General features: G+C 40.3%; 1 protein-coding gene across 2 annotated transcripts; it reads left to right on the plus strand.

Annotated features, from left to right (window-relative positions):
* The first annotated feature begins 15,315 nt into the window (after positions 1–15,315).
* Gc (GC vitamin D binding protein) lies at positions 15,316–46,552 on the plus strand. Of its 2 annotated transcripts, XR_012907335.1 has the most exons (14): positions 15,316–15,469; positions 24,021–24,090; positions 24,671–24,803; positions 26,476–26,687; positions 29,585–29,717; positions 29,994–30,088; positions 32,481–32,610; positions 33,589–33,791; positions 35,293–35,422; positions 35,879–35,976; positions 37,295–37,427; positions 42,268–42,327; positions 42,458–42,508; positions 46,395–46,552. XR_012907335.1 is itself a non-coding variant. In XM_075944457.1 (13 exons), exons 1-12 carry the CDS (start codon positions 15,376–15,378, stop codon positions 42,301–42,303), a joined length of 1,467 nt encoding a protein of 488 aa, XP_075800572.1. In that variant the 5' UTR covers positions 15,316–15,375; the 3' UTR covers positions 42,304–42,327; positions 46,395–46,552. The 2 variants fall into 2 exon arrangements, 1 of the variants encoding a protein (XP_075800572.1); XM_075944457.1 differs by lacking the exon at positions 42,458–42,508.
* Positions 46,553–72,089: the final 25,537 nt, after the last annotated feature.

Genomic DNA, 72,089 nt, shown 5'->3' on the forward strand with positions numbered 1-72,089 from the left:
TTTCTTTTATTAAAACAAAACTTGTCTTAATTAACAACACAAATAGGAAACAGAACAGTTGTCTGCTGTACTGATTTGGTCAAACACTAGTCCAGGGAGGTAACTACTGGACACAGTCACTGCCATAACTCCACCAGGTCCCTCTCAGGCCATTTGTCCCCTTCACTCTTGGAGTCAAGCTCCTGCAGTTACTGTGAATTCCAGGAAGTACAGAACCAATCAATAAATGTCATCATGAACAAGGACTGAAACTTCACCTGAATCATGGGAGCCTGGCAAGACAGATGTAAGGATGAGGCTCCATCCAGAGCAAGAGTGATCACTTCCTGGAAGCCAGGTTGCTTTCATGTAGGAACAATAACTCCAGGCTCCTCAGCAGAAACAGAGCTGAGCTAGCAATCAGATTACTCACCTGGCCGAGACTGTCTGTCCTGTCCACTTTGAATATTCAACCCCTCCTTTCTCTGCTTTTTTGCTATAAAAAATGTTTCTATTAGACTTTTAAAGACATACTTGAAGTCACTGAATCCCCATATCTGTTCTCATTTCTGATTTCTTTCTCTTTCTTTCCCCGTCTCTTTCTTTTTGTGAGCATTGGTACCCAACTGAGATGAGTGTCACTTAGCAGACAAATGTTTCTAATCATGCTGACCACTTGCTCAGAAAGGCTTAAGATGAGTTTTCATGGGCTTCTCTCACAAGGAACTGGCTCTTTTTCCTATTGCCCTAGTCATGAATAACAGCTTCCCTGTCAGTTTCATGCCATCCAGTGCAATTTATCCTCATTGTAGTAGCTTGAATAAGATATTCCCTAGCTTTCTAATGTGTGTGTGTTTTGCCTTTTATACCTTAGAGGTCATCGTTATGAAAATGAACATTTTTTCTTGTATGTAATTATACATTACCAATTTGGGGAGGAATAAGAAATCTGAAGTTATCCCATATGAACTTCCAATTTGTCCTTTTTTCTCCCCAAATATGTATTATTTCCTATTTAAAACTTTTAATTTAATTATGTGTATGTGTGTATGATTGTATGTAGGTATGTGCACATGAGTGTAGGTGACCATGGAGACTAAGTGAAGGTACAACCTCCCCTGGATCTCAAACTACAAGTTTGGAGTGAAATTCTCTTCTGCATGCTGTGAATACTATTGTTTAATAAAGAATCTGTTTGGGGCCTATTGCAGTGCAGAATAGAACAAGGTGGGAATTCCAAGCAGATAGAGGAGGAGAGAGTAGGCAGAGTCAGATTGAAGCCAAGCAGCTACCACAGGAGACAGAAGTCAGACACTGGACAGAATCTTACCAGTGGGCAATAACCTTGGGGAAATACACAGATTAATAAAAATGAATTGGTTTAAGATGTAAGAGATAGCTAGAAATATGCATAAGCTCCTAGGAGAAGCAGTGTTTTAATTAATACAGTTTCTCTGTGGTTATTTCAGGTCTGGGCATTCAGGAATGAACAAGCAGACTCTGCCAAGAGATTGGTGAAGCAATGTAGGGCTGACTACATCCACATAAAACCTGAGAAAGCTCGAAGAGGAATTCTAGACTCAAAAGAACGAGGGAAGCATGACTTTTTGGTAGCCGACTTTTTTTTCCAGATGGGCTCTGTTTGCTGGCATTGAGCAGGGGTGCTGAAGATCCTTTGAGAGAGGTCTTCCTGATTCAGCATTAGCAGAAAAAAAAATCCATGCTGCTTCTTTAAAAAACAGTGGCTTCCTAGGTTGTTCTAGTTGCACAAACAGCTGTGGATCTTTCAGGAGGCCAAGCACTTAAATGGGGTTTGTGAGCAGCATGCTACAAAGTGCTTAATGGCATGACATAGATCTACTGCATACCTGGAACTGGGACAATGTGCATGACTCTCAGAGGCAGTGAGCATGCCTCCGCCATGTTGGACTGGGCAGAGTAGATCTACTGCATACCCGGAACTGGGACAATGTGCATGACTCTCAGAGGCAGTGAGCATGCCTCCGCCATGTTGGACTTGGCAGAGCCAAACGGCAAAGCAGCCATAGTTCTAGTCACACCACTGCTTAGCATTTTAAGAGCCAGTCCTGGTCAGAAAAGGATTACAGATATGTAATAAAGACAGATTCAGATAAAAAAAAAAGGCCTCTGAATGTGTCACAGTGTTAGATAAATGTACATAAGCTTGGGAGTGAGAAGAAAGAGAATATATATTGTTATAAAAAGAAGTAAATCATTTTAAAAAATAAAACAAAAGTCTTTAAAGAGACACAGTAAAACAGTCATAGATAAAGGCGATTAAACAAAAGCCATGTAAAGATGGAAGATACACAGAGAGTCTGGATTATGATTATTATTGTGTTTTCTTTGAATTTTTTGATATGAAGGAGCTAAGTACAGAAAGACATTTCATTGTACAGGCTGCTAAGCTAAACCAACATATATATATATTTTAATGGTATCTTGACTTCAGAATTTGGGTCTAAGCATATGTTTCTTTGGAAAAGAAATTCTACTTTTGTTTTCACAGAGAATGAGAACCTGTGGAATTTTTGAAGGACCAAGACCCCCTGAAATGTTCCCACAAATACCCCCCAAAATTACTTAGCCTGACAAAAAGCAGGAAGCAGTTTGGGGAGAACTACATCCAAATTTGCTAAATGATTATTTATAAATGTTGGTTTACATTAAAAGGGGATATGCCTTAGAGATTTGCATTGGTATGGATCTTGGCTTATTGATACAAATTTAAGGTCAGTTTCGTTATATGTATATTTCTGCTCTTGACTAAGGTATTGTGTTTGTGCAGCTCATTTAAAAATGCAATGTATAATTAAGAAATATAGGTTAATAGATAGTCATCTATAAAAGTCAGGCTTATAGTCCCGTTAGGTTTTCTAGATATATTCTAGAAATTCTAGAGTTTTGGAAGTTGCTTATAATGTACCTCCTGTTAACTTAGGTATCCATCTGAAGAATAGATAGTTATAGTTATAGTTTTACTTAGTCATGATAAAATAGATTAGATATAAAACTTTAGACTCCCAAAGATATGATAGATGATAGAGTATTTTTCTTAATTTGCCAAATGTAAATGGACTAAATATTGTAACTGTAATCCTTGGTTGATAACTGTTTTGTGGGGTATATAATCTAGCTATGTGAAAGTTAAAACCTTCCTTTTTGTTTAAACAGAAAAGGAAGGGTGATGTGGGATTCCCCTCTGTATGCTGTGAATACCATTGGTTAATAAAGAATCTGTTTTGGGCCTATTGCAGTGCAAAATAGGGCAAGGCGGGAATTCCAAGCAGATAGAGGAGGAGAGAGTAGGTAAAGTTGCAGAGAAGCCATGTAACCACTATAGGAGACAGAAGCCAGACACTGGACAAAAACTTACTGGTGGGCCATAACCTCATGACAATACACAGATTAATAGAAATGGGTTGATTTAAGATATAAGAGATAGCTAGAAATATGTGTAAGCTAATAGGCAAAGCAGTGCTTTAATTAATACAGTTTCTGTGTGATTATTCTGAGCAGTCAGGAATGAGCAAGAAGTCTCCAATTACGTAAGTGGTTACAAGATAACAAATATGGGTACTAAAAACTAAACTCTGGCCCTTCTGCAAGGCTCTTAAACACTGAGTCATCTCTCCATCTCTCTATTTTTTTCATTTTACATACACCTACTTCTTCCACTGAAAGCTGAATACCTTAACGTAGGAGATTCTAGCCATTTTACTGTTGTTGCTGTTGTTGTTGTTGTGTGATATTAGTATAGGTGTGCCTGTCACAGCATGCATAGGGAGATCAAAAGACAAGTATGGAGTTGGTTTTATCTATACTTTCATGAATTCCAAGGATAATTCTCAGGACCTCGGGTTTGTAGAGCAAGCACTTTATGCGCAAAGCCGTCTCAGCAGTCCCTGGATTTATTTCTATAGTGAAGCTTGTCTGATTTTAGTCCATCAGTCGTACTCTAAGAAAAGCAGTCAAAATAGAAAACTTTTCTTCCAGAAGTTTAGATGACAAGTTTGAACACGTCACTATAAATCCTAATAGCCCCCTTTTGTCTAAAGAGAATTCTAAGCCTAATACAAAACTATATATAATAAGAACAAATATCAAGTATTGTCCAGGATAATACCCCACTCAGATGCAAGAGACTCCTTTTCATTCTTAACAGCTCCTCTTTATAAACTACATATTGTGGGGCCCCATATAAAAGAAAAAGGCAAACCAAAATGTATTATCTTGTTGAGACCTGAATCATTAAAATTGGCTTCCCCTTGACTAAATTTAATTAACAGGAAATTGTCCTCTGTACATTTTGCATAAAGGGTAACAGACACCGCTTGTTAACACTTTATTAATGAATGCTCAATGGAGTGACCACTATCTTCCATCGTCTTTATAATCAGGTAGAAGACACTGAAGAGGAAATCGCTGTCCTTTATTTTTAGCCATTTGTGGCATATCCTCTCAGACTGGAAATTACTAACTGCATATTGTTGCAGCTTAACAGCATAGGAAGTAAGTCAGCTTACACTAATTTAGTCAGAGAGTGGTTCTCAATATCGATGAATCTGCATCAGGTCTCCATTTAGCCAAACTGTCACATTTTATACTTCGTTTTGGAAAATTCCCTTCTGCTCTTCTGAGAGCATATCTGCAGAAATTCAGTTCTCAGAAGTTAGGTTATCCTGTAATACAGCTCTCTGAATTCTGACTGTTCTAAATAGCCCTATCATCATTTCTCCAGATGCCTAAAGATACAATCCTTATTTTCCTGGATCATCCCCTTTTATGTGCTGAAAATTATTCAAAAATCAAAAACTTTGAATTGCGTGGACATGATAAAATGCTTGGCACTTCCTACTCTCCTTACAAATCATATTCCTCTGAGGGGCTCATTTCTGAGGCAGTACTATTTTCTCTCACAGGTTTTTTTGGCATGGCAATTCTGCTAAATTTCCATGCTTATTTATTAATCAGTTGACTTGAAAATCAACTATTAAACTTTGCTCTGGGTGATAAATACCTTTTATCCTGAAGTCAGAAAATCACAGAATGCCTGCTTCTTTTCTCCTCTCTACAATGTAGTAGCATCAAGGAGTTCCAGAGCAGCCTGGGATGGAGTATAGCAAAGGTTTATTTTATTTGGGGATAAACTCACAGCAAAGGTAGCAATCGGAAGTCCTCTACATTTGCTGGGAACTGGAACTGAATCCAGCAGTTAAAAGGGGGGAAGGGGTAGGGTATGCTCATTTCTCATTTACACTGATAGTACATGAGACCTATACCTAAAAACATTTTTAAAGTAGAATTTAAGTTGGAAGAACACACTATTTTTATATGGCCTATTGCCATGACCTATTGGAACCACACAGCTTCATACTAAAGTGAATACAATTAGAATAACTAATGTATTTCTTATAGTAACAAAGATTTTGTCCCAGCTACACAGTACCAGGTGCAGGTAAATATTCAATTTTCACTCTGTCAGATTGCTCAATGAAAAGTCCATGGTTCAACTAGGGTGTTCTGTTTGCCTCTTTGAACTGTGAGGGCAAATAATACAAACTAAAACTTAGAAACTAATACTACCTGTTGAAAATAAGAAAAGAAGCTTAACCCACAAAGCACTTTCTTAGAACACTTACCTTCGAAAACATGTAAACTCCTTCCATGATTCTTTGAGATGTATACAAAGTCTTATTTTAAAAGTAAGGTCAACTTCATGCTATCTTTACAATTTAGGAATGATTTTTTTAAAAAATATCTGAAAGCTATTTTCTTGAAATTTTTCAACAAAAATAAGACAGCCCTCCTAGTGTCTCTGGAGAAGTGGCCTAATGTCATCATATACTTGCTCTGAAACACCCTTGATGTGGGAATCCCCTCTGTATGCTGTGATTACCATTCATGAATAAAGAAACTGCTTTGAACCTATAGCAGAGCAGAACTTCCCTAGCAGGGAAAACTAAACTGAATGCTGGGAGAAAAGAGGCAGATGAAGGGAGAAGCCATGAACCTGCCATCACAGACAGATACAGAACCTTGATTGTAAGCCACAACCACGTGGCAATACACAGATTAATGTAAATGGGTTAAACCAAGATGTAAAATCTAGCCAATAAGAAGTTAGAGCTAATACACCAAGCTTAGTGATTTAAATAATATGGTTTCTGTGTGATTATTTTGGGACTAAGCAGCCAGGGACTAACTAGTGGCCTCCTTACAGCACATCCTCCTGTCTCAAAATAAAAGACCTTGGTTTCTTTCTTGGAACACTGAGTTTCAGCAAAGGGGTTCCAGATCACAAACACAACAGAACTCCATGTGCCCTACATTGTCTTCCTTGAGGACTAGTCACTACTTATCTCAAGAACATGCCTACAATTGGATGTATCTGTCTGTCTGTGCACTGGGCTAGGATTTCTTTCTGTCTTTTTACTCCATGCAGCAGACTGCCTGATTTCTTTCAGTGAAGAGCTCTAATATTATGAATATGGAGAGTATCTGGGTCTTTTATTATATTTTCCCAACAATACTCACTTCAGCCTTCTCATTGCATCATTTGTTGTCAACGACAGTGAAGCAATCATCCTTCAACCAGCAGCTACTTCAGGAATGATTTGGTAATGAGTCCCTGGATCTATACACTTCAGGAATGATTTGGCACTGACTCCCTGGGTATTACAGCATCTATGCTTCAGGAATGATTTGGTACTGACTCCCTGGGTATTACAGCATCTATACTTCAGGAATGATTTGATATTGACTCCCTAGGTCTTATCACAAGTCCTGCTAGACACCAAGCCTAGCACTTCAGTTGATGCTGCCTTTAGCTGCTCCATGATTGAAGTAAGGCTTTGTGCCTTGGGCCTTCATCTGGAAGAGACTAGATTATGATTGGGAAAATGGTCTTTTTCATTCTTTCTACATTTCCTTATTATATTATTTCAGTGTTTCCAGTCTCTAGATGTAAAAGAGTAAACCAATTAATCCTTGTTTTAAATTCTGCTCTATTCTAGGGAAGGAACATAGGAAGTAAGTAATCATTTTTTCACATCTTTTTGTTGTTTGTTTTTCGAGATAGAGTTTCTCTCTGTAACAGTTCTGGCTGTACTAGAATTTGCTTCATAGAACAGACTGGCCTCAAACTCACAGAGATACATCTGCCTCTGAATCTTGATGTATGCCATCAGCCAGGCGGTGGTGGCACACGCCTTTAATTCCAGCACTTGGGAGGCAGAGATAGGCAAATCTCTGTGATTTCGAGGCCAGCCTGGTCTACAAGAGCTAGTTCCTGGACAGGCTCCAAAACTACAGAGATACACTGTCTCTAAATAAATAAATAAATAAATAAAATAAAATAAAATAAAATAAATAAAAATGTGTGACATCACTGCCAGGCCATATCATAACATTATAAACTTTTTGAAACTGGGGTGCAATGGCTGCCAAGATTCTGACTAGCAAACAGGGACTGCATGACAATCCTGCTTCAATTTTAAGTTTGCTTGCTTCAGTCCTCATTAGCCAAGGGTTTTATCACAATAATGACTTTTCACAGCTCAGCTGGTACCTATGTGAAGATGGACAATTAAAAAAAATCCCACACTAGCTCAGAACTGAGTATAATAGAGGGTTATTTATTTAGGGGTAGACTTACAGATTACAGTCCTCTGCATGAAAGGGGAACAGGAACTGAATCACGCTGCCGAAAGAAAGACCAGACCCATGCTTTACATTGGCAGACATAGTATAAGAGGCCACGCCCAAGTGGGCGGGTAACTTAAAGGCTACTGACACTAGGAATTCCTACAGCACCTGTGTCAGGATAGTTTCAGCCAGTTTGCCATACTGGGTCAAGAGAAAATGAAAACAGTGCAAAGACATGCAGCAGAGCTATGATGTTTCTGCATCAGTTGACAGCTGGCTGGTGGAACACCATTGCAATGATAGCATAAAAGTAAGCTGTCTGGAGCTCAGTGTGGAGAACTCTCAAAAATATAAAACATAATGTTGCCATATGGTATAGACATAGAACTCCTTGGCTTATACACAAAGGACTAGGCACCCTACTCTACAGATGCTTGATAAGCCATATTCCTTGCTGCCTTATTTACAATAACAAGGAAATGGAAACAACCTAAATGTCCTTCAACTGGTGATGGATACTGAAAATGCATCACGTAAACACTATAGAACACAGATGGGCGGTGGTGGCACACACACCTTTAATCCCAGCACTCAGAAGGCACAAGCAAGTGGATCTCTATGAGTTCAAGGCCAGCCTGGTCTACAGAGGGAGTTCCAGCAGGACAGGCACCAAAGCTACACAGAGAAACCCTGTCTCGAAAAACCCAAAAAAGAAAATAAAAGACAAAAGAAAAACACTAGAATACTCTTCAGATGTTAAAAAAAATGAAGTCATGAACTTTGCAGGTAACTGGGTAAAACTGGAAGAGATCATATTGAGTCAGGTAACCCAGATCCAAAGAGCAAACATTGTGTGTTCTCTCTCATCACCCTTAACTCCAAATCTTCAGGTGTAAGTACATATGCCGGAATAACTGCCGAAACCAGAACAGTAGAAAGGGACCACTGCTGGAGTCTAAGGGTAGGGGAGCAGTAGAGAGGGGAACAGCTGGGTACAAGTGATTTGATGTAGGAAATGGGGAAAAGATGGGGGAAGAATATAAATACAGAAGAAATGGGAAGGAGGTAAAATAACAGTAAGGATATCTGAAAAGATCAAAAGGACTCATTCTATTAACTCTGTACCTAAAAATCCCTGTAATACACATAAGTCTGTGCATACATATATAGTTTAAATGAGATCCTTCAATTAGGCTGACAATGCTCACCCACCAAGAGCTACAGGCCACCTGACAAAACCCCTAACACCAGTCATGAGAAACCCTGGTTTCAGTTGTTAGAGAAGGTGTTCAAGAGACTCCCCCAATACACAGGCTACGGCTTCTGCCCTTAGTTGCCTCCTAAAGGTAGAAAGTCAAAGACCTCCTGCTAAGGACACCGCACACTTCTAACCATAGCTTAGTAGTTGAGCTTAACACCCACTTGAGAAGTGGGCAAACATGCCTGGAGCTGAGAATGGTTCAGCCATCAAGGGGTTCGTAAAGTCATCCATCTCCGAGAGGAACCTCCAGCAACCACGTTACTTCCCCAGCACAATCCTAACTTATCTGTCCTTATATCCGCTGAGGAGCGTAGCCTGCATTTCTCGCCAAGGAAATCTCTCTTTGCAACAGATAGAGACCGTTCCATAAAACCACAACCCATCAAAATCCAGGGCTGTGGAGCCCAGCCCCAATGGATACATCTGAAAACAAGTCCTGTATCTAAAGTTCAGGGAACACTGTAGATGATGGAAAAACTGTAAGGACCAGAGGATTGGGAGTTTGGTGCAGGACTGTGCCTACTAGTAACGTCAGAAGCTACATACATAAAGCTTCACCAACATGGCTGCCCAAACATGAGCTGAGCAAGAACAGCAAAAACAAGCATTCCAAAGTGGGTGGCTGAAAGACCATGAGGTCTAAACCTCATACAAAGAACTAAAGACTCAGCAGTGCTCAGCAGTGGGAGGAATAATCTTACCCACTGAAGAGCGGACAAATTGTTTTCTAATACCAAGTGGTCAGCCCTGGAGACATGCATGCAAGTAACATTATACAGACTGAGCAGGTTATATTTAGGAATGTGTGTGTGTGTGTGTGTGTGTGTATGTGTGTGTGTGTGTGTAATTATGGGGGGAAATGGCTGTGAATTTGAAAGAGAACAAAGAGGGCCCATGTGGAAAGGTTTGGAGGGAGGAAAGGGAAAGGAGATATTATATGATTATATTATAATCTCAAAAATAAGAGAAAAAAGAATCAGAAAAGTGGGAGCTGAGAATCCATGAAACTGGCCAATACAGTTTTCATTTATATAGTTCACACAATCTTGTGCCTTATATTAAATCTAATATGTCACGAACAAGCCACATTGCCCATTGCTATAATTTGTCCGAGGCTATTGAAAGCTCGTTACTTTTCTCCTCCATCACACATTTTAAATTGCTTTAACTCTCGCAGAACAGTTCACTCCCTCCAGGTTCCTTTCTGAATGAGATCACGCAGACATCCTAGGGAGGTCGAAGCCTTTCACCGCACAGTGGTACAGTGGTTTACCATAGCTGCTGACATTGGCTGTGTTTATAATCAGGTAGAGAAGCACCAACGTGTTCTCTCAGCTTCCAGATGTTTTCTTCCTTGCCCCTGCTGTACAGTCTCCCTTCCATGGGTAGTCAGGACTACTCCACCCCTACAGAAATACCTTTATTTACTCTCTAAAGGTTCAGTACTACTAGGAAGGAATGCAATAGGAGGGGTATGGCAGAGTCAGCTGACAGCATTTCCTGATGGGAAACAGGATTCTGCTTCAGCAAAACCAGAGAATGGAAAGCGTGATGCTGAAGGTAGAGTGCTGGTGAGTGAGACCCATTCTCCCAGCATCCTTTGGTATCTCACTCACGTTAGAGGCGAGTATGCCAACTTTCAGTTCAACGCATACACCTAATTCTGAAAGACAATCTCAAAACTAGTGGTCAGCAAACTGACTTCTTGCCGAATTTATTTCTTGTTCTAGGCTGTGTTTGAACTTGGATGACTTTCAAGTCATGATAGATGAGTCAGAAAAGTCCTCCAAATGCATTACATGTCATCTCTAAAGACGTTTACTGGGGACCAGGGCTTTTTAAAGACAGAACTCCTAAAAGCTAACTTATACTAGAGTTCTCTGAAACTTCCTGAGTTTATTACTAGCCTGCCACTCATGATCCCTAGATAATAGTACGCATCCACTCCCACTCAGCACATCCTGCTAGTCTAATGGCGTGAGAAAGTGGGCCAGCATGACACTGCAAAAGGATAAAAACACGGGGATTGGCCGGGCGGTGGTGGCACACGCCTTTAATCCCAGCACTCGGGAGGTAGAGGCAGGGGGATCTCTGTGAGTTCGAGACCAGCCTGGTCTACAGAGCTAGTTCCAGGACAGGCTCCAAAGCCACAGAGAAACCCTGTCTCGAAAAACCAAAAAAAAAAAAAAAAAAAAAAAAAACCACGGGGATTATGAGAACTGTATTGTCACCAAAACACAGAGACCAAACATGTCCCTGGGACAAGATAATGGCTGCAGTGACTTTTGGAGAAAGACATTGAACACTTCCATGAGATGTTTAAACATAACTGGAGAAACTTAGTGAGCTTCACAGCACACTATGAAATGGTAGAATAAAACTGAACCTGTTGGTTGCTTTTACTGCATTTCTTAAGTATTTAACAAAACCAGCCAGCTCCACAGTTCCTGTCGCAGGATGATTCCTTGTTAGTTTTGCCATGTAAGTCAATAACTTCTTCCGTAGTTAAAGTCAGCCATTGTCACAATGATGCCTCCGAGGAATAGCATCATCCCACCCTGATCCACTAGGTTGATTATCACTTGCAGGGACTAATCTTGAGATCTAGTCAAAAGATACCACCAGGGCTTCTAATGTTGCCAGCAATCTACCCTCCTGCAGATACGTAACTCACAACTTGTACAAAATATCTTAAATTTGGAGACAAGCTCACACTCTAGAGTGTTTCCCTCAAGGGAAATGTTTGTAACTCCTAAATTCTATCCGGTAACAAATTCATCTCATCGATGCTATCCCCATTATCCATGTAGCTTTGGAGCATGTGTCAGAATGTGTAGTATGTCCCGAGAAAGCAGATAAGAGGTCCCAATGCAGCAGAAGGGAGATGTGATTAGGTTTTACCTGTTCCTTCTAATTTTGCAGCAAGGCTTGTAGCGGTTGAGGAGGATGGAAATAGGTGGAGAGAACGGAGTTAATGTGAACTCTTAGACAGTCTAAACATCTTAGATAATATATCATAAAGGCGATATAAGAGATGAGATAGAGAAAAAAAGTATAATAAAAATGGTCATTGTTTTCTTTGTTGGTAAAACAAAAAAGTTTGGTCTAGGTTAATACCGTTGCCAAGTAGTCACTCCCCAGTGTTCTACCTGCTGATGAATGTGGGCTTCCTGTCAGCGCCTGAGGGTGCTGTGTTTTTAACTTCTGTGATTAAGCTAAAAATAGTATGCATTGAGCCAGTGCTCCTAAAAAAGGTGGGTTTTGGGGGAGGTTGTTTAAATATTTTTTTAAAATTTCACGAATAAGCCAGGCGGTGGTGGCACACGCCTTTAATCCCAGCATTCGGGAGGCAGAGGCAGGCAGATCTCTGTAAGTTCTAGGCCAGCCTGGTCTACAAGAGCTAGTTCCAGGACAGGAACCAAAAAGCTATGGAGAAACCCTGTCTCGAAAAATCAAAAAAAAAAATTTCACGAATATATACTATATTACATCACTCCCCTCCCCCACCCCAGATTTTACTCTGTTCTCTCATCCCATTTTAAATTCATGACTTCTATTCTTGCTACACAGAGACACACACAGAGACACATATTCACACATATACACATACATACCTATGTGTACACATGGTTGTTACATTTTAACACACACACAAATACATGTATTCATACAAATATTACCTACTGAGTGTAATTCGTGTGGCCCCTATGTTCATGTGTTTAGGGTTGATCATTCAGAACTGGATAACGGTTTAGGTGGTGCGTTCCTTTAAAGAACTGATTTTCCTTCTCTCATCAACCACGGATGGGCTGTCGCTCTACATCTAGTGAACACGCCTTATAGAGTTTACCCATCCACAGTCCCATGTCAAATGGTGTTGTCATTGTGCTGTCTTGTGTGGGACTCTTTTTTCTAATGTTTATGGGTATAGCATCCCTGTCACATCTAGAAGTGGGCTCACCTGGCTCTTACAATCTCTCTACCCCACTCATCCTTGGTGTCCTCTGAGCCTTAGGTGTAGAGATTATGTTGTGACTATACCAATTGGGGCTGACCACCCAACAAAATGAATGTCTATTTCTGCAATAAATTCATTGGTATCTACTACTGCTGCTATCGCCAGACTGAAGTTTAATTAGTTTTAGATTTTTCTCAGATTTTCCTTCATAACAGATTTACTACCAACAATTGTCATGTAAGGTTTTGTTCCGGCCACTTAGGAGTATTTTGGCTTTAGGATAACAGTATAGGATCATCTCGTATAAGATTAAGAAGTGAAATGGATACATCCATGCTGATTTCCAGCTGGAAAAACACAGACACATTCAAGAGGGTAATTTTGGCAGCTTGCATGAAGATTTCTCAAGAGTGTGCCTAAATGAGATGTTGTAATTCTTGCAACATGTAGTTTATCATTAAATATCAGGAGTGTATTTCCAAAACACAGATAAAGTTACAATTTTTTTAAAAATAAAGATATGAGCTGGTCTTAAATGCTGTTAAAAGAACTCATGGAAAAGGGTCTAAATGTATTTTTGAAAGAACTAATTATGATAACATGACTGAAATAGTGAATGGATTCTAAAGTATATTTACAGTGTAATCTTGACATGAAAATTATAAAAGTATATAAATGTGTTAACATTCATACTGATGATGTCTGTGTTCTTGGCGGTCTTGGCATTTGGGGACTATTCTCAAATAGTTTGTAGTTAAGAATAAAACTCTCTTTAAATTAACTTTCATAAAGGAAAGAGAAATTGTGAAGATTTGTCTTAGACATAAAATTACTCTTTAAGCAGGACACAGGTACTATATGAGCAGGAAGCTGCCTTCCATGTGTCTTCACCAATGCTTCAGGCCTCTGCCAGCGTCTTCTGCTGTGTGAGTTCCCATGGGCTCTACAGAAATAGTTCCTATTTAATCCTGCACCATTAGCTTTTCCAACTAGCTAGACCCCATTTTCTGAACCTAACACTCATGCACTTTCCGTATGGTCAGCGATCCGACCGAGAATCAACTGTTTACTGTGGTTTGAGATGTTGGTGGACTCTGCCTGCTCAGTTAATCTTTATTTACTGAATTGATTGCTAAGGGTATTCACAGGCGTCTATCGCTAAGAGCCCAGACATAGGGTTGAATTTTAAATCTTCAAATGGAATCTAGGTTTCAGAGGTTCCTATGATGCCCTCAGACATTGTATGGTCATTGAAGGGTCATTGAAGGGTCAGGGAGAATGTGGCAATGGCTAGAATAAAAGAAGTAACATCAATGCATGAGAACATGAGTTGGGTGCCCTGCTAAGCTCTGCATATAACGTAATTCTACAACAAGGAATTGACAGAGGAACTGAGTGAACAGCGGGCCTAGAGAGGAAGAACAAACCCCTAAGTTTACACAGCAGTAAGAGCTTATCAAGAATGTGGTTCCTGAACCATGGGTGCAGCTGCCATCTCAGTGCAAGGTCACGACCTGACACTCAGGGACAAGGTACAGGAATATGAAAACCATAGATTTGATGTTCCAAAAGGTCACTGTGAGTTCTCAAGTTATGTCAGCATAAAACACACCTGCCACAATTTGGTTGAGGGAACTGTAGATCATCTGCAGTGAGTACAAGGTTTTCATATTGTGTGTGTGTGTGTGTGTGTGTGTGTGTGTGTATGTGTAATTGAAGGTAAGTCATTGACCCTCTCCATTTGTTATTCTCCTCACTTCAAGGACCACTCTAAACACGCATTCACAGGCTTTAGATCGTGTACTATAACACATAAATACAAGGCACTATGCCACCAAAACTGTCCTATGACATTAAACTCATGGAGTTAGGGAATGACCATAAATGAACTGGCTTCCTGTTCTTTACTCATCTTATTGCTTAAAGTATCTAGTCTGTGATGGTTTAAAGTAATACTTATTTGTCATAGACAACAGGAAAAGAGGGAGACAAAGAAAGGAAGAAACATAATCCCCAAATTTTCCATCCCTACATAAAAATGGTAGAGTAACCAATATATATATTTATACACACACATATATCTATAAATCTATATCTCTATATGTAGATATAGAGATATGTGTGTATAAATGTAGATCTATATGTATATCTATATGTAGATAGAGATTTAGATACAGATATAGATATCTTTTCCTCTACACAGAGGAGGAAGTGTGCCTCTTCCAGTACACTAAGTCCATCCAGTGGAAAGACTGCAGTGGGAAAATATCTTATGCCTTGACTCTTTTCACTGACAAAGTTAATGATTAAAATTTCCCAGACTCTCCTCCACATTTCCCCCCGGGGTATCTATTTGCCTTGATGATGGTATTATTTTCTCTCTTTGGGGACAAGGCTGACTGTCCCTTGCCTCTGTGTGGAGATTAATAATTGATGAGTTCCTAGTTAGGAGCATTTGTAAAGGCGACCGGCAACTGTCTGGCCCTGTCCTTTGCACGGTGGCCCGCAGATGAGAGGAGGTGCCGCAGAACTCCCGGGACACAGCATGAAGACCATCCTAGTACTCTTGCTGGCCTTAGCATTGGGGCACGCTCTAGAGCGAGGTAAGGCTCCCCTTGTGACTGAGAGCCATTGCTGGTTTAATTTTCTAGTACCACTGAAAAACTGCAGGGGTAGCAACAAACACACCAAATTGGTGGGGGCGGGGGGGGGGGTGACTCGGAAGACAGAATAAAAGAAGGTCAAGGTAGGATTGGTCTGAGGTCAGCTGTGCTGCGTAGCATCGGAAAGGTAAGCTCCTCACATAACAAATAAGTATCTCAGAAAAGACGGAGCAGGTGTGGCGGCGCACCCTGTCAGCCTCAGAAAGCAGGAGGTTGGGAGTTCAAGGCCTACTGGTGAATTGGCTACACGGGGAGTTCAAGGCCAGTCTGGGCTACTTGAGAGTGCCTTAAAACAAACAAACAAAAGACTCTTAAAAGAAAATAGTTATATGAACTTTCAGTTATCCCTCACACGCTGGATAAATCAGATCCATAATGTAACTGGAGACTTTGATACACAACTAAGCATTTTTCCCCAAATGTTTATCCTCCTTGGCAACCTCATACTGTCGGTGGTGCCGGGAGTCAACGGAGGTAGACCTCGTTGATTGTCGTTAAGGAATCTTACTCTTCAGCATTTGGAAGGAACTGAACTTTTTAAAATACCTCTCCCGCTCAATAAGAAATCTGGTCACCGTGTAAATAAAATGATTAACAAAATAAAGGAGCTCGGTTCTCATGGAAATCAGCCTTAGAATGGGATCTTCACCTTTACAGTGTTTTAAGACCCAGCAATGTCAGCAGACTACATCCTGTGTATCACTTTATAAATTCTGCAGCTTGAATGTTTTCCATGCTAGTTTAGATTTGTTTTTCTGCTGATCTGCTAACTTTAGTTTAATTCTTTATTGCACAGATTTGGTATTATTTTATAAATTTTAATATGAATAATATTCTTCTCTGACTTATTCTAGGGTGCTTGTAAGGGACTCTGTATACACTTTGCTTTGTCAAATTAAAAGTTCCAATTAGTGCTCTCCCTTAACAACCTTATCCAAGTCATGTTTATACTCATAGTAGTAATATACTTAACCAGCGATACATTCCTTCCCAGGAATTATCACTTACTAATTATGACACACATAAACTCAGTTTTGACTTTATCTTATTCTTTCACAGTCACATTTTTTAAAAGATTTATTTATTTTTATTTTTGTGCATTTGTGTTTTTCCTGCATGTGTGTCTGTGTGAGGGTGTTAGATCCCCTGCAACTGGAGTTACAGACAGCTGTGAGCTGCCATGTGGGTGCTGGGAATTGAACCCTGACCCTATTGGAAGAGCAGCCAGCACTCTTAACCACTGAGCCATCTCTCCAGCCCCTACATTCACATTTTCCATGTTATTTTTGTTATCCTAATTATGCTAAATTTGGTTTTCTTCACCCACAAGTCAGATATAAGTCCTTAGCTAAGACTACAAAGTCTTAGAAAAAGAGACAGAAATGGATAAATGAGTCTTGTAGGTGTCGCCCTAGGGAGCCCTGAAAGTGTGTTTGCAGCAGAGTTTCTGGGGAGACAGATAACCTTGAAAAGTCCCGCGGAAGCTAGTTCAGACCGAATATCCAAAAATCCTAAGTCCAGCGCTAGCTAGATCTTGGAGATACTGTGGAGTCCTGCTGACTCAGCAGGTGGCCCCGACTCTGCCTCCTATAGCAGAATAGCAGATATCCTCCCGCAACAGGGCATTCTCTCATCTTTATTGTAATATTCTCAGCAGCCATGGTCCCAGAGGAAATAAATGCCAAATCAGTTCCCTCAAGGATTCTTACAACCTCAGTCTTACAGCCCATGTCCTGTGACCATACGATACCCAGAGTCATGTAAAAGTCATTTACAAGGAAAAGTCACTCAGAATTTGCCAGACGCTTCACCCTGAGTTCCCTTCCGTAATATCCAGTGTGGCCTACAGAGGGAGCCCTTCTAGGAAATGCTTTATTCATCAGGTCCCTAGTCAATCCAGAGCCATGCTCATATCCTTTAGAGACTGAGCATGCCCCCTGCTGGTTGGAAGTGGCGGAGCACAGACGGAGGAAATGTATGTGCTCCCAGTTCACAACAGCCACAAGTCAAGGTTTGGGGTGTAGGTTGGGAGTGGTGGTAGTTCTTTATGTCTATCACATTCTGACACTCTTAACAGTTTCCTAGAACCCTGTTCCAAACACCATGTGCCAGAGACACATCTGGAAAACTGATCCTACGGGCTAGTATACTTAAGAAACTAGCCATGAGTCGCTTCTCAGTGGTTCACCACCGATGACTCCACTGTCTGCAAGGCTCTGATAGCCCACAAGAAACTCTATTAAATCGGAGTTTTCTAAACACTCTGGACTTTTCCTGAGTGCTGGTATCTTTGGAGCTGTCTTTTGGGAACCAGGTCTGGAATGATACTTACTGCAGATGCCCTGTTCTGTTCTGCCAGAGTATTTGGAAACTGCACACATCTTGGGAGAAACGGACTTAGCAAATCTGCCAAATTATGGCGATATCATAAGAAAACAGCCACCCACTTCTGCTGGTCCAGGATGCGGAGAGGCAGTTTGTTGGGAGCCTTGCTCCCGATGGCTCTAATGTCCCAGAACAGATGTGTGAAGTCGGTGAAACGAAGAAAATTCTGACCATCTGTCTCAAACAAGTGGACCCAGATAGCCTGAGCCGTTTTCAATTATACAGTTTCAATAGCTCACATGAACAGTTTTACAATCAAACTTGTTTCCTTAAGTTTCTAATAATAGCAACAATAATTGCCAGTTTATTCCCTTACCTCATTCCTTTTCCGTCCCCCAACTTCCCCACCGGTAATCATTAGCTACTTGATGTGTAGCTTTAATATGAGAAGCATACGCAGAATGGCAAGTAACAAAGGAAGCTTTCTAACTAGGGGCTCCTACAAGTAGAACGGTGTGCCTGGTGCTGGTAGCGTTTGCACTTGCAACATCATGCAAAGTAAGAGAATTTGACCTCTAATGGTTAACGTTTACCTCTAGTCAAATCTAAACTCTCAACAGTCAGCCAAGGCTAAGCCAATTCATTCTTCATTCTATACAACTCTATCTTCTATGCGGGATATACCAGGCTTTATCCCCCTATCATCCTGTAAACTTCATAACTTAAAAGCTTACTTTTAATAGTTGACATTGTTTATTTATTGTTCTCGTGTCCTTCTCTCAACTTCCTACAGTATTGGCACAGATATTAGATATCGAGGGCATTGTGGGCTTCTATGATTCTGCTTCATTCCCTGTCTCTAGACTATTCCCATTAACTCCTGATATTATCTATTTATTAGCATTTCTCCTGGACTCTTGTGGTTAAAATCATTCTCCCCAGAATAGTTATGCAAATCTGTAACATTGTCAGAAACTTCTGTGACTCTTCGAGGCTAATCACAAGGTATGCAGAAAATGTAACATCCTCTTCCTGAGAAGCCTGAATTCACGGTCACACCTAAAACATCAAAGGCTTTAGGAGCTGAATCAGGTACACTGCAGATTTTTAACACATCCCCTCTGGCTCACCCAGAGGAAAGCCATCAGGGGAAAGTTTTCCTAATGCAGCAGCCATTTCGTGTATGGCTCTCAGAAAGTGCAGCCAGCAATATGATTTGTGTAAGGAAATCAAGGAGAGCAGATAGAACTTATGATCCTGGGGTCACACCCAGAATTATTCAGCAAACTATCCATCGGCCTTGCCAAAAAAAATGGGTTAAATTCTCCCAGGCCTTGCCAAAGGAGAACTTGTTCATGCTATTCTCAGGCCCTGTCCCCCGAGGAAGCATATTATTCCCAGCAGTAGTTCTTATTGGCTGATCTGTGTTCTTTCTCAAGAACTGAAACAGAGCCAGCACCGATTTACAGCTGTCTTTCACTCGTACCCATCCCACACCAAAATATGTAAGCAAACTATTTATTACTTCATAGTTACTAAGGCAAGGATTGTCAATAGGAAACAAACAACTTTAGACTTCTATACATTCTACATACATATTTCTATTAGGTATTTACTACAGTGCTACTCAAATCATTGGTACTCACACATTAGCTATTATGATATTAACTATCTTTGAGCTGAACATTCATAATGTACAAATTTAAAGGTTAACACAATTGAGTATCATGAAAATAGAAAAAAAATGCACCATGAGATAGCCTAGAGCCTTCTGTAAAATATCAACTCGAGTCATTGTTATTCAAGATTCATTCCCTACATGAGGCAAATGGTGTTCCACAAAGGACAAAATCGGGAGCTAGTGAAGTCTTTACAATATCAAAAGAACCCAGAGTATCCTTCTTGGTAGACTTTGTAACAAAATCGGGAGCCTTTCATTGGCTGTAGCTATCAGAATGAACAATCCAGCGGGTGAGGCTGCACCTGTTTCGGCCCCATCGCATCTCACATTCAGTGTGAACGCCGTATCTGGCAGAGAGTAGCGCATGTCACAGAACACAACCGTGGCACATATGAAAGAATGAATATTGTCAGATTTGTTGGAAGAGTTTGTAATGTGCATGAAGCAATACGATTTCCCAAAAATAAGCACAACTCATTTTCAAAAGTCCAGGATTTATCAGAATGTTTCACAATGTAGATTAAGTTGGACATAATGTTAAAACCGTTAAAGAAATTTGTAAACATTTGGCACAAAGAGGTCACTTGGTGTGAACATGATTTCACAAGAGTGGCTAGCTTCATGCCAATAATGTCGGTTACCACACTGAAGTCTACATCATTCTTTTTATCAGTGATACATTAAAGGACAAAGATGTGATGTTTATCAGTCACTTGCTTTATAAATTTAACTAACTTTAAATGAGTTTAATTAGTGTAAAAATACTTTTTATGCTAGAGAAATGGCTCAGGGGTTAAGAGCTCACACTGCTCTTGACGAAGACCCAAGTTTCAATCCCAGAACTCCCTTTTGGCTGTGAGGGAGAATATAACACTAACTGCCTTGAAGCTTCTGGCAACCTACACACAAGTAGCATGCACAAGCGCGCACACCACACACACATGCACACACACACACTTGCATGCACACGTGCAAACATGCAAATAGTAAAATAAATCTAATTTTTTTTTCAAAAATATTCCATAGGTATGAGAAGTCAATCAGCAATAATTATATTACAAATCAATTTCAGTACTGACTGTATTTTATTGTGTGCAATAAAGAATAGTGGAAATAGCTATCCACACTAGATATTGTCTCCTGAGTAAAATATTTTTTTTCTAAAACACATCCAAGGCTATCCATCTGAAAGATCACAGTAATGCCTCTCTCTGTGGGTTATGTCTTTAAGATTATTCTTTGCACCTTAATGCTGTGCCAGGACCACCCACTGAGACTTCACTTGTGTCCTCTCCCACCCTAGGCTAAATGCTCCAGCAAAGACACTCCAAGATGACGTTAATTCTCACAGAGTCCTGTTTCCCACTTTTCTCTCAGCAGTGTTCCCACTTACTAAAGCAGTGCATAATTCCTAGGAGTTACAAAACACTTGTGTGCAAACAAGTATATTTTTATTTACTCAAAACATTAGCAATATCAATATTAGTAACATAATGCTTATTTACAGTACTTTCTCATGCATACTGCATTCCTGTAACATGTAAAAGAAAACTCAACATATTTAGTAAAATGAGAATTCTGAAACTGAAAAGCTAGAAGCAAATTATTTCTCAAAATATTGATCAATAGTACCTCACTTTCCTATAGAATTCACAAAGTTCCAACACAAAGAAGACTAGTTTGATAGAGGAGGTTATTAAAGAACAGTTGCGTGCATTAAAGCAAAAACCATATTTTACCAGAACTATTTTGTGATTTCTGAATACTAGAGGTTTAAGGGAAAGGTTCCACATATACAATTTGTACATGTGACTAATTTCTTAACTCTGAGAAGGGATCATAAAGATCACAAGGACATTCTTGTATTAAATATGGGACCTTGAATAGTCATGACTATTCAAATCATTGCCAAAAGTATTTTCAGTGCCAAAAAAAAACCTTATATTTTTTCAAAATGCTACCCTTTCTGTTACTCATGAGCCATGTTTAGAAGAAAGTTTTTAGATTGATTAGATTACCGTCATACAAGCATCGACGACTCTTCCTAATTTGTTTAGGAACACACAACAGCTCTGCTGATGTCCTATAGCATAGCTCTTCTGCACCTGAGGAGAGCTCCATACCATGCTCTCCAGTGTTGCAGCCCCCAGGCCCACTCACTATCATTAATGGTTAATGAACATTTTCTGCCTTGCTTTAACTTTTCTGACCTGTCACAAACCCAACCTTCCAAACCGAGTTGACAGGTTCCAGTAGTAGATGAATGTGAAGTCCTTGGCTGGAGCAGAGGCTGTTGGCCAGGATCCTGTACCTCATTGACCGTTGATTGGCCCTACCCTCCCACTGCCTCATTCTCATTTTCAGGACTTAATTCCAAATACAAACCTATGGGTTCTTGTATAGCTTGCATGAAATATTGATGGCTTGTGACTTTGTCCCTCGTTATTAAATGACTTGAAAGGCAGAAAGACTGTGAAGTCAAAGCCAGTCTAGGCTACGAAGAAAGACCCTCCCTGTCTCAAAGAAGACTTTGACAACTCTCAATTCTGACCTTTCTTACGCCATTGATCTATTTCGTATTGTTCACCTACAAATAAAAAATACAACTGATTTTTATACAAAATATTTTCATCAAAAATCTATTAATACCAAAAATAATATTCAAACACACACAAATAAACTCCCAAATAGACATCTGTCCATCACCAGTGCCATTTCAAAACAAAACCCCACAAATAAACAAGCAAAAACTCCAAACATTTCCACACAAGTCCCTCCAATCTAAGGAGAACTTTGACTGAGAGGTGAGGCCACCTTTAAGATAATCTCTAAGATGGCTTCCCTAGTACCTTAAGTCACGTGGACAAATCACTTAAGGCTATTTAGAACAGAGACAAGGCCATTCCTATACTTGTTAAAAATTATTCAAGGTGGTAGTATCCAGTGTGCTGAGAAATTTCTTGGCCTTAGTTTTACAAATGTTGAATCACAGGAGGAGAACACTGATGGGTTTCCAGGTACCGTCTTCAGACACCTGAAATGTATACACAGAGAGTCTTCTAATCAGCAAGAAACTCATTTTGAAACACACAGAAAAAAAAATGTGCCTTGGGAATGTGACTATTCCTGCTGCTGGAGTAGACTTTCGACCATGTCTTGTACTTTTCTCTTCATTCTCGAAATCCAAACAGGTCCTCTTGTACTTCTGAACCCTGAAGAGCAACATCATTGCAGGCATGAGACATCTAGCTACAACTGAACCCAGGTCATAGGTTCACTGATGTTAAAGCTGCTATCCCAAAATAATTACACAGAAACTGTATTATTTGCAATACTGTTTGACCAATAGCTTAAGCAGTGTATTGCTAGCTAGCTCTTATCTTAAATGAACCCATTTCTATTAATCTGTGTATTGCCATGTAGTTGTAAGGTTCCATCTGGCATCTGTCTTCTGCAGTGGTTTCATGGCTTTTCCCTGACTCCGCCTACTCTCTCCTTCTCTATCTGCTTGGAATTCCTGTCATACCCTATTCTGCACTGCAATAGGCCCAAAGCAGCTTCTTTATTAACCAGTGGTATTCACAACATACAGGGGGGAATCCCACAGCAGCCCACTGCCTTCCAGAATGCCCTGTGGTTTTGCCATTCTTGTTGCTGTTCTGGAGGGTCAAGATAAAGATGCCTCCAGGCCTCCTTCCTCTCTTATTTGGTCTGTATCAGATCTGAGGACCACTGGTTCCACCGGGATCATCTTTGTTCCTTAGCTCCCTTTACCTGCCCCATTGCATAGTTAGATTTCTGGAGTCGAATCAGCTACCTGTCCACTGCACCCCAAACGCCAAGGAAAGCCTAACAAGAACTAGTGGTTCTGAAATTGTTTTCACTACACCTCAAGTGTAAAGGACTATGCCGCACTGTTACCTAGACTACCCATTTTTCTCGCCGAAGTCCTTTCGGGGTCTAGAGTGGTAACAGAGTCAGGCAGCAGCTTGGCCTCTTTTAAGTTTGAACCTAATACAACTGGAAGCTTACCTTGGAGTGGAGAGGCTTCTCTATTCCCTTTCATTCTCCATCTTGTTGAATCCACAAGACAATAAAAGGAAAGGAAAGAAAAAAAGGGGAAGCAGGGGAAGAGAAAGAAGAAAAAGAAGGGACAATCCCCTTCGGCATTTTATATGGACTGAGAATAGTTTTCATGCTGGTGATTTTAACTCGCTAGTGGATGTATAACATTTAGCTTATCCTTAGCATTATTTTAGCCTTTCTACTTTTTTTCTTGCTACATGATAAAATTTAACAAAAAAAATCATAAAATTGAGGCTTCTTGTGAGGAAATAGCTGAAACTATAACTCTAAGTGGAACTATACACAGATGTTAAGAAATGCCTTCACCACTGATCAAGTCGAAGAGCGCTTTATACACACATGTGTGGTGTTATATTCGTAATAGGAGAAAGACACCTGTTTTCTATGTCTGCTTTCTAGGCCGAGACTATGAAAAGGATAAAGTTTGCAAGGAACTCGCCATGCTGGGGAAAGATGACTTCAGATCTTTGTAAGTTGCAGCAGCCATGCATTTCTCTTGGGTCCTTGACCATGAATGAAAATGAGCACATGCTAACTTCCATATGTAGAATGTTGAGTGTATCTCTGAGATGAAGAAAGAGCCTTGGGCCCCTGTAGAACAACAGATCAAGCAGATGGAGGTCAGCCAGAGATGTCAGCTGAACTACAATTACTGTACTCAAAGAAACTATCCCTGGTAAATTTAACGAATGAATTTGTATTAGAGAGCAAATACAGGTTTCTGAGGGAAATTAGAACTGTCTGTTTTGGGACTCTAGAGAACACAAGCAATGGCCTACATAGTATGTTCTTTGGGGTAAGCTCAAAACAGACTCCAGGCTGCTCTGATGGGAACTACAAATCCAGTTTTTACTGTATACAAGATAAATTTTCCTAGAGGAAATTCCTGGCATGTAACCATATATTCTCACCATTAGTCAAATAAAAAAGTGAATGTTTGAAATATCTTATTTAAACGTTGACTAGATAGCCTATTTAACGTGAGCCAACATGCCAGAAAACAACAAACAATTCAATTCCAATGAGCGCAATGACTTTCTCCCCCACAGATCACTAATCCTATACAGCAGGAAGTTTTCCGGTGGCACATTTGAACAGATCAGCCAGCTGGTGAAGGAAGTTGTTGCCTTAACTGACGAGTGTTGTGCCGAGGGGGCTGATCCCAACTGCTATGACACCAGGGTAAGTATGTCTAGCCATCTCTACCCTGGCCTACATGTCACCTATCCAAGACATGCTAGAGGCCAAGCCATCTACTCCTAGTTGCCAGGAAAAGTGAAGAATATTGTTTTTAGCTCCCATGTTTATCACTCATTGTTGCCACACGTTTTAAAAGAAAAATAACTGGGATAAAGGAACTTAATGACTTACTGAATATACACTGCTAATGACAAGTATGTGGGTACTTGTTGGATGCTGAAAAAGGATTTAAAAATCATTTTTAAATCACGATGAATTTGAATCTCATAAATATAAAGTCATCAACCTCTTAAAATAATCTAAACACGTGATGTTTAGCTTAAAATACTGCCAACATCTTTAGTACTAAGCCAAGGTTAGGACTAATGGCCATAGAATAACTAAATGTTGGTCTCAAATTATTTGAGTCATGCAATTATTACTATACACACAGTTTGCATATATATTGGGTTCTGAGTATTAAAAAGCACATATCATGTGTGTACATGCATGTGTGTAGTGTGTGTGTGCATGCCGTTTTTCTCTCCTATAGCACACACACAAACACACACATACACACACACACACACACACACACACACACATATATTGAAATCCTGAATAAAAAAACTACAGTTCAAAGTTCAGACAGAAATTGATAAAGGTGGAAATAAGTAGACAAAATTTTATTAATGTGGTCTGGCCCATAAACAAAAGACAATAAGTGGATTTGGCTACAGTCCTCCCCAGAAAGATCAATATCTACAAAATATCGCTGTTAGAATAGCTTATATACAGTGAATCTCCTTACCCATTGGTTGATTCATTTGCCACCTTTTATGCTCTATTCCATGTCATTTCTTTCACCACCAAGGTCACCAACACTCATTATTTCAACCTCACTCTGCACCACGTCAGGCTGAATATGCTTCAAGCAGGCAAAGCAACAAAGCACAGTCTCATTTCACCTCCCGCTCGCTCCACGGATTTGCGGCTGCGTGCCTTGCCAAAGTGTGCCTGGAGCTTTTGCAGGAGAGAACATGGACAGAGTTTGCCTGACACCTTTATCCTGCTCATTCTAAGCATTTATGTATTATTGTGTAATATCCTGACATTTGGTTAAATTTTATTTTCATTTCGGGATGACTTAAAGCAGGAAAGCCCAGAGGAGTTTCCAGGGAAACTGATGAAAAAGGAAAGGAGATTGGTTGAAGAGAGAGATAATTTTCAAAGGCAGCTTAGTTCATAATTTCTAAGAATCATGGAAGGAAGGTATGCGTGAGTAATGATGAGTTGGTTTGAACGACTCATCCAGCATTTTCTTTCCTTCACTGGTAGGAAAGGTCTTTAGAAAATGCACCTTAAAGAAATAATTAAAATATACCAAATTACCTTCTCTCACATAAACATCAAAGTGACTTTTCCGTGGTAATTTCTACTTCTTTTTCTCTATATCTATTCTTTTATACCAGTTTATTTCAAGTTTCAAATGACGTCCAGTTTTTTTTTCCCTAAAATTGCTTTGGTGGTGTCGGTGTCCCATCCTTCCGCATTAATGAGAGTAGCAGGACAGAGGCTATAAATGTACCCTTGCTTCCTACAACTTGCTGAGGATAAACCCTGGAACTTAGGGGAGTACATATTTTCTCCACACTGCCCCCTTCTCTCATTCCAGACCTCAGAGCTGTCCACCAAGTCCTGCGAAAGCGATGCCCCCTTTCCTGTTCACCCTGGAACTCCTGAGTGTTGCACCAAAGAGGGCCTGGAGCGGAAACTCTGCATGGCTGCCCTCAGTCACCAGCCACAGGAATTTCCCACTTACGTGGAACCAACAAATGAAGAGATCTGTGAGGCATTCAGGAAAGATCCAAAGGGATTTGCTGATCAGTAAGTGATCTTTACAAGTTTACACCCCCGCAGATGCCTGCCACCAGGAAAGCAAGGGCAGGGTGATCACAGCATAGACCAGTGTAGTCTCACCTCCTGGGAAGGCTTTCTCTCCAAAATGGGAAGGAAGGAAGGAAGGAAGGAAGGAAGGAAGGAAGGAAGGAAGGAAGGAAGGAAGGAAGGAAGGAAGGAAGGAAGAGAGACAGAGAGAGAGGGGGAGGAGGTGGGGGAGACATATGCAGACAGGCAAAAATATAGGGAAAACAATTCATGATAAGGAAAAAATAGTATCTTATATGCAAAGATAAAAAAACAGTAATATTACATAATAAGAAGTGACCCCACCCACTCTCCAAACTCCACCCATCCTCACATGACTTGTTCTCGTACATCTGCAAGCACTGGTGGTAATCCCCTCACGCCCATGATCCTTGCATTATACAGGTATGATTTTACTGCTTTTTATTATTTATTATTGCAGAAAGATATTTTACCACGGTGTACATTTTAAAATACTTTCCAATAAAGCTCAGAAATAAATGCCCCCCTCTGTGGAGGCCCAAAAATGTGAGCCTATTTCCACCTTGTCTGAAGGTCAGAGAGAGTTGCAGCTTGCTCAAAATTGTTGCCAATCTACCCTGACCAAAGGTCAGCGAGTTAGAACTTGATTCTATTCCTTCAAGATTATTGTCTGTTTCTACCTCAAACAAAGTCCCACCTACATTTAGGTCAGAGCTCTGCTCCCTCAAGGTTACTGTCAACAGGTGTGGCTAATATCCAGCCCTTGTATTTCAGGAACAGAGAAGTAGATATGTTTCCCCAAACAAAAGTCTAAGGATTCTACTAAGTTCCTACTCCCGTAGGGAGGTAACAATGAATTCCACCCAGGAAGTGGTTTGCCTACAGAACATCTTGGTCTAGGGTGTGAGCGTTACTTGTCTTGTTCTTGCAACAGAATATTTAACTAAGAATGTAGCCCACAATCTTCAACTGCTCTGTTCATTTTCTTGTATCATGTTAATGCAGTTTTTTAATCTTACTCGTACCTGTTGGAGTTAGGGTATTTAAACAAATGAAAATTAAATGCAGGAGACTTCAGTATTCACTGGAACTCCCTGCTGGTACTATCCTGTGTTTTCTGTTTTATTATGTTCACTGGTGTCTTGTTTTCTTTGCTTATTTTTCTAATCCCCATGCCCCTACCCTGGTAAGTGGTATCCTTGTCAAAGCTGGTCTCTGACACCCCACTCCACACATCTTCAGAAACAGCCGTGAACGTGACATATACTATCAAAGAAACATGCAATGAGGTCCTTTGTGTTGTTTAATCTATATGAGAAAGCAGGTTGCACTCTGAAAATGTTAATCTTGGTAGGTTATAAAATGTGCAGAAATGAAGCTGGGCATATTCACCAAAGGCAATAATGCCTTAGGGATTACGCTGGAGACAAAGGTGGGGTGTGAGGGTTGATGCAAGTTTTAGGCCAGCCAAAGCTACATGCTGAAACTTTCTCTCAAAAGACAAACAAACAAAACAAAGGACAAAGATGGGAGAAATACACTCATGATGATGAGAAATATCTATGTGCAAAGATTAAGGGCAAAAATTAAAAACTATTCACATTTTCATAAATATTGGTTGGTGGGCCCATTTCTGGTATTTTCAGATATTTTGCTCAAGATTTCAGGTGTCTTTCTGACATTTTTTAAACTTACCTCATTTTTATGTGTATGCTGGTACCTGCAGAGGCCATCACATCCCCTGATGATGGGGTTGCAGGTTCTTGTGAGCTACCTGACTTGGTTGCTTGGAACTGAACTAAGATCTGGAAAAGCAGGAAGGACACTTAACCATTGAGCCATCTCTCCAGCCCTCAGAATGTCTCTAGGAGCCCTAGGAATTAATGTTGCTAAAAACCAAAACAATCACTCTTGTCACATAAGTTGACTATGCATAGGAACGGTCTAGGATCATAAAATCAAATAGAAAATGAAGAGTAGATCCTCTAATTTATTCACTATTATTAATTCAAGAAGCAGCTACTATTCATGATGCTCTAAGACTATAAATATATAAAATTTATTTATAATTTTATAAATAAAATTAAAACAAACAAACAGATGGCCTCTCATTTGAAACAGACAACATCGGAACTAAAAAAAAACAAACAAAAACACTTTTTCAAACCAGGTGGTGGTAGCGCATGCCTTTAATCCCATCACTCAGGAGGCAGAGACAGGTGGATCTCTATTAGTATGAGGCCAGCCTGGTCTACAAGAGCTAGTTCCAGGACAGGCTCTAAAGCTACAGAGAGACCCTGTCTTGAAAAACAAACAAAAATCACACTTTTTCAAAATAAATATATTTTTATAGTTACCAGTATAATTGTTATTTCTTTAAATTCATAGTGATTTCATGACCTAGTTGGCTGGGGAGATGGCTCCATGGGTAAAATGCTTGCTCTGCAAGTATAATGACCTGGGTTTAGATCTACAGAACACACATGCTAGAAGAGGGCAAAGGCAGCCAGATCTCTGGCACTTGCTACCTAGTCTAACCACAATGGTAAGCTCCAGGTTCAGTGAGAGACCCTGTCTCAAAAACTAAAGTACAGAGCAATAGAGAAATCTGATGCCAACCTGTAGCCTACACACACACACACACACACACACACACTGCACATACATACATACATACACGCATACCTACATACACACACTATATATACATATATACACACACTATAGACAGATAGATGATAGATATATAAATAGATACATAGATACATAGATAGATATGAACCAATATAAAATGTATGCTTTCTTAATTAAAATACTAACAAAAGTTCAATTTGGTTTTCCTATCATTTATTTAATCAATCCCATTTCTCCCCCAGATTTCTATACGAATATTCCAGTAATTATGGACAAGCTCCTCTGCCACTTTTAATCGGTTACACCAAGAGTTATCTCTCTATGGTAGGATCCTGCTGTACTTCTGCGAGCCCAACTGTGTGCTTTCTGAAGGAGGTAGGCTCCATTTACCTACTACAGCTATGTATTGTTTCTCCTTCATAAACTGGCATTTCTGTTATGTAATGCTGGAAGTTGGGATGTTGTAATTAGCAAAAGTTTCTAAAATAACTTCATTGCATTTGTTAATTGGAAGACATTCATACCATTAAGGAGCTCAGCATCATATTGATTTTTAAATGTCAAGCAACTAAAACATCCCTTCTGCTACTTATGCACACTCCGTGTCATTGGTTTTGATTGTCTAATATAGTTCTCCCTGTTGCTTTCTAGAGGCTCCAGATTAAAGAATTGTCAGTTCTCACCACTATGTCGAACAGAGTCTGTTCCCAATATGCTGCGTATGGAAAGGAGAAATCCAGGCTGAGGTAAAGATCCCACCCCACCTCCAGGGTTAGAAGTCTGCTCCTTCGCTCACCCTCTGTAACCCTACAAAACACGCCTGTGAAAGAAGCTGGAGAACACGGTCCACTAAAGAACCACACAAACACCCTGGGCACTTGCCCTAGTTCTTGCCTCCATGCTTCTTGTACACTGAGAAAGCATGTTTTCCAGGTATCATACACATAATCACAATACAGAGCCATCATGTACATTGCTTAATTAGGGTTATACTTGAATTAGTATCTAGGAATTGACTCAAAGAGATTAGCATTTGGTGAGAATAAAGATTAAATTTCAAATAGACTAGGATCTCAAAAGGCCAGTACCTGCAGTAGAAGCATACCTTCCTAAGCTTACATCCAGGCTTAGGATGTAGAGGGAAGGGCCTTGAACTTCCTACAGGGCAAGGTACCCTGCCCTCTCCTAGGACTGGAGGGGGAGGGGGGAAAGGTGAGTGAGGGAAATGGGAGGAGGGGAGGAAGTGGAAAATTTGAATGGTATTATTTATAAAGCAATAAAAAATAAATCAATAAAAGAGTTTCACAGTAAAAAAAAAAAGATTAAATTTCAAAATATTGCTGCCATATTTCCAATTAGTAAAATTTAGAGATTCCCTAAATGTCCATAGAAGGGAAAATATTTCAACTATAGTAAATAAATGTAAAATATATCACTGTTTCAAAATTATACTGTAAAAGCATGCTCAATGAAAAGTATTATTATATTTCTTTGAACAATGAATAATATTATTCATTGTTCAAAGAAATGAAATAAGATACCATAAAGGATAGGTGTTCCCTACTTGTGGTTTGAAGACTTAAAGTTATTAAAATATCATACTAGCCAAGTGAGGTGATGCACACCTACAATACCAACACTTGGGAGGCTGAGGCAAGAGGACAGTCATAAGTTCAAAGCTAACCTAGGATACATAGTGAGTTCCAGGCTACTTCTGGCTACATAGTGAGACCCTGTCTCAAAAAAGTCAATTAGTAAATATTAAAAATAATAAATGAAGTAAAACGTTGGACTATTTAAAGTAATTTATGTAGTTAGTCTAATCTCTTAAAACCATAATGGCACTTTTAAAGAAAAAAGTCTTTGTTAATCAGCTTTTTTTTTTCATTACTGCAACAAATCCCGAAGCTAATCAATCTATACACAGAAATGTCTATCTGCAACTTCTAAGGTTCCGGTCTATAGTAAGCCAGCCCCATTGTTCTGGCCTCTGGTTGTGCATTGGGTGGAAGCATATGGTGGTGCAAACCACTCACCTCTTAGCTGGAGGCAAATGGCAAGAAGAGATAGAGGAGGTTATACTATGTCCTTTGGAAGTCAATTCCCAATGACCCAAAGACTTCCCAAGAAGACCCATCTCTCAAGGCTTCCAGCACCTTCCAGCAGCATCACCTGAGTTGAAACAGCTGCCATGTGGTAGACATTTGAGCTCCAAACTGCACTACCATCCAGAAATTAATAAGTTATCCTAAGGGAACCTCAGAGGACTCCAGATGAACAAGACACTTGTGAAAAAAAAAAAGCAACAGTGAGGCTTTAAATAGTCAAGTTAGTGTGATGTTCACAAGAGAAGAGTTATGTAGACCCTGGAGCAGATAGAAGGCCCAACTCAGTGTATTTGGTCAAGTGCTTTCCAACAAAGGTGCGAAAATGCAGCAGAGCGAAGGCAATTTCTCTCACAGTGTCGAGAAACTAGAGGGCTCCATGCAGAAGAATGAAGCTGGATCCTTACCTCACACCATGAAAAACCTATTAAAAACTTAAATATAATATCTCTAATTATAAAACTCATTGAAGAAAATAGGGAAATCTTCAAGGTATTGGCTTTGACAATGATCCATAAATATGATTCACAAACAGAAGAAAAGCAAAACCAAAATCAACTGTATCAAACTTTATAACTTCTATCCAAAGGATACAATCAACAAGGGAAGAGGCATCTAGGAAAGACGCTGGCAAAATGCATCTGTTAAGGAGGTAGGATTCAGGATACATAAAGGATTCTATAACTCACTGACAAAAATGCTAAGCTAGAAGTGATTTTTTACGACATCTTAAAAGATAGCAAGACTGCATATTGGCACGATGGACTGCTTTTGATCCAGCGTGTGGGAGCCTCTGGCTGAAAGAGAAGCCCTGTCTCAGGGCTGAATGTTTAGGACCCTTCTCTGGGGATGGTTAAATCCTGAGGACTGTAGTTTTGCTGTGTAGCACAGATCACACGGCTGGTGTGCTCCGTTCATCTCTTGATGCCAGAGACTACAGTATTCCTCGAGCTAGCGTGTCTGCCATGAAAACTAAGAAACTTAGAAAGCTAAGGATATGAGTGAGCTAACAAATTCATTTCTAATTATCTAGCCATCTCATTAAACTAGCCCAAAAAGTGCCAACTGCCAATCTGGAGGCTGTTCTGCCACTAGCTGAAGATCTTACTCAAATCCTGTCCAGATGTTGTGAGTCCACCTCAGAGGACTGCATGGCCAAAGAGGTAAGGTGGTTCTGCGTCTCAGCTGCCTTTCCTGTGCATTGTTCTAGCCTCCTCATATGCATTTACAAACTACAAATACATTCTTAACGCTGACTCCCAGACTCATTGGAAGACACCCAACCAGTGACAAAAATCCGCATGCATACAAGGACAAGATTCCTAGATTCCCAAGCTCTATACTGTGCAGAGTATCCATTACCCACACATGGTTATTTAAATTTAATTATAGTTTCCAGTATTATATTTAAATTGAACACAATTTAAAATTGGGCTATGGCATAAAGTCTGATTAGTGCTGACACTATCCAAGCCTGGTAATGTTTTTATTATACTTTGTACAATTTGGTAAGCACATCAGATTTTTTTCTACTTTCTCAATTTGCATAATTTTCTCTCGCTGATGCAAATTCAGGTAATTACATTAGATGAAGATCAGTCTCCATGATCTTATTGACATAGTTAGCATGGTTTCATTGTGCTGTGTAGTCTTTTTCCATTGCAACCACACGATTGTGTGTATAGTTGTTTTTCTATAATGATGCATGCTGTCAGTAGGACTACATGGGATTGTCAGTTGTATGTATTGCATCATCTCCCCAGGTGCATCATATTTTTAACTAATCTTCAATTGTTGCATTTTAAACAATGGCATGCTTTATAGCATTATAGGTAAGTATTCACTTTATCCTAATTATTTCAAGCATAAGTTATTCTGGTTTTGTTTCTAGCATGAAGTACTCAGTTTCAATATGGAATTTTCATAAACAGCATTCTCTCAATGTGAAATCAGACTTTTGTGCGATAAACTTTCATGTATTCACAAGCTCCCTTTCTGACCACTGTATCCCATCCCTTTGTTTTCTAAGGGCATTCTCACTGACAATTATAAATATCATATCAGGGTTCGAAAGTCTATGTTTTATTTTTAGTTAGACCAACAAGAACACTAACTGCCCGACTCCACCATTCTCTTTGTAGCTGCCCGAACACACGTTAAAAATCTGTGACAACTTGTCCGCAAAGAATTCTAAGTTTGAAGAGTGCTGTCAGGAGAAAACACCCATGAACATTTTTATGTGCACTTACTTCATGCCAGCGGCTGAACCAGTTCAATCGCCAGCCATCAAGTTGCCCACAAAGACAGACCTGTGTGGTCAGCGTGCCACTCAAGTCATGGATAAGTAAGTGGAACAGTATGTGGTATATTCTGCCCAGACAGGGCACCAGACCAAGGGAAAGCAAGCTGTCCCTCTTCTCAACGCAAGTCTCTTTATATGGCATCTGTAGAGTTTAAGTATTTGTTAACTGATGTCAAAATACTCCAAGCCGTTAAACTTGGATAAGGAAGAAGCCTGTGGTTGCTAAGTCTGTCCCCTGAGACTAGTGTATAGTGGTAGAAGGGGCTTGGCCTTTCTGACCTAGATTTCTCTAAGCTGACTTGGGAATTATAATACTGCCTTACTTAGCGCAGAGATGGCCAGAAAGAAATACATCTAGAAAAATGTTCAGTACAGTAAGATGTTCCATGCAAATCATGTAATATATATCATGGCAATGTAAACATGTATCATGTTGTTGCCCAGTTTGACCATATTCTATTCCAAATCTCACATGCACACTCACACCAACCAAATGAAAGTTTATCAAGCTTTCAGAGAATAATCATTTGATGACAAGCAAAACCTGATCTTGTCTCAGTTAACTAAGGAGAATCAAAACAAAAACACAATGTATTATATATATATATATATATATATATATAATATCTTCACACTTCACAAAACTGATTTACATCTTGAAAAAAATGGTTAGACTGTCAGCTGCCTATATAAATAGAATTTAGACAAAATAAAAACTAAAGTACAGTTTTTTTTATAAATACTAATTGATCTGGTTAATGCATAGACAACAGTTAGATAAGATGGAGTGAACTATTTTGTGTACATTTTTGTATACATTTGCTCTGAGGTACCCAGCTACCATTAGCTGTGGGAGAACTGTGTTATACTCTCACAAAGGACATGTCCATATGAGCTCAAAGTAAAAGGATATGTTTACATGTTCTGTTGTATATATAGTATATTACAGTTATTAAACCAAGCATTAATAAAATCTTTTTATGAAGATGACATCTAATCTAAAGTCAGTTTATAGGGAGTTCATTTGTGTTAAGTCATTTTTAAATTAAGTCACATAAACAATAGTAAATGAACTCAGCGGGTTTTATTTGGTCACATGCACGCACATTTGTGTTACAATTCTAATTACAGAAAAACATGCCACAAATTTGAGACAGAGTAGAAGAGACATGAGAGGAGTTTTAGGAATGATAAGGAAGGGGGAAAGATGTTATTATGTTTTAAATAAAATTAAAATAAATTAACAGAACCAAAAGGCCAGGCATACTGGTCCATGTCTGCAACCCCGCACTAGGAGGATTGAGGCAGAAAGTGAAGTGGGAGGGCCCTAGGCTGAAGGATTCACACCACTGTGAGTTGCAGAATGAATTGGGCTGCAGAGTAAAAGCGTCTCAAATAAAACAACACGACAATCAGAAACAAGATGCCAGTTCTGCCCCTGCAGACAGGTAAAATAGTAGTAGACAGTAGATGGGTCCCATCTCCGATTCTGAACCCCAGACACACCTTGAAAAGCATCCTCTCCTCTTCTGCCTGACACCAGGTATACATTTGAACTAAGCAGAAGTACTCAGTTGCCAGAAGTATTCCTCAGCAAAGTGCTGGAGACCACCCTGAAGTCCCTCAGGGAATGCTGCGAAACCCAGGACTCTGCGGCCTGTTTCAGCACTCAGGTACACTTCCCTACGTTTCTCTATCAACAGTGTAGGTCAGAATTGCAGACTGGAGCTTATGGGTCAAACCTGGCATGCTTGCCCTGCAAATTAACCATAAAAACATGGCATATGGTATTCTTGCACTTACTCAGAGGAAAAAGTCAAAAGAAGATCGGAATTTCATTGTGTAGAAATTAAATAAAATTAAAATTACAGTGGCCATTGAGTTGCATTAGAACACCACCAGGCATGCTGTTTGCCCATCATCTGTTACCACAACTATTTAGGGTGGAATATCTATAATAGAGATTATATACAACCTACAAAGCCTAAAGTAATTACTAACTGGCTTTATGTAAAAAAAAAAAAATGTTTGCTGATACCTGGTGGAGGGACTTGGAATTCTGATCAATGTCCTCACCAGGACAGTGTTTCTGTACAAGGAATGTTGATGTGTAATTTTTTTTTTTACAGAGTCCCCTGTTGAAGAAGCAACTTACTTCTTTCATTGAAAGGGGGCAAGAAATGTGTGCAGATTATTCTGAGAACACATTTACTGAGTACAAGAAAAAGTAAGTGGCTGGCTTTGTGGCTTCATCCTCCAAATGTGTCTGCCCTGCTTGTTTATCTAATTCTGTGACTGAAAAGCGCAAGTGAAAACTCAGGACGCCCTGAGTGGACTATACAGAAGGCTGCAGTTTTAAAAGTTAGCCAATTAAAACACGGCCACAAGAATATAAATTATAAGTGATCAGTTGTATTTGATTTGACTCAAAACAGAGACATGAGCACATAGTTGGTCAATATTCATGCCCCTGCAGTTAACCACCAATGCTTGTTCTCCAAAAACCAAATTTTCATGCTGGCTTGGTGATCATCATCATGTGATCTTTATGAACCAGAAGTAAAAATGCTAGTTATCAACAAGACAATACAACAGTCATTTTCTCAATAAAAGGGGGAAGAGGAAGCATTTCACTGTAAATAGAAATTAGCAATAAAATAATTGGTCATAATAATGGAAGGCATCGAACTGGGTTCTTGGGGGAAATCTCTAAAAAGATTGTGGTATTTTTCACTTTGCTTAATAAATTTCCATTTTAAATCAGTTGGAATCTAGGACTCAAGTAAGCACACAGATTCACAAAAAGATTTTCTTAAAGAATCCCAGAATAGGACATCTTCTCGATGACCTCCATGAAATCCTCCTTAGCTTGTGAAAGTCCTGGATTTGGAAGTGTCTTTCCCATTTTCCCCTTACTGCTCACCACTGGTCTAGGAGTATATTTCTTGAAGAAAGTAATAAATCATGCTAAGTGAGCCACTGTGGCGGTAAAATGGCACCAAGATCATAGATAGTGCAAGCTGGAAAACAGTGAGAGGCATCAAATCCTGTTAGCATCTTAAAAATGAAGGTGTGAAACCCCTGGGAGGGAAGGCCAAAGGACCCCTCTCCTATTTCAGCATTTCCACATAGTGAGTTCCCAAGCCGGCAACCTGTACAACAGCAAAAAGAATGCATAAAACTGAAATCACGTCCTGTGGAGGTGACATTCTAAAGGAGCTTGAAACCTAACATTGGAGAAAGGTGACAAGGCAGGCGAAATAGAAAAACACATCATTTATGCTGAAATAATGAACTACCAAAAGGGGAGTGATTGGCTTTCAAATTCAGTGGCAATTTCTATGTTTGCTTGTATGACTTTGAATGAGGTACAGATTTCAATTCTAAGCTCACCACGGCTCACCGAAAATGCATACTACAAATAAGGGTTCCTGAGACAGGCATGTATTTCTATGTCCATTGTACATGTTGGGAAATAGCTGTCATCTTGCTTAAGCAGTGACCCTACAATACCTCCAGCAGAACCTAAGAGAGCTGTTTTTCAGATTGGCAGAGCGACTGAGGACAAAAACACCCAACGCCTCTGCAGGGGAGCTGGAGGACATGGTGGACAAGCGCTCAGACTTCGCCTCCAAGTGCTGCTCCACAAACTCACCTCCCCTCTACTGCAGCTCGCAGGTAGGAGAGCCTCGCCTCTGCTGCTCAGCACAAAAAGGTTCCAGAGCACCAATGTTTCATCCCTGTTCTAAACATTCCTGAAGTGTGTGCATGAGACAGGCTGTCCTGGAGTGGTGGTGACCTTGCTGGTTGTCTCACTAAGAAAGCAAGAAAAGTCGTTTCCAGGTTTTACTCAATCTATAGGTTAAAATTCAGAAACAGGTTCTAAGACTGAAAGAAGAAACAGTGTAAGTATTAGAGTCCACTTTACACAGAGCCCATGTAACTTTATAGCATTTTCTGACATGCTTACATGTGTGTGTGTGTCTAAATAACGGATACACATGCATACAGGCAGGTAGACGGATGAACAGAAATACCTGTAGAGAAATGGGATTGATTCATATCTTGTATTTTAACTATAAAATACTACATTTAATTTGTTTTAATATAATAAGAAAATGGCCACATAACTGTTTATTTAGCATAAGAATTGTTTTTATGAAGAAATATTTTTTAACGCTACGTGGTAATCATTTTTAAATATTAACTTTTCCTTTAAACACTATCACTTGGCTCTCATTCTTCCTTTGTCCCTTCCTCTTCTCTCTTTTCTTCAAACAGCCTCCACATCGTTACTTATTTTTTAACTTTGCACAAAAGATAACCTTGTATGCAGTATCTCCCTATTTACTACCACAAAGGTGGCCCCTGTAGACTGCAGTGGAAGGCTATGCTGTGTTCTCTCTCTCTCTCCCTCTCTCTCTCTCTCTCTCTCTCTCTCTCTCTCTCTCTCTCTCTCTCTCTCTCTCTCGACTGAGATATTAGAGAAGGGAGCCCAGTTTAGCTGTGCTGCCTTACTGATGTTATACCTGAGAGGCACTGATTTCCAAGACACTGAATGATTTTACTTGTATCTCAGTCAACAAGTCAGCACCCGCCCTACTCCACCAGAAGGCATGTGTTGGTCATTGTCAGAATACAGGATCCCATTTGCTTACATTTCTCATTGTACCTATCTAAAAGCCATTTAAGTTATTTAGAAGAGACCAAAGTCAGAGCCACAGTGCATTTGCCTTTGCCTTAATTGGAGGGTCTGGTAGTTCTGAGACCTTTGATGTCCCCACACCATTTTTGGATCCTGGTGAGAATAATTCAGCAAAACGCACCTGCCTCATGGAGCCGGAAAACTGCTGATGGAGTTGCTCACTATAATTTAGCAAACAGAAACAGCGGCCAATGCCCAAGTAGGGTTCAGCTGACAAATGTCAGCAATGCTTGCTTTCCACCTGCTCTTTCCCAGTGCACGCTACATGACACACCCACTTTAGGTTAGCATGTTTCCCAGCAAAGATCACATGACATGTTAAACAGAATCAATAGCTCTCTGCGTAAACATTTTATAGAACAATCTAAAATAACTATATACATTAAAATATGTGTTATGAATGGACCAAATTAAATGAATCCTATACTGTTCTGGAAACCATGTGTTTATTCGTGTTAGCTTCCTGAGGCTTTTCTTCATGCCATTGTCATAGACTGCAGCTCCAATTTCACTAGTTATGACAAAAAGCCAAGTCTTGATGCCAAAAAATTGTTACTGACTGAAAATCCAAACTCACTGTTGCTAAAATATTAGCTATTAATCTTGTTGATTGTATCCACTCTAAATTCCATCTTACTCTTTTCCTTGAATCCATCCCTATCCTTTTTGCTAAATCTTTCGAATTTATACTAAAGTTGTTTTTTATTATATCAAAACTAGCAAATATGATACTTCAAACACTTCTTTGGAGTTTTTCTTTCTCTCTTTTTATTATTATTATTATTTTTTGGTCATACAGTATGTCTTCTGCTCCTCTGTACTTTGCACTCAATTCTTGTGTCAGAACGTTGCTGAGACTGTGTTGGTAGTGGTACCACCAGAAGCTAGACCATACCACTGGCTAACCTTGACAAACATCTTTTGGTTCCCATGGGCCTCCTCTGTAAACATGTGTGTGGTACCCACAACTACTCCTTCCTCTTTTGAAGTAGTGTATTGTGTGTGCTCATGTGTGCATGCACATATATGTGCTCTGGTGTCTGCGTGGATGCACACACATTTTGATTAGTTGACACTGACTGGCTAACAAGTTCCAGGATCCCACCCATCTGCACCTTCCCAGTCTGGGATTTCAAGTACACCACCATATTCAGCTTTGCAGACAGGTTCTGGGAGTCAAATCCAAGTCTGTGTGCTTCAGTGGCAAGCACTTTCTGTACTGTCTTCCCAGCCCCTTAATATACTTTCTGTGGCCTCTGTGCTGCCATTTTCTGTTAGCCTATGGTCTTCCTATCTCGGTCCATCTCAAATTTTCTTCATTCTCTACTCATTCCTCAAATTTCCATTTTGTACTATTTTCTTTGATTTTCAAGTTCATGATGCTTTTATGATGCTTTTTCCTGAGTGTTCTCTCTGTGAGTGCCATCAGTGTCTAAATGGCTACCTCTTGCATGTTGTTTTGCTCTTTTGACTTTTCTTGTGGGAGGGCACCACCCAACTCCCAAATAAATCACACACGGAAACTCATTCTTAGTTATGAACGCCTGACTTTAGTATGGCTTGTTTCTTCCCAGCTTTTCTTAACTTAAATTATCCCAACTACCTTTTCCCTCTGGGCTTTTATCTGTCTTCATTTCTGTATACCTTTTTTGACATTTTTCTCCAGGACTGACTGGGTGGCTAGCCCCTGATGTCCTCCTCTCCTTCTTCTCTTGCTCCTTGTTCTCCTTCATCATTTCTCTTTTTATACCTCTGCCTGTAAGCTCCGCCTATCCTTGCTCCTGCCTCATTGTGGGCCACTTATCTCTTTATTAGGACCATCAGGTGCTTTAGACAGGCATGGTAACACAGGCTCACAGAATGAAGCAAATGCAGTGTAAACAAAAGCCGCACACCTGAAAATAATAGTCCCCTGTACACAGTAAGAACAATTATCAAGTAAGGGTTACATTCACAATGTACTGAATTCCAATTAATTTGTGTCTGGTAAATGTAAAGAAAGTACTCCATAATCTACCCTATTTTAGTAAATCCAAAATTTTATAACTAACTTTTGTGCTATCATATATAATAAGTAAAACTGCAAATATAACTATCTAGTCTTCAACTTCAACAAAGACACCAGAAGGATATACTATTATTTAGATAAACAAAAAATGCATTGCAAATGACTTTAAAAACCTCTAGAAATAAAAAAAGACATCTGGCTGCCAGGACAGTCACCCAAAGTTCCTTTGCAATGTTGGGGCATCCATCTTCAGCTTACAGGATCATAGTATCTGGCAGACTTTTCAATAAAGCAAGAAATTTGAAATATTGTCTCTCCTATATTAGCAGTTTGTTGGTCACTTTTCTCTGTGTTCTGCAGAATGTCTGGCAGTTTCTTGTGTGAAGCAGGAACTCTGGTGGAGCATCCTGCCTTTTGTAGTCTAGCAAAGTTCACTGGTCCCTTTCCTGCGGGTCCTGCATGTCCAGTTTATACAGCATACTGTCAAGCAGTTCAAGCAAGAGTAGCTTCTTGTCCAAGTGACTAATCTTGCTACAATGACAGCAAACTCTATAAGTAGTTTCTTTAATGCCTCTGAAGTAAATTGGTGCTGCCAGGAGCAGATTGTCTCATTGTCATGACAATCCCTAACAAAACATTTTAAATGTCATAGTCTATAGATCTTTGAAGTAATTAAAAACTATCTGTCTAAAACATATCAATTTTACCTAGAAAACATACCTAACAAATCTACAAATTTGATTGTTATAAATGACTAACTACTGGTCCATGTTTGTTGATTGCCCTATATAGTTTATAATAATAGCTTTCAAAAACTAGAACTTTATCTTTCATTTTTTAATGAACTGCATATGTAAAACACCTAAAACAAGAGATTTGCTTATAACACAATAAACTCATAATCAGTATGACAAAAATTCTCTCATCTAAAACCTTCTTGCTTTGCAAGTTCGTGAATCATATCAGCATCATTTACCCATTGTCTCCAAATGAAAATTTAGTGATAGTTAATTTCTCATCTTTTTCTACATATATAAAATCAAATCCTAAGTCCTGCCAACTCTGCCTTCTAGATATTCCCCAGTCCCTATTATATATTTTTTCAATATTTTTTGTCCTCATTTTCTGGATTACACCTTCACAATTGACCTCCCACATCCAGGCTAATTCTACTGCCTCACACTGAATCCCATCTCTGTGCTGAGGTCACAGTAACCTCTATAAAAACACAAGACTTATATATTCCTCTTGTGTTTCTTCATTGTTTTCATACCAAGGTCTGATTTTCTTTTCTTTTCTTTTTTTACAATCAAGAGATTTTGATCCTTGATTTCTTCTGCAGCCAGACCTCCTGTGACTAGTTCTGTGTCTCTGTGAGACTCTCCTGAACTACTTTCAACCTTCCAAACTTTAAACTTGCTCTCCTCCCTCATCCCATTGTGTGCAGATAATGACTAAACTGATTTCGTGTTTCTTTCACCAGGCTTTAAGGTTAAGAACAGAATAGAAATCAGCTCCTCCAGGACTCTATGTGCACAAAGCCAGCTCCTCTGTCATCTGTTCTGTGCATTCGTTAATGAACATGTCCTAAATTCTACTGTTGTTCCTATCAGACTGTGGAAGAGGCTATACAAAGCTAAACAAATAAGAAGCATGGCTAATGAAAATTACAATGAAAACATGTGTTTTCATTATAATCATATCCCCGCTGACAAGGTTGCAAAATGCTGTGCATATTCTGCATGACCTAGTGGCCTACAAGTAGAGGGCTTGATAAACTGTAGAGCATTCTTTTTCATCACCAGATTGATGCTGAAATGAAGGACATCCTGCAGTCCTGATGCAGTGCATATGTACTGTCTGGGGTAAGTACATTTAAAACACATCATCAAAGAATCCAGAGTTATATCATGAATTTTATAAACCTTAGAATAGAACACAAACTTTACCCAATTTCTCTATCCTATTTATTATCCATTCCAATTCATTTTTCAGTTGAGCATACTAAGCCTGGAGGAAAGCTTCAGTGCTCACAGAAATACACAGGTAACTTCTGACATATTTAAGATTAATTCCAGATTCTCGGGTATCCAGCCTAGTACTTTATCCACCATAATACCATTATCTAAGATAATGATAGCATAAATGTCATGGGAGGGATCCTGGTGCACATCAAGAGGAAAACAGGTTAAGGATGGGGCCATCCGGCCTTAAGATTCACAGCAGAGTTCTCCAGTTAGAGTTCTACCTGCTTTCTTCAGATATGATGCTTTCAAACATTTAAAAGCGACCAATGAATCTATTTAGTCTGCAAAACTCTAATTGTACATAACCCACACTTTAATCTCAAGGTGATCGCAACTCTGCACATTTCCACAGAAGATTTTTTTTGACAGTTCAATCGTGTTTGTTAAAAATTATTACAGCTGAGATTTTTTAAATGTTGTGAACAATGATTTTGATTTGTGTTAGGTTTTTTTATGGAGTTGGGCAAAAAAAAAAAAAAACAACAACCCTCATCTCTAGAATCATCTAATCTAAACTAAAATCCCCACTCCAGTTATCTGTCTTTGCCAGCTTGAGCCAACTGATCCGTATTCCCGACAGCTCGCATTTGATCCTTTATAAATGAATTCTTCGGCATCTACTTCAGCGTTAGTGTCTATCAAAACATAATAAAGCAAATATCAGCAGGGACACTAGCAAGAGCGTTCATTGCCACTGCTGCTTCGACTCCTTAAAATTCAGAACCCAGACTAACGACAAAGTAAATTCTCTACCTTCTGAAAAATAAAACTCAAAATAACAAGTTATTCATGGTTTGTGTGATATAGAATTAAATTAGCTTCTGAACCATTGCTGATACATTATCTACACCTCTGTTTAAGTGAACACAGTCTCCCTTTATCACAATATGTACATAAAGTAAGCATCTCCATAGATTGAAACTTTAAGTACATCATGGCTTCTTCACAAGCCACCTTCAAGGCATCAGAAGCTTTAATTAAGAGTCAGGGTTGTTTAAAAAGCCTTAAGATCATTTCTGCTTGAATTTATTTACACCAAGCTGTTTTTTTCCCCGTAACTCAGAGAACATTTTCTTAAAGTTTTAGGAAAATACTTTTAGTCTCTCAGAGGACACATTGAAACAGAAGAAAATAACCATTTAAGAAAGCAAAGTAGGATAGATGGAATGATTCAGCAGCTAAGGGTCCTGTTGTTTACACTCGCAACCCCAGTTGATCCCCTGGCCCAGCATGGTGAACTTCTTACAAGTTGTTTTTTGACCTCCACACAAATGCCTCATAGTCCATGAGCGCCCCATACACACAAAATATATATTTTGAACAGAATGTAACATGTAACTAATATATTTTAAGAGAGTTCTTTTTAACCTAACAACTTTCAAGAATATTTTAATGCTAACAAAATTAAGAGATAAGGTCAATTTTACCACAGTAACACATTTATGAAAATTCTAAAATACTAATTAATCTGGATGATAGTAATTAACTCCATCTTCTATGGGTATTTTGTGTCATTTCCCCTCAATTAGTATTTTTCTTTAACCTTAAATAATCTTTAAGCTTCTGTGCTATCAAATTATTTGATCATTGGAATGCATTTTGATCACCTGAATAGAAAAATCAAAAATCATTTACATCTCTCTTGCATAAATTTCTACAAAATGAATTGAATATTTTGAAGTCAATTTTAGCCATGTCCTGCTGGTCATGAACACAATCTGGAATGAAGAGCTACTAACAGTCAATTGTATCAAGGTAATTTTTTGGCACTGAAAAAAGAATCCCACCTTCTGCACAAGGTTACATTGTTGAGGCATCATGTCTAGAATACAATACTATGTTCTAAGCTTTTCTATTAAATTTCAAACAACCCATACACTGTAATTCTTGGGCTCCAGGAAAAATTCTGTGGTACTGTGGACTAAATTTGGAGTCATTCCACTAACAGGGGACCACGCTGAGGTGACTGAGTCCTCTATGGTCGCTCTGTACCTAGTTTTGCAGTCAATGATACCAGAAGACATGTTGAGTGTTGTCCCCCAGATAGGCCAGTCTTTTCATCATATCTTAAATTGGAAGGTATTCATTCTTTTCTACAGTTTTGACACCCTAACACTGTTACAGTAACTGTGACTGACCATGTTACTCTTTTTCAATGAAAGCCCACTAGCGTATAACTAGAGATTTGAATAGAACCTGAAAGATTTTGTCTCTACGTGTTCTTGTTCCTAGTTACACCTCTGACTTATCTCTTGTTCAGTCAACAGACACTTTCTATTTCATGCCTTAAAAGAGTTTCAGTAACTGGAATATTCATCTTGATGTTTATTATCTTAGGCAAGCCTTCAAGGCCCCAAACTGATACTCTACTGGGGAAGGAATAAGATTTTCAATCTTACAAAGCATGACATTTTTTTTTCCTGAAAGAAATTAAATTAGTGTTCCCTGAACTGCCAAGATAACAGCTTGTAGGTGGAAAATGTTTTAGATACGGGAATCTCACCCTGCACAGACTGTTGCAGTGTGACAGAGACCTAATAAATGACACTAAGAGCATGCTCCTATGTTCGGTCACGTCCTCTCTCCAAGGCATAAACTCAGAGAGCCAAGTAGCAGATGAAGATTTTCTTCCTGATATCTTATGAAAGAAAAAGAACAAGGGCAAAAGAGTTTTGCCATAATACAAACAAGTTTTTTTGTAAATATACAAAAAATTAAATCCAACAACCTGACAGCAACAACAACAAAAACAACAAAGCTCAGAAAAAAATACCCATTTCATGCTCAACAGTGCCTTCCTAAAGTAAAAATCAAATTCCATGACCATGAGCATTACTATCCAGCTTTTCATAATTGTAACAGAATGCCCAAAATAATAAACTTATTTTTAAAAAAAAAAGGTTGACTTCATCTCACTGTTGAGGTATTCCATTCTATAAGGTTCGTGCTGTCCCACTGCTTTGTGGCCTCTAGGCAGGTGTCAGATGGCAGTGGCGGGAAACATGGGGCACAGCAAATTGCTGACCTCATAGTTAGAAATGAAAGGGAAAAAGAGAGGAATGGTCTAGTGTGACACACCTATTCTCAACGACCCAACGACCTCCAACTTCACTGCACCTCTCCGAGGCTCCATCTCTTTCCTTGGCACCTGTGTAGTTAAGGTTTCTACTGCTGTGATGAATGCCTTGACCAAAATAAGTTGGGGAGGAAAGGGTTTACTCCGCTTACATTTCCACATCACTGTTTGTCGTCAGAGCAAGTCAGGACAGGAACTCAAGCAGGGAAAGACCCTGGATGCAGGAGCTGATGTAGAGGCCACGGAGGAGTGCTGCTTACTGCCTTGCTCCTCACGACTTGCTCAGTCCGTTGTTTTATAACACCCAGGACCTATCAGTCCAGGAATGGTCCATCCCACAAAGGGCTGGACCTTGTCCCATCAATCACTAATGAAGAAAACGTTCTACATGCTTGCCTACAGCCTGATCTTAAGGAGGCATTTTCTCAATTGAGGTTCCCTCCTCTCAGATGACTTTAATTTGTGTCAAGCTGACATAAAACTTGTCAGCATAGGACCACGTGACCTCTGTAGGATAGTCAACACCCAAACCATAACCACAGCTCTTTTATCCATTGTTTCTCTTTTGCTCTGACAGTGATTATTCCCATAGAGTAGACAATCACACAGCCCACCTTGGATTTTGTACTCTGCACCTAGGCTTAGCAATAAGGATAAATTTTTGCTTTGAGTATTGGGAACTTCTTAAATTCTGGCCTCCCCCAACCCCAAATAAAGGATGAACGGGTCATGCCAGACAGTTTTATGGTCACTATGAACATAAAATGAATATGGTCTTGTATGTATCTGATGTTTCTCAAATGCACCATTTATTCCTGTTTTCTCACAGACCTAGAACCGGACCACCCTGGAAAACAGTTACTGGTAGCCAAATCTGAGTCAAGCCACTGAGCTTCCAGGAAGACCACCAAGACGATTCTATTTTTTTCAGCTACAATGATTGTGATGAATAAAAAAAAATAAATTGAAATATAGTTTAAATCCCAAGCACAATGGAGAGTGATGTGATGTTGGTCTTCAGAGCAATTGCGGTTCACACCAGGCAAAGAAGCCAGGCTTCTCGCTCCATCTCTGCTGTTTCCCTAAAACACTCCCAACATTAGCACCAACTCTACAATACCCATCAGGCTCAACTCCATTCTCTGACTATTTTTCAGACTTTGTAGGTACCATTAAAGTTTAGCCTGCTTGCTAACAGACAGCCTGGGATATCATACTTCTTAAAAGAAAGACCACCCTCATGTCCAGCTGCTCACTGCAGCAGTTAGTTCTGTAGTATCTCTCTGTCTTGCAAATGAAAATTCTCCTCGGTAGGAATAGAGAGGGGAGGTTTAGGTGTCTTGTTTGTTTTAATTTTGGTTTAGGTTTTTTACTTTTGCAAAAGGCTCCGGAGAGCCATTTAGAAGGTAAGTTCTGGAATATCACATATTTTCAGCTTAGCTTGATTTACCATGTACTTACAATACTCACGAATTTCTATGTGTACATTCTTGGCCCAAAGAAAATGAAGGTGCCCTGATTCTATATTCCTCCTGGAAGACAGATATATTTTGGAGTAAATATATCCGTAAAGCTAATAAAATCCAAGGAAAGCCTTTTCTAGTGTTAATTGCACTGGGAAATCTGAATTCACCTCATTGCAGATATAGTTATACAGTAAAAATGGAAAGTGTTCTCTGGCATATATAATGGGAAATGAGTTAAGCCCAATCAACCCTGTCACCCGCCAATATTCTATGTCCCACCAGAGAATCTCATTGTTCAAACCAAGTGAAGAACCTACACCTTTACCAAGGGAATGAGGCAGCTGTTTTCTGCACCTTGTGTGGTGTACCAAAATGAGAAATTAACTTCAAATGCAGTTCTTGGGTGCCACAATGTCAAAAACCAACTATCCATAGATAGACAGCATTTCAGACTTTTGAAAATTTATCTCTCACGAAAACAAAGCCTTACTAAAGTTTCAGATAACTCCAAGTAGCAGATCATTGACAAAATATGAGAAGACAGACCCCAAAAAGAACTAATGCTCAGCGGGACAGTGGTGGCACAGGTCTTTAATGCCAGCTCTTGGGAGACAGAGGCAGGTGAGTCTCTGAGTTCAAGACCAGTCTGGTCTACAGAGAGAGTTCCAGGACAGCCAGAGACACACAGACAAACAAAACAAACAAACAAACAAAAAGCTAGTGTTCAAGGTCATAGGAAGCAAAAAGCTGGGCAGATAGACCTCCAATTAACATCCCATGGGAGGTTAGTAGGCATGTTTGAAGGACAGATTCTTGAATCAAATTTGTTTTGGAAATTTACCACTCCTTTGACAAGCCATAATTTACTGTATATAAGTCACCATTTCTCAAGTTTATTTACCTACCGGCCCCTTTGTGTGAGTACTGCCCAGAATCACTCTCTGTCAATTTCCGAGAAATCATGCCCTATTTTTAGATGAGACATTGCATTCACAAATTATTTATGCATGAACTGCTGCAAACTGCTCCAGTTTCCTCAAGTATTTTTATGCTTGATCAGATAGAACTGAGTACTGATAACTTTTGGCACTGAGTAGCCAATAAATCTGGCGTGGCTGAGTGAAATGGTATTTTCGCTGGCTTTATCGGGCTCATCTGGACTGTGTCTGCTTACATTGAGAATCACTGAGTCCAGTGTTCCATCACTTTTGTAGGGGTTTTCGGTTCCATCTTCTGTCTGTAATCATGCCACTGCTGGTCCACTTCCTATGAAGGAGTCGTCTTGTTAGGAGACTCCCTAAGCTGTCCAATATAAGGGATGGTTTCTCATTTTTATTTACTGTCAACCATAGATGACTCCAAGAGATAATTTTTATAAGCTCTCAATGATTTATAACTTTAGTTGTCAACTTTATCTGAGTCCTCACTGTATAGAAAGGAAACAAAACTCTCGTGTTTCTAAGGATGATATAAGTTGTACACCAGGTTTCTCCTAGGAAATGACAAGATAGATTGGCTTTAAGGCTTTGACTTATCCCATTGTGAAGCTGGTTAGTCTGCCATCCATAGGGAGGATTTCCATTCAACAGATGAGGTAGAATCCTTCCATGCCTGGGACTGTTTCTTTTCTTAAGGCCTGCAATGAATTGGATGTCCAATTTCTTTAATTTGGCTCATGGTAAATGTTAATCACACTACAACATCTATCTCTGTCTTTCACCAATTTCTCACCAAAGCCTGCTCAGGCTAATGTACACACTTCAACTGGAAGACACACTTTTTGTTGCTGTCCTTTGCAGGGTGTAAAGTCTTTTGCATTGAAGTACTACCCCCCCACACACACGCTTTCTGGGTGCTTAGGTCATCGCACAGATGGTTCTTATACATGAAGTTAATGGTCCTAAACACTCTCCACAAGAATTAGTTTATTGTTACTTCATCACAAAATTCTTCAGAAGCAAAGTTCCCTATTCTGGAAATTTAGATTTTGAAACATAGGGAAAACATTTATGTCATTTCATTCAAGGATGGTAATCCCAAGTAACACATTAATTTGATCAGATTTGACATTTATCAGTTGCCATTGGGAAAGAGATGGCTAGAGAGAAGCAAGGGTTTGGAAAGGAGGGTTTGGGAGGTTGTTTGTGAAGTCTCTGGTCCCCCCTCACACAACACATTAGCATCATCTGGAGAATTGTACGGGAATACAAACTCCGCTCTCCCAAGCATCACCTCCGAGTCCCCCTCACTGTACGGCCATAATCCCAAGAACAGCCAATTCATGGCTCTCACCTGTTGGCCAACGATACGTCAATAAGAGGAACTGATGCGGCTGCTTTTACTGTAACTGCTACTGCGTCTTCAACATTGTTTCCTTAATGACAGAGTGACACTTTGATCTTACACTACGCATTCCCAATTATGGGTAATCAAATAAAAATATTTCCTTTCCCAAAGGCTGTTTCATCCTTGTTTATTTCTTCCAAGATTTGCGAGAAAAAAAATTTCCTACTAGAAAGGCGCCTAATTAAAATTGCCCTTTCCTCCCACCACTCCAGCAGCGTCCCATCCATAACGTAAGCTTACTAGCAAGTATCTGCTGCTTGTCTCTAGACCGCGGTGGAGGATTTTATATTTTTCAAGCCCTTAAGAAAGTTTTTAATGTCTCAATTAAATGCCTGGCGGCTCATCAGTGTTCAACATCAGAAGAATGGATTGCTTTGCTATCCCTGTTGGATGCTGGACTACAAAGAACTTGCCTGTTTCAAATAAAACCCTTTGCCGCCACCCTGTGGATGACACATCTAAATGCAGGTAACTACATCTGAAATGAGATCTTTTCCATTATTCTAGATTTTACTTATTCTTAAAATGATTAGACAAACTTGTTTTGTGGAATCTCCCCTCTCCTCTTCTCTCAGTCCCCATGGCCTGCCTAGTTGTCTGGTACCTTTCCACCCTCAGTAACACCTTTCAGCTTCCATGCCATAAGTAGTCTGTTCTCCCTACTTCTTTATTTTTTATTTATTTATTTATTTATTAAAGATTTCTGTCTCTTCCCCTTCACCGCCTCCCATTTCATTCCTCCTCCCTCAATCAAGTCCCCCTCCCTCGTCAGCCCAAAGAGCAATCAGGGTTCCCTGCCCTGTGGGAAGTCCATGGACCACCCACCTCCTGAACATAGCGGACAGTGAGGACTGCTGAGAAGCCAAGAACGATGGCAATGGGTTTTTGATCCTACTGCACGGACTGGCTTTGTGGGCACCTAGGCAGTTTGGATGCTCTCCCTACTTCTTTAGTTCCTCGTTTGATCCTCTCGCCATCCTTTCCAGTTTCATAACCTGCACCCATATTTATTCGTGCACGGGCGCACACGCGCACACACACACACAGACTTATGGTGTGGTGTTGGTTGCTTTATTAAGATCTGTTTTAACATTTATGTCACTGTGCTGTGCATATATGTGTACATAACATACAATATATGCTTGAACAGATCTTAATAGTCAACACTGTTTACAAAAGCATGAAAGGCAGCTAACAAGAAAGAGATTTCCAACTTTTATTCTCTGTGATTCGTTTTATTAATTGTCAACTTGATCACTTTTTACACATAGACCAGATGTGTTCCACTCAGATTTTTTACTTACTTCTTGTTTCTGACACTGCTAAAATTCTGTTAAAGCATTAGATCCATTTTGTCTCTAAAAGATAAAACTTCTTGGCCAGTGGTAGGGCATCTTCCTAGCAAGCAGGGCCCTAGGTTCAGTTCCCAGCACAACAATGACAATATTCCTGACCAGTTTAAGATAATTTTTTAATAAAAAAACGTTTTTAAAGCAATGCTAACACTTCACTTTTTATATTCTTCTCCAACCTGTGACCTCATCTAATATTCACAACAGTGACCTGAAGATAACCCAGGTCCTACCACATGGAATGAAATTCTTCCCAGCATCCCAAGACTGCACCCCTCCTCTGAGCGCCAAACTAGGGCCCACAGCCCCACCCCCATCTGTACTGGAGGCCAGGGCAGTACTAGGAACCCCAGGAAAGACATCACCCACTGCCTGCTAAACCCCTTTAATCCCAGACTGCTCACACACACTTCCAACCCCCTACTTAAACCCTCTTGGCTCCATATCCTGGTCTACAACTTCAGAAGAAGACTTCCACCTTACCAGGGGCCAGGCTGGATATAGACTTCAGGTCTACAGCTTCAGAAGATGTCAGCTTTACTGGAGCACAGAGCAGATCTAGGGATCCCAGTCTTTATCCCCACCTGAACTCCATATCCTGCTCTACGACTTTAGAAAAAGACTCTGGCTTTCCCAGAGACCAGGCTGGATCTAGGGACTTTTAGCCCCCAAAACTCCAGAGAGGACTCCCTGCAGGACCTGAAGACATACTAGTTACCAGAACTCTTAGCCATTTAAGCCAGAAGACCAGAGAGGAAAGCGAAACCAAGGAACAATATACCCATCTAACAAAGACAAACACAGGGATCAGCACCTAGACCTCTCACCATCTCCAAATCCAGATGCCTAAATGCCAGTGTAGGAACACAGTAACAGAAGAAGCGCTATGGTATCAACAGAGCCCAGCTATCTTACAACGGTAAGATCTGAACACTCCAACACAACTGAAGCACAAGAAAACAACCTTAAAAATACTTTATGAAGATGATAGAGGTCCTTAAAGAGGATATAAACAAATTCCACAAAGAAAATAAGGAAAAGACAAACAAAAAATTGGAAGAAATCAACAAATCCCTAAAAGAAAGTCAAGAAAAAAACTAAATAAACAAATAAAGGAAACTGTTCAAGATCTAAAAATGGAAATAGAAGCAATTAAGGAAAGACAAACAGGGAATCCTGTAAATGGAAACTCTGGGTAAGCTAACAGGAACTACAGATGCAAGCATCACCAACAGAATATGAGAGACATGATAGAGGAAATAGATTCATCAGTCAAAGAAAATGTTAAATCTAAAAAATTCCTATCACGTGGAACTTCCAGGCAAAAAGGGTTTGATGAGGCAACACACAGTGGCATGTGCTAAGAAACACCAAAGACTGACCTAAGAGAACATTCGGTATTTCCTTGAATCAGATGAGTGCTTGACCCTCTGGAACTGTGCTGTGGATTGACTGCCTAGCGGCTTGCTACCCTGAAAGGGGCGGCTGAAGATGATAACAGTTACAAACAGTTAAATGCAAGAGCAAACGGCAAGAGACACATCTGCTGCAGTTGCAGGCCGACTGTGTCCAGCTGAAGCCTTAAAGACTACTCCGTTCCCATGTTCAACCCTTAGGCTGCATGGAATCCAGTAGCTGGAGTCTAGAAATACACAAAGCTCCATGATGGTCTCTCCTCATAGCAGCCAGGCACTTCACAACGTGGCTGTCAGAGTGTGCTTCCTACAGCACTTCTCCTTTCTAATTGAATTTCAGATGCCAGATTGCATTCTTTCCATCTCTGTTCTGCTCACCGAGTAAGTTCAAAGACGGATCCAAGTCAAAGGAAGGAGAAACTGACTGTGCTTTTTGATAAGTAAAGTAGCCAAAAGTTTGCAGTATTACAGTGCTACCACATATACTGTATGCCTATTACTTCTTGAGGTAGACTGTAAATTCTGCCCACCTGGTCCAGGAGCTATTCAGTCCCAAAGAAACACGCAGAGGCTTATATTAATTATAAACTGTTTGGCCTATTAGTTCAGGCTTATTATTAACTAGCTCTTACAACTTAAATTAACCCATAATTCTTATCTATGTTTAGCCAGGTAGCTTGGTACCCTTTCTCAGTGCAGCATTTTCATCTTGCTTCCTCTGCATCTGGGTGGCAACTGTAGGCTGAGCCTTTCCTCTTTCCAGAATTCTCCTAGTCTGGTCACCCTGCCTATAGTTCCTGCCTGGCTACTGGCCAATCAATGTTTTATTAAACCAATGTGAGTGACAAATCTTCAGGGTACAAAAGCTTTATCCTACAGCAGTAGGTAGTGCTAGTATCCTCAAATTTAAATGAGGACACTGGGGCACAAGAGGGCTAATTAACTCGTTGAAGGTTAATTGCTAGGAAACACACACATAGAAAGGTGTATTGGGGCTCCATACTGGAGAATAATTAGCTTAAGTTCTATACATCCTCTCTCAACAGTGAAACTGGTGACTGGATATATGCAGATAAATTTGAGCAGTGTTTTGACATCTACTACAACTTTCTGGTAAAAGTTTCTCAGGTAGAAGAATTCTCAAGATAGCAAGGCTGTCTTACAGAATACAGATCTTTGAACATGTCCAGAGATTCTAGTCATGACGCATGGGAAGATGACATATCACATAATTAAAATAAATCATACTGCCACTGTCTACCAATCAGGCTCTGAAAAATCTCCCTGGGAAAACAGAAAGGAGACCAATGGTAGCTTCCAGGCACCTCTCCCTTTAGCCTTGGTCTCTCCCTAATACTGTGGGCAACCCTACTTCTACTCAAACTTCTTCATAGATCCTAGTGCTTTGATACATGGCTATAGTGCCCTAGTTTTCTGTTATCTTCAATTCTTTTCAAAGCATTTGTATTACTACATTTGATATTAATATCCAAATTGGTCTAATAATTTAAAGTGATTTTAACTTATTGTTCTCTTTTTCCAGAAATATTTGCTTTGGGGGAAAAAACATAGTGGAAGCCAAAGGAATCTATATGCTATAAGTTTTTGATGTGCACAGATGGGAGAAAGCATTCTATACCAGGATATTCTCTCCAAGTCCAACTTCCAAGAGATGCACAAATCCTTTCTACTCAGCCGACCCTGCCAGCATCCTAAACACCTTACAGGGCACCTACCTCAAACAGAATTGATTGAGAACTCTCTAAGGCAGTGTCCTTGAAAATGTCAATTCATTGAAACACGTAAACAAATGGGAAACAAATACTGCCCTACGTTGTGTGGGGACAGGAATGATGAAGGTGAAATTCAAAATACTTATCAATTGGAATGACATCTGTCCTCACTAATGGGAGCAGGACACTGGCGAGCAGTTCCGTCTTAGGCTGTGTGCATGCCTGAACATGGCCTGACTGTTGGGAAACGGAATAGCTGAAGTAGCTGGGGAAATCCTTGGTGAAAAGAGGGCAGAACACAAAGTGGCAGGATCTCATACACTTCATTCCTTTGATTTAAATAAGTTCACTGTTCTTTTTGACTAGCCATCCCAGAGTCAGTTTTTAATGCCACAGCTGCATCGCAATATGTTTCCATGGGTCTTGATCAGAGATATAGTGGACAAGTTCCCGGCAGGTGAAAATGTTTTAGGCAGCATTGTCATTAACCACAATTGGGGTATAACACCACTTATGAAAAGAAATACACAACTCTTCTCTTTCTTTCATTTCTTATTATCCCTGACACAACTAAGGCATGCTGTGGTCTAAATACTTGTGTAAAAAGAAATTCCAATTATCTCAGAAGTTAATCTATGGCACAGGTCACTCTAGACTCCGCAGCATGAGGGATGGCAAATGGCTGGGGTTATGCACAGAAAAGAGGTCTCTCAGGTGCCTCCAGCAAGAGCAATATCCACTTGTGATCTCCCTTTTCACCCCAAACACACAAGTCCATCATTATCACCTTTCAAGAATTTGAGACCCAGAAAAAACAAACTAACTAAAAAAAAGCCCTATAAACTTCAGTCTAAAAATTTACAAACCTATAAAATCCCAGCACCCCCTGCTCATTGCTACAAAACATAGTACTTCTATCACTCTGAGTCAAAAATCTGTTTGAGTGCCACTCATCCCAGGGCACACTTTAACAAATTAGGAATAAGGTTCAGATAACACACCCCATCCCCACCATACCTCCTTAAGATCAGACTCCTTTCATCCTTTACATAAATTGTAAACAATATCAATTGCTGTGAGACAATGGTTTGTACCCTGTCAATTGTATTTTAATAAAATGTTGATTGGCCAGTAGCCAGGCAGGAAGTATAGGCGGGACAACCAGGTAGGAAGTAGAGGAAGGGCAACAAGAACAGGAAAATTCTGGGAAAAAAGAAGTCCTAGTCTGCAGTCGTGACCCAACCACAGAAGAAGTAAGATGTGATTGCCTCGCTGAATAAGATACCGAGCCATGTGGCTAGCATAGACAAGAATAGTGGGCTAATATAAGTTATAAGAGTTAATAAAAAGCCTGAGCTAATGGGCCAATCAGTTTAAAACTAATGTATATCTCTGTGTAATTTCTTTGGGACTTAACAATTGCAGGAACCGGGCAGGACAGAAACCCCAGCAACAATCAACGATGAAGAGATTTTCATAATTAGGAACTTTCATCCATACCCACATAATTAAATCAATACGTTATTTTCTTTTAAATTCAAGAGCAGTGGGTTTTAAAGCAGCTAACTGTATTAAGCGAGGTTTTGACTAAAGGTTATCTCTTTTCCCCACTGCCCAGCTTCTATTTAAGGTTGCTCCACTGTCATTAAATAGGGAGCTTGAGTGCCTATTTGCATGGTGTGGGAAGAACAGAACAAAAAGAGATTTCCAAGGAGATGTCTCTTCTCATGATCTACAGTTCATTTTACTCCCAAAATAGAAAAGTCACCTCCGTACCACCTCAGGCAGCAACTGTGTCTCTTGGAAATTAAATGAAAAGAATATGTCTTCAGTGTCAAAAAGGAATATTAGCACCCAACCCACCCCTATGTTAAATGCAGACAGAGCCCCAGCTCTGGGCAACACTGGGAAGTCTATTCCAGTCTCCCTCTAGCCAGGACCCTCCCAATGAGTCCAGACATCCTTAGAGAAGTGCCCCTTAAGAATCCATTCTTCCTCCTTCCACTTTAGTAGACAGAATTCCATGCAAGCTTCTAGCCACTGTACAAGCCTCCTCTTCACTGTGAGTGAACAACACTAGACACCAAGGCCACCAGAGGCACTTTTTAGTCTGTAGACAGAGTTTTTAGGTGTATGGGTCAAGGTTGACACTGGGATTACATGTAAAGTCCTCATGGAGATGGGCAAAGTTGGGACTTAGAAAAGAAAGGGACAGGCCATTAACTGGAGGCTGACTCATGTTCTGCTGTGAAGGGGCTGGTACCCTGACAACCTGAGCTGCATCTCTATAGCTCACATTGTGAAGATCCAGAATCAACTTCCAAAAGCTGTCCTCTGCCTCTCTGTCTCTCTGTCTCTGTTTCTCTCTGTGTCTCTCTCTCTCTTGCTCTCTCTCTCTTGCTCTCTCTCTCTCTCACACACACACACACACACATACATACACACACACACACACACACATACCACAGGGTGGGCTGTGATGCTCAGAAGTAACTAAGGATTTGAAACTTGAATTTGCTGATCATTGTCACCGCATATTTGCCCACTTAGGGAGATGTAAATGTCTAGATGTGTGCTGTGTGACCCTTCTTTCATGCTTTTATACCAGGGCCTGCAGAATCAGGGACAGGGCTGGAGTTTGGAAATACTGAAATGGATAAAGAACATGAGTGGCCTTCCCACTAGAAACAAATATAAAGCCCTAACCACCTATCCAAACAGATTTATCTGGGAGAGGGAGCTGTTCCATTGGGAACAGAGCTTGCCTAACATACAAAAGCCACAGATTCATAGCACTGCAGAAAGAAAGGGGGGGGGAGAACAGGGAGAGCGAGCAGGGAGAAAGAGAAGAAAGAAGAAAGAGCTAGAAAGAGAAGGAAAGAAGGAAGGAAAATAGATTTAACAAGTATGCAAATTACACCCACAGTTTTTTGACTTGTCTTAAAACAAGGTGATGACTAACTTCCACCAAAATGAAGTCCCCCAAACCTGAAAATAGTTAGAAGAATGTGTCATGATAAAAACATGAGAACATTGAACCTAAAAGATTTCTCTCTCTCTCTCTCTCTCTCTCTCTCTCTCTCTCTCTCTCTCTCTCTCTCTCTCAAAAAGTATTTTGGACTTAGTTACATCCATGTATGTTGAGGGGTAGAACAGCATGTGCACACGGGCACAGGTGTCTGCAAAGGCCAGGAGAGAATTTCAGATCCACAGAAGCTGTAGTTCCTGGCAGTTGTGAGTCTTCTGATGAGGTCCACATATCCTCTGCAAGAGCAATACACACTCAGCCACTGAGCCATTTCTCCAGCCCTGAATTGGAAAATTTCTCTTTTTTTTCTCTCTCAAGCTTAGCATATTTCTTACAGACTTGGTACAAACTGTATGTCAACCACAGAGTGCTAAGCATTTAAATATATTGACTTGATTACATACAAAAATAGTTCAACATGGCTTGGGCACTGGGTCCTAACCCCAAGCGTAGGGTAAAGGGGAGCTCGGGGGCTTCTTTGTCCCCATAGCCCGCCTGCAGCAAGCAGGGTGGGCCCTTTGTCTGCGAGCGAACCAAGCAGCACGGAGTTTCATCAGGGCACCTAGTGAGACATCATTGTGGTGAGTGAGTGCTGCGGCACCCGGGAACAGCCCGCCTACACTTCCTGATCAACCTACAGGGCTACACTGCCCGGTACCTCCTCTCTCTTCCTATCCCATCCAGCTTACATCCAGATCCCCCCACCCTCTGTTTCTCTTCCCCCTCCCTTCCCTGGTGGCAGAGAGCCTCCCTGCTCTGCCTGCTTGGGCGCTGGGTCCTAACCCCAAGCGTAGGGTAAAGGGGAGCTCGGGGGCTTCTTTGTCCCCATAGCCCGCCTGCAGCAAGCAGGGTGGGCCCTTTGTCTGCGAGCGAACCAAGCAGCACGGAGTTTCGATCAGGGCACCTAGTGAGACATCATTGTGGTGAGTGAGTGCTGCGGCACCCGGGAACAGCCCGCCTACACTTCCTGATCAACCTACAGGGCTACACTGCCCGGTACCTCCTCTCTCTTCCTATCCCATCCAGCTTACATCCAGATCCCCCTACCCCCTGTCTCCCTCCATCCCTCCCTTCTTGGAGCAGAGTGCCGCCCTGTTCAGCCTGCCTGGGCGCTGGGACTGAACCCGAAGGTGAGTGCAAAGGGGAAGGTGGTAGCTCCTTTGTCTCCATAACCTGCCTGCAGCAAGCAGGGTGGGCCTTTGTTTGGAAGCTAACCAAGCAGCAAGGAGATCGGAACTGGACTCCAGGAGAAACATCACGGGGGAGTGACATCACTTGGAAGGTACATCAGTTGGCAAGAAGACCTGATCCTGTAAAAGAAGATCCATAGGAGAATATTGGAAGGAAGAGATGGGGAGACGCCAATGCAAGAATTCACCCAACAATCTGAAGAACAACACGAAACCACCAGAAGCCAGTGACCTCACAACAGGAGGACATGAACACCTTAATCATGAAGAAGGAGAAAAGACTGACTTCATGACAGTGATTGACACCCTTAAACAGCATATAAAAAACGCCCTTATAGAAATGGATGAGAAGTATAACAGAAAGTTCGAGGAATTGAGTAAATCAGTGAATGATACCCTAGGAAAGCAAGGAAAAACAATCAAGCAGATAATGGAAACAGTTCATGATTTGAAAAATGAAATGGAGGCAAAGAAGAAAACACAAACAGAGGGCCGGCTGGACATGGAAAATCTAGGTAAACGAATAGAGACTACAGAAACAAGCATAACCAGCAGAATACAAGAGATAGAAGAAAGAATCTCAGAGTCTGAGGATAACATAGAGAAAATAAACGCACTGATCAAAGAAAACAGCAAGTCCAACAAACTCTCATCACAAAACATTCAGGAAATATGGGACACAATAAAAAGACCAAACCTAAGAATAATTGGAGTAGAAGAAGGAGAAGAAGTGCAGCTCAACGGTCCAGAAAATATACTTAACAAAATTATAGAAGAAAACTTTCCCAACCTGAAGAAGGATGTACCTATGAAGGTTCAAGAGGCATACAGAACCCCAAATAGGCTGGATCAAAAAAAAACATCCCCTCGCCATATAATAATCAAAACACAAAATATACAGAATAAAGAAAGAATATTAAGAGCCGCAAAGGAAAAAGGCCAACTTACTTATAAAGGTAAACCTATCAGACTTACACCTGACTTCTCTATGGAAACCATGAAAGCCAGAAGGTCCTGGATAGATGTACTGCAAAAACTAAGAGACCATGGATGCAAGCCCAGACTACTATATCCAGCCAAGCTTTCGTTCACCATAAATGGAGAAAACAAAATTTTCCAGGATAAAAACAAATTTAAGCAATACGTAGCCACAAATCCAGCCTTACAGAAAATAATAGAAGGAAAACCACTAACCAAGGAGTCCAACAAAGACCTCAATAACTCAGACATCTAGAGACCCTTCACCAGCGCAACTCAAAGAAGGGAAACACACAAACCCTACTACTTAAAAAGTGACCGGAGTTAACAACCACTGGTCATTAATATCACTTAATGTCAATGGACTCAACTCACCTATAAAAAGGCACAGGCTAAGAGACTGGATACGAAAACAGGATCCAACATTCTGCTGTCTACAAGAAACACACCTCAACCACAAAGACAGGCACCTACTCAGAGTAAAGGGCTGGGAAAAGGCTTATCAAGCAAATGGACCTAAGAAACAAGCAGGTGTGGCCATACTAATTTCTAACAAAGTTGACTTCAAACTTAAATCAATCAAAAGAGATGGAGAGGGGCATTTTATACTCATAACAGGAAAAATTCATCAGGAAGAAATCTCAATCCTGAATATCTATGCCCCTAATATAAAAGCACCCACGTATGTAAAAGAAACATTGCTAAAATTCAAGGCAGCCATCAAACCGCACACACTAATAGTAGGAGACTTCAACACTCCTCTTTCACCAATGGACAGGTCAATCAGACAGAAACCTAACAGAGAAATTAGAGAATTAATGGAGGTAATGAAGCAAATGGACTTAACAGACATCTATAGAATATTCCACCCAAATAGGAAAGAATATACCTTTTTCTCTGCAGCTCATGGAACCTTCTCGAAAATTGACCACATTCTTGGTAACAAAGCTAACTTACACAGCTACAAAAAAATATTACTAACCACCTGTGTCTTATCAGACCACCATGGATTAAAGTTAGAATTCAACAACAATGCTACCCCCAGAAAGCCTACAAACTCATGGAAACTGAACAGTCAACTACTGAACCATACCTGGATTAAGGAGGAAATAAAGAAAGAAATTAAAGTCTTCCTTGAATTCAATGAAAATAAAGAAACAACATACTCGAACTTATGGGACACTATGAAAGCAGTCCTGAGAGGAAAGTTCATAGCACTAAGTGCCCACTTAAAGAAAACAGAGAAAGCACATATTGGAGACTTAACAGCCCACCTGAAAGCTCTAGAAAAAAAAGAAGCAGACTCACCTAGGAGGAGTAGAAGACTGGAAATAATCAAACTGAGGGCTGAAATCAACAAAATAGAAACACAAAAAACAATCCAAAGAATCAATGAATCAAGAAGCTGGTTCCTGGAAAAAATCAACAAGATTGACAAACCCCTATCCAAACTAATCAAACGGCAGAGGGAAAATTTGCAAATTAATAAGATCAGAAATGAAAAGGGGGACATAACCACAAACACAAAGGAAATTCAGAGAGTCATTAGATCTTACTACAAAAGCTTGTATGCCACTAAACTGGAAAATGTAAAAGAAATGGACACTTTCTTAGATAAATACGATTTACCAAAATTAAATCAGGACCAGGTGAACAAGCTAAACAGACCTGTCAGTTGCGAAGAACTAGAAGCTGTTATCAAAAACCTCCCTACCAAAAAAAGCCCAGGGCCAGATGGTTTCAATGCGGAATTCTACCAGAACTTCCAAGAAGACCTAATACCTATACTCCTCAATGTATTCCACAATATAGAAACAGAAGGGTCATTACCAAATTCCTTTTATGAAGCTACAGTTACTCTGATACCAAAACCACACAAAGACTCAACCAGGAAAGAGAATTACAGGCCGATCTCACTCATGAATATCGACGCAAAAATCCTCAACAAAATACTGGCAAACCGAATCCAAGAACACATCCGAAAAATTATCCATTATGATCAAGTAGGCTTCATTCCTGAGATGCAGGGCTGGTTCAACATACGAAAATCTATCAATGTAATCCATCATATAAATAAACTGAAAGAAAAAAACCATATGATCATTTCATTAGATGCTGAAAAAGCATTTGACAAAATTCAACATCCATTTATGTTAAAAGTCTTGGAGAGATTAGGGATACAAGGGTCATACCTAAATATAATAAAAGCTATATACAGCAAGCCGACAGCTAACATCAAATTAAATGGAGAGAAACTCAAAGCCATCCCGCTTAACTCAGGAACACGACAAGGCTGCCCACTTTCGCCATACCTCTTCAATATAGTGCTGGAAGTTCTAGCAATAGCAATAAGACAGCATAATGGGATCAAGGGGATTCGAATTGGAAATGAAGAAGTTAAACTTTCGTTATTCGCAGATGATATGATAGTGTACATAAGCGACCCCCAAAATTCCACCAAAGAACTTTTACAACTGATAAACAGCTTTAGTAATGTGGCAGGATACAAGATCAACTCCAAAAAATCAGTCGCCCTCCTATACTCAAAGGATATGGAAGCAGAGAGGGAAATCAGAGAAGCTTCTCCATTCACGATAGCCACAAACAGCATAAAATATCTTGGGGTAAATCTAACCAAGGAAGTGAAAGATCTATTTGACAAGAACTTTAAGGCATTGAAGAAAGAAATTGAAGAGGATACCAAAAAATGGATGGACATCCCTTGCTCTTGGATTGGGAGGATCAACATAGTAAAAATGGCAATTCTACCAAAGGCAATTTATAGATTCAATGCAATCCCCATCAAGATCCCATCAAAATTCTTCACAGATCTGGAGAGGACAATAATCAACTTTATATGGAAAAACAAAAAACCCAGAATAGCCAAAACAATCCTATACAATAAAGGATCTTCTGGAGGCATTACCATCCCTGACTTCAAACTCTATTACAGAGCTACAGTAATGAAAACAGGGTGGTACTGGCATAAAAACAGAGAAGTCGACCAATGGAATCGTATAGAAGACCCGGACTTTATCCCACAAACCTATGAACACCTCATTTTCGATAAAGGAGCTAAAAGTTTACATTGGAAGAAAGAAAGCATCTTCAACAAATGGTGCTGGCACAACTGGATGTCAACCTGTAGAAGAATGAAAATAGACCCATATCTATCACCGTGCACAAAACTCAAGTCCAAATGGATTAAAGACCTCAATATCAGCCCGAAAACACTGAACCTGATAGAAGAGAAAGTGGGCAATACCCTACAACAGATGGGCACAGGCGATCGCTTCTTAGGTATAACCCCAGAAGCACAGACATTAAGGGCAACATTGAATAAATGGGACCTACTAAAACTGAGAAGCTTCTGTATAGCAAAGGACACTGTCACTAAGACACAAAGGCAACCTACTGACTGGGAGAAGATCTTCACCAACCCCGCAACTGACAAAGGTCTGATCTCCAAAATATATAGAGAACTCAAGAAACTAGACTTCAAAATGCTAATTAACCCAATTAAAAAATGGGGCGCTGAACTGAACAGAGAATTCTCAACAGAAGAAGTTCAAATGACCAAAAGACACTTAAGGTCATGCTCAACCTCCTTAGCGATCAGGGAAATGCAAATCAAAACAACTTTGAGATATCATCTTACACCTGTAAGATTGGCTAAAGTCAAAAACACCAAGGATAGCCTTTGCTGGAGAGGCTGTGGAGGAAGGGGTACCCTCATCCATTGCTGGTGGGAATGCAATCTTGTGCAACCACTGTGGAAGTCAGTGTTTCGGTTTCTCCGGAAATTCGAGATCAACCTACCCCTGGACCCAGCAATACCACTCTTGGGAATTTACCCAAGAGATGCTCTATCACATGTCAAAAGCATTTGTTCAACTATGTTCATAGCAGTATTATTTGTAATAGCCAGAACCTGGAAACAACCTAGATGCCCTTCAATGGAAGAATGGATGAAGAAAGTATGGAATATATACACACTAGAGAACTACGCTGCGGTAAAAAACAATGACTTCTCGAATTTTGCATGCAAATGGATGGAAATAGAAAACACTATCCTGAGTGAGGTATCCCAGGCCCAAAAAGACGAACATGGGATGTACTCACTCATAATTGGTTTCTAGTCATAAATAGGGTTCACGGAGTCTACAATAGGCGAATCTAAAGAAGCTAAGTAAGAAGGTGAACCCAAGGAAAAACATATAGTTATCCTCTTGGATAAGGGAAGTAGACAAAATTGCCGGGGGGAAAAGTGGGATCTTGGGGGTGGGGTGGGATGGGGGTTAGGGGAGATGGGGAGAGAAAAGGTAGGAGGGAAGGAGGGTGGACTTGGGGAAACAGGAGGATCGGGATAAAGGAAGGTTGGATAGGGGAGCACGGAACCACAATTCTTAGTTAAGGGACCCACTTTAGGGTGGGCAGGAGACTTGACCCTAGAGGGGCTCCCAGGTGCCCAAGCTGAGGTCCCCAGTTAGTTCCCTGGGCAGCTGAGGATAGGGAACCTGAAATGACCCTACCCTAGAGCAATACTGACGAATATATTGCATACCATCCTAGAACTTGCATCTGGCGATGGATGGAGATAGAGACAGAGACCCACACTGGAGCACTGGACTGAGCTCCCAAGGTCCCAATGAGGAGCAGAAGGAGTGAGAACATGAGCAAAGATGTCGGGACCACGAGGAGTGCACCCACCCACTGAGACAGTGGAGATGATCTACTGCGAGCTCACCAAGGCCAGCTGGACTGTTACCAGAAAAAGCATGGGATAAAACTGGACTCTCGGAACATGGCGAACAATGAGGGCTGATGAGACGCCAAGGACAATGGCACGCGGTTTTGATCCTATGCAATGTGCTGGCTTGGTGGGAGCCTAGCCAGTCTGGATGTTCACCTTCCTAGATATGGATGGAGGGGGGAGGACCTAGGACGTACCACAGGGCAGGGAACCCTGACAGCTCTCTGGTCTGGAAAGGGAGGGGGAGAGGAGTGGGGGGAAGGGGAGAGGGGTGGGAGGAGGGGGAGAAGAGTGGGAGGAGGGGGAGAAGAGTGGGAGGAGGGGGAGGGAAATGGGAGGCTGGTGGGAGGAGGTGGAAATTTGTTTTTTTTTTCTTTTCTTTATCCTCCTTTTATCAATAAAAAAATTAAAAAAAAAAAATAGTTCAACATACTGGCTGTCACCACAATACAGATGCAGTAACTTCAGCCTTAGAAAAACAAATGATATAAAGATGTCTTTTCAAAAACTGTTTTCATTGTTCTGGAAAGGTGACTTAGACACTAAATGCTAAGGCTTCCAACCAAAAACTTATTTTTATTAATTCTTTGAAATTGTCATTGTTACACCCCCCCCATTCTTGTCCCTAATTCCTCCCAGGTACACCCTCACCACCTTACTCCCCAACCTCCCATCCTCTTCTTTTTGAAGCATGAGTTCAATTTCTCCATGCTCTCTGAACAATAACAAGAAAGGAAGTATTCCAGGCCTGGTACCAGGCTCTTTATCTGACAACCAATGGCTTCTGAGATGAGCATACCCTGTGTGGAGTAAGCTTATAATAATTTTTTTAAGATTTCTTTATTTATTATGTATACACACAGCAGAAGAGGACACCATATCTCATTATAAATGGTTGTGAGCCACCATGTGGTTGCTGGAGATTGAACTTGGGACCTCTGGAAGAGCAACCAGTACTCCTAACCCCTGAGGCATCTCTCCAGGAAGTAAAGATCATGATAGAGAAATATAGAGAGACAGCTGAACCAAGCTTATAAAGACCCTGAACCCTAGACAGGCAGCTGTGGAGCCTCCATGGGACAGAACTAGACCTTCCATATGTGGAGACAGTAGTGAAGCTTGGACTATCTGAGGGGCCCCTGGCAGTAGGACCAGGATCTAGCCCTGGTGCATGAGCTAGCTTATTGGATCCCATTCCCTATGGTGGGATGACATGTTCAGCCTTAATGCAGGCAGCTTTAAGGGGGGGGGGGGTAGACAGGATTTGGTTCTTCCCCAAATAATGTGCCAGATTTTTTTGACTCTCCATGGGAGCCCTTACCTGTTGGGAGGAGTGGATGGAGGTTGGGCTGGGGAGAAGGGGGCCGGAGTAGGGGCGGGAGGGAGAACTGTGGTTGGAATGCAAAATGAAACTTAAAATGATAAATGAAAAACAATACTAGCCTTCCATATGACTCTTTCACATGTCCTCAGAGTTAGTTCCTCGCCAGTCTCCCCTACTCTTCCCTCCATCCACCTCTGCACCTAAGCTTCTCTCCTCACTATTTCCCTTTTCCCCTTCTTATCACCTGGGTTCTACCTGTCCCTCCCCTTAAGGATATTTTTCCCTTCCTCATCAATACTCCCTATCTACTTTCCTGGGTTCTATGGGGCATCCAAATTAAACACATGAAGACTCTATGCTCAGATCCACATGTGAATGAGAACCTGAGTGGGCCATCTTCCTGGGTCTGCTGTCTTCCATTTGAAGCACTGTGAGGGAAGGAAGCTGAATTGTTATCAATTCAATCCCAGGGTGAAAAACCACTGGAAGATAGCTTCCAAAAGTCTACAGTGCATCCAGAGAAGTTTCAAACTGATAAAAATCACAGAGATCATCTGACTAATGAAGGGAGAATAGTTTCTGCTCTTGGAGTGGATAACTTTAATATAAAATATTGATTCTGTTCAAATGCTTCTGTAAATTCAATGAGATTCCTATTAAAATTCCAAATAAATTTCTCTGAGCCCCTCAAATTCTTATTTGAAAATTATGTAAAAATACAAAGTTTACAACAAAGAAAGCCTTAAAAAGCAATACATATGGATTTTCATAACCAAATGTTATTGTAGCCCAAAACTCAAAATCATATAAATAATAAGTAGCATTAAATAATATACAGACAGATACGTGGAACACAATAGAAAAGAAGAAATATGTGGGAACTTAGAATACTGTTATGATGGTACCAGATACCAATTAAGAAGCTGATTCCTTTTCATAATTGACAGAAAAAATAAATTGAAATTCTATAAAGCAGAACATGCAGGAGTGAAACTCAATGACAAAAGCTGTCCCCTAGAATATTCAAGGCCCAAAGTTAAATCGCGAGCAGTGAGAGCCAGGAGCATAGGTGTGAGTTACAGAAAATAAGATACACCCAGGAATGGGTATGGAGTCCTTGGTCATCTATACATAGAATCTGAATGGTTCTCAAATCACATCTTAAACGGTTACTTCGAAAAATTTCCTCTTCTCTCTCTTCTGACAAGCGAGATAAGTGAGGTTGATCTTGAGACCTTTTGGATGGAATCATAATCAGATAAGGTGAATCCATGAAACCTATCATTACACGGAGGTCTACGTCCTCTTCCTGCAAACGAGATCCTGGTGAGATTCCTATTGAACTGCAGGTTTGTAGCTAGAAAAGGGGGAAAACCTCAAGCAGTTGTTCACTTGGCTGTAATTCTTGCCTCACTGCTGGTCAGAGGAGAGAAGGGGAGGGTTGATAAGAAAAATAGGGAACAAAGGGAAGGAAAGAAAGAGAAGGAGGGAAGGAAGGAAGGAAGGAAGGAAGGAAGGAAGGAAGGAAGGAAAACGAGAAAAGAAAGTCAAAAAAGACACAATGCATGCCAAAAAGACTACAGAAAAATTGAAAACTTGAAAGATAAATTCTCATGAAAAAAATTTGTAATATGTGTGCAAGAACACCTACTTAAGCATTCAGATTAGCTTCATTACATAAAAATTAAAGTGCTCAAACCAACAAAGGATTGCAAGGATAAAGTCCACAAGCAAATTCAAATATGGAAGACACCTGCACAATTATTGCAGAAGGGATAGCTTATAATATTTTTAATATAGAAGCAGATTGAGAAAAACAAAAAACGATCAGGGGAAGAAAAGATTGGTAGGTTCTGTCCGCAGCAAAGGGACAGAAACCCAGCTCCCCACTGCCATCCTCAGAAGCTTGGAGAGTGTTAGAGACCATGGACTGAGCACACTTAGGGTTTGTGACTTTGACACTGAAAATGATTCCAGAACTAGCCAGGTTATGAAGCAGAATTGGAGAGTTTAGTGAATAGATATTTTAGCAGGAGAAAAGAGAGAAAGAATATATACCAGAGAGCGTGTGTCTGGGCTTCTCTGAGAGACCTTCAGGAAACGAGACACAGGCAAGAATGGGGATGGAGTCCTCGGGGGAGAATCAGCGTTGACTCAGCGTTAGCCACCAGCTTATCATTTCATCTCGACGGCTTTCAGTTCACATCTTCCGGGGCTGCTAAGAAAACATTCCCCTTCCTCTCTCTTTTGATAAGTGAGCTACAGGAGGCTGCTGAGGAGACTCTGGGTGGAATCCTAACCTGATAAGGTGAGAACCAAGAGCCCCTATCATTGCACAAGAGGTCTGTCTAGCCTGTGTCATCCTCCTGTAAATGGAACACTGCAGAGATTCCTAGATAATTACAGGTTTACAGCTAGAAGTGGGAAAGGCCTTAAGCAATTTGTTTGGCTGGAATTCCTTCTTTACAGCTGGTCAGAGACTTGAACTGGACTCTACGGTGAAGGGCTTCGTTTCCTTCTCGGGTTCCCCAAATTTTCTCTGCCTTTCCATCCTGTCTCTCCTGCACTCACCCACTGCTATCATATTGACGGGGTACGGCTCTAAAGGATGGGGACAGCTACCCTTTGGGGTGGATGACGGTGAGAAAGCCTGAGGTTAGCGGTAGGCTGACAGTCATATACCAGGGAATCTGGAGCGAGAGGCGTAAAGGAAAGGCTGCTTCGGTGTGAGAAGTATGGAGTGTGCAGGAGCTGAAGACTGATGAAGAAACAAATAAAAAAATAAAAAAATTACAGATACGTTGACATCCACATTCTCCTTGTCTAAAAGTTTAAACCTTCTCAGATATATCACTAAACCACATTTTCCATATCTTTCTGCTCCTCATCTCTCTTTTCCTATAGACTTGAGTGAGGAAAGAGAAAAGTAACCATAAAGTAAACACTAACCAAAACACATATGTGTGGTGCTTTGAATGAAAATGGCCCACCCAGGCCCAGAAATTTTGAGTCTTTGGTCTCCAATTGTTTCCTGGAACTATTTAGGAGGATTTAGCAGGTGTGGTATGGTTGGAGAAAGTGTGTCACTGGGGATGGGCTTTGAAGTTTCAAAAATCCATGCCAGGCTCAATCAGTCCCTTTCTTTCTCACTCCCTTCCTCTTCCTCTCCCTGTCCCCATGCCTCTCCCACTTCTCCCCCGTTTCTCTGCCTCCATCTCATTCATAAGATGTAAGCCCTCCACTCCTACCAACATGCTCCCCACCATGATGGTCATGACCTAACGTGAAACCATAAGCAAGCCCCCAATTAAATACCTTCTTTTATAAGTTACCATAGTCGTGGTATCTTTTCACAGCAATAGAAAAGTAAACTAAGATACCATGAAACAAACTAAAAGCTTCCCTATCTTGAAAAATTTCTTCCTTCAAACAACCAAGTCCATTATTTTCAAGTCCAGCCTTCCCCCAGCTCTCAGATGCATGGATTAAACAAACACATTTGTGATGGACTCCGAGTCACCAAAAATGTGTCTGTGCTCATTACGGAGAGACAGCAAAGCACTACCTAACCCAGACAATTCAGATTTGAATTCTCTGTGTCATATTGTCTGTGTTTTCTTTCCTCTGCTGCACGAATCTGATGGCCAAGGCTTCCTTGGTGGTTCAAGAGTGAATGTTGACAGCACGTGCCGTATGAGTCAGGCTTGGTGGGCTATGAAAACCAAAGAGGAGAACAAGCAGTTTCAGGATTCTGAAGGATCTAGGAGGAATCAGAGGGAGAAGTGGAGAGTGCATATGATCAAAAAACACAACGCACACATATGTGAAATTCTCAGAGTTAATAACAATATTCTCTATACTAAAATCCAAAAAAAAATTGATGGGTGTGTGTCAAACATGATTTGACTAAAAACAAGAGAAACTCCTCCAAGTCATTACATATGGTTAGTAACATTCTTTCCTGTGATGATATGTGTTAATTTTGAAACTGAAATAGGTCTTTATTGAAATTGAATACAATGTCAGTAGATGTGGTCAGAGCAGGGATTCTCATGACTGTAGTGGGAATGTATAAATAAACAAACAGTAGAGGTTAGACTAAGCTCCTGGTATTGTGGTAACATTTTCAAAGACAGAAGCAAATGAAAACTATATATCCAGCCCCACCACAGCATTCAACTATGATGTGAAAGATATACTCTATGTATTATAAATAGTTAAAAGACACCAGAAGATGGACATATAGTAAGATGGATGGATTTTAAAATTGTAGGGTTAACAATAAGGAGAACCATAAGACATTTTAGATATTATCAACATAAATTTAAAATATTGTGCTAAAAAGATGGTTCAGTAGATAAGAGCACCTTTTCATGAGCATAAGGACATGAGATCAAATCCTTAATACCCATTTAAAGAGCCAAGCATGGCTTTTTGTACCTGTGCTTGTAACCCAGCATGGATGGGTAGAGGAAGGTGGATCTCATGAACTCACTGACTAGCCAGCTTAGCCAAATCTTGCGCTCTTGAGCTGGTGGAAGACCCTGCACTAAGGCAATGAGCCAGAAAACAATAGAAGAAAACACACTGCATGCATGTGACACCTGCACACATCATACATATATAGACATTTACAAAAAATATAAGCATATGAAATAAATTTTATATTTAACAAGAATATATCATTTTCACAGGAATCACATAACCTAGGAAGAGAGAGATGGAACATTGAGAATAGGGATAAATTAAGCAAGGAAAAAGGTGTCATACAATACAAAGATGATAATGTAGCTGAGCTAAAGAATGTGATAGCTGTGGAGGCCCAAAAATGTGAGCCTATTTCCACATTGACTAAAGGTCAGAGAGTTGAAATTTACCTCTACTCCTTCAAGGTTATTGTGTTTCTGCCTCAAACAATAGACCCACCTAGATTTGGGTCAGTGAGTTCAACAGGTGTGGCTAATAGCCAGACTTTGTATTTCAGGAATAGAGAAGTAGATATGTTTTTACCTCAAACAAAAGTCTAAGGGTCCAACTAAGAGTCCAGTTGCTTTATGAGATAACTTTGAATTCCACCCAGGGAGTGGTTTGCCTACAGAATACTTTGGTCTAGGGTGTGAGCATGACTTGCTTTGTTCTAACAACAGAATGTTTAACTATGGATGTAGCCCATGACCTTTACCTGGTATGTTCATTTCTTTGTATCATGTTAATGCAGTTTTTTTTGTCTTACTCCCACCTTTTGGGATCAGGGGTATCTTAATCAATTGGAAATTAAGCACAGGTGATTTCAGTATTCACTGGAACTCCCGTCTAGTGCTATTCTGTATGTTTCTGTTTTATTATTTTATTTGCATCTTCATATTCTTTACCAATATTCCTAAATCTCAACGTCCCTACACTGCCAAGAGGTATTTTTGTTGAGGCTAGTCCCTGACAGATAATCATTCTAACTAACCTTCCATTCTTGACGCAGTAGGAAAGAAAATCATATTCTAATTTGGATAAGACAATTAAGTCTAAAAAATGCCACAATGGTATTACCATAAGGAACTAGAGAAAAGATTTTGAAAGTTTCAGCGTAAGTGGGTTGGGGATATAGCTCAGTCAATGGAATGCCTCCGATACAGTATGAGACCCTGAGCTCCATCCTTAGACCCAATGTAAAGCTAAGTCGGGCATGGGTGACAGTATTTTAGAGTCCCTGCCCTGGTGAGGCAAAATCCCTAGGACTCCCTGGCCAGCCAGCCTAGCCTAATCAGTGAATTCAAAGCCAGTGGGAGACATAGTTTCATAAAACAAGTGTACAGCTCCTGAAGAATCCAAGGATGTCCTCTGGCCTCCACACACACAATGCATGTACATCAGCAGATGCACACATTCATACATTCACAGGAACACACACACACACATGCACAGTCACACACATACACACACACACACGGAAACAAAATGATAAATGGCAGAGATGATTAAGGAGAATGACATACTTGCCCTGTGTTCTACATGATACAGTACATCTGCATTTTGAAACATTATATAGCTTCCAATCAATATGTACAATTTTTATGGCCTTATGGATCAGTTTTTAAAAGAAACATAAAAAAGAAAGCATCATCTACAGGATGTAATTGTTTCGTTCCCATGTGTAATGTAGTTGAAATTCCCCATAGTCTGAAATATAGTATGGTATTATATGGTTTCCCAAGAAATCTCAGGGAAATTTTTACATGACCTTGTTGCCACCAATTTCTTTACCTGTGCAGATCTCACCACAAAGGTGTCTCTGTCCAACCCGTTTGGCTAATGTCTACTGCCCAGGGATAGTAAGGCAAGGAGTAAGGAATCTAGCCCTGTTCTTACGCAGATGAAGGGCAGCCTACTTCAATTCATCTTTTCTCTTGTGATGCCAGCCATATGTAACATATTCTGAGGAGGAGAAAGGCTATCATCTCCCCTGCCTTACTTTAACTTCAGTTCTGCTTTGGCAAGCAGCACAGTCCCAGATATGTTAGAATACAGACACACTTGACACACTCAGGAAAAACCTTTCTTTTCAAGACACTGAAGCATTATTGCCCAAGAAAGAGAATTAGTTCCAAATGCCTGGATTGCAGGATGGGTCAAGACAGATGTTATCTGACTAACGGTCCCACTTAGCTAAGCCTAAACTTAGTTAATTTCAAGATTACTAACTAGAGTTGGGAAAAAACAATTATTTTTCTAGCAAAAAAAAAAACATTACCGTATGCCAAGCATTGCCCTAAACACATCTATCTTCACAAATAGACTATGAGATGCCAATAGTTAAGGCTGCTTTGAGATTAATTGGTTGGATAAAGGCAAGTCATATGTAACGTCCGTATATAAAGCCTATTATAAAGTTCTGGTATTTTGTATGGCTTTGTTTTAAAGGTGTTTTGTAGTTGTTTTGTTTCT

The sequence above is a fragment of the Microtus pennsylvanicus genome, chromosome 12, assembly GCF_037038515.1.
Source record: "Microtus pennsylvanicus isolate mMicPen1 chromosome 12, mMicPen1.hap1, whole genome shotgun sequence".
NCBI lineage: Eukaryota > Metazoa > Chordata > Mammalia > Rodentia > Cricetidae > Microtus > Microtus pennsylvanicus.

Bases quoted from the DNA above. Each gene is read 5' to 3' on its own strand.
- Gc (XM_075944457.1), top strand. From the start codon at position 15,376: ATGAGAGGAGGTGCCGCAGAACTCCCGGGACACAGCATGAAGACCATC. The intron at 24,091-24,670 runs GTAAGTTGCAGC...TCTCCCCCACAG, and splicing joins AAAGATGACTTCAGATCTTT to ATCACTAATCCTATACAGCA. The intron at 26,688-29,584 runs GTAAGTGATCTT...TTTCTCCCCCAG, and splicing joins CCAAAGGGATTTGCTGATCA to ATTTCTATACGAATATTCCA.